The sequence below is a fragment of the Cervus elaphus genome, chromosome 5 (genome assembly GCF_910594005.1).
Source record: "Cervus elaphus chromosome 5, mCerEla1.1, whole genome shotgun sequence".
Classification (NCBI taxonomy): Eukaryota; Metazoa; Chordata; class Mammalia; order Artiodactyla; family Cervidae; genus Cervus; species Cervus elaphus.
Window position 1 is genome coordinate 108102961 of NC_057819.1, and position 71254 is coordinate 108174214.

The window sequence follows — 71254 nt, forward strand, 5'->3', positions numbered from 1 at the left end:
TAAACCAAGTTCCTATTTAGATGGGATATATATTTCAGGACTCTGTTTTGTTCTCATCCATTTGGTTTTTCCTACATCAATATCACAGTTTTTATTATTAGATTTTTTATATCTTTGTTGTATGTCTTGATATATAACAGGAGGTGCTCCTCTCATCATTCTTCTATTTCAAAGTGTTCTTGGCAATTCTTGTGCTTTTCTCGTCCACATGAATGTTGGAATCAGTATATCCATAAAAAGTTCTGGCGGACTATCAATAGGGATTAATTTGAAGAAGAATTAATGTCTTTTAAAAACTGAACTTTTCATCCAGGAATATAAACTGTTTCTCCATATTTGATACTTGTATGTCCTTCAATAAAGTTTCGTAGTTTTCTTCATTATAGGTTGTGTATGTGCTCAGGCGCTAAGTCATATCCCACTCTTTGGGACCCTGTGGACGCTAACCGACCAAATTCCTGTTGTATATTATAATATTTGATCATTTATTCCTAAATGCCGTATAGATTTTTTTCCATATAGATTTTAATTAATGTAAATTACATCATTTTTCTATTATATTTCCTAATCTATTATTGCTTCTGTACAGAATAGCTATCCAATTTTTCATATATTTATGGGGTTGCAAAGAGTCCGACACGACTGACTGAACGACAATATTTTCTAATTACCACATTTATCTTTCATAAGCCACAATCATATTCTAAGGTGTTGGTGTTAGATGTTTTGGGTAAATATTCATATCACGGTAATTAATACCATTTATCCCTTCACATGTTGATGTACACCTCTTATTTACTTCTCTTTATTTTTTTCTGAATTATCTTTTTTCTTTCTTTAGATTTGGCTACGCTGGGTCGTCGATGCTTTGTGTGGGCTTTCTCTAATGGTGGTGAGCAGGGGCTACTGTTCATTGAGGTGTACGGGTTTTTCATTGTGGTGGCTCCTCTCCTTGTGGACCACATGCTTTAGGCACGGGCCTTCAGTAGTTGGGGCACAAGGGCTTAGTTGCTCCCGAGGCATGTGGAATCTTCTGGGACCAAGGATTGATCCCATGTCCCCTGCACTGGCAGGCGGATTCTTATCCACTATGCCACCAGGGAAGTCCTCCTTTTCTTTCTTATGATAGTGACTGGGTACTACAGACTTGTTTAATGATAACAATAGTATCAACTCAGTTTATCTCAATCCTAACTTTAAAGAAAATGTTTTTAATACTTAATTGTTAGGTAATACTTAAGTAATGCTGCTGTAGGTTTCTGATGGAGATATCAAGTTAAGGATGTTTCCTTCTCTACTTCACTTAAAAGAAGTAGTTGTTGCTGTCTCCAATCATGAAAAGGTATTGGATTTTATCAAAGGCTTTTTTTTTTTTAGTATCCATTGAAATGATCATTTCCCTCTTTGGTGTATCAATGTGATGAATTGCATCAACAAATAACCTTGCATTACTGATATTTGAATCATCTTTGCATCACTTTTAACACACTGATTCACTTTGCTAATATTTCATTTAGAATTTTAAAAATTTATGTTTTTTAGCAAATTTAGCCTTTGGTTTTCTTTTTTTGTTATTGTCCTATGCTTGTTTACTATAGTATCAGCATTATGTCAGCTTCATGGCATGAGTTGGTTAGATCTTACCATAAAACCACCCCGGTCTCTTTTCCGCAGGTAGATCTTAAGCTACTTTTTCTCCAACTTTTTTTCATGGCTGGTGTTATATTCAGGTTTGATACTATTTTTAAGGGAATTAAGATAATTTATATGCTCCCTGAAAATTCTAAGTTTAATCCAGATTTAATCCAGTCGTACATAATATTAATTCTTTAATAACCTCTGGTTCTATAATAATGTTTTCTTCTTTTTTCTAATATTGTCAGTTTGAGTCCTCTTCCCTTGAATAGACTGTAAAATTTTTATCTTATAGGTCAATCATCAGCGTTTGATTTTGGACATCTTGACATTTATTTTTTATTTTATCAATTTCTGTTGTATCTATAAAGAATGAGTAACAATTCTTATATTCTACTTAGGTCTGTATTACTTCTCTTTTTCTAGCATCCTTAGTTTCATGCTCCAATAACTTCAGTTTCAGTTTTTCTTATTTTCTAATAAATGTGTTTAAGTTAATAAATTTCCCTCCACTTATTTTTTTTGCATATATATAATTTGGTATGTAGCATCCACATTGTCATTAATCTAAAATAATCTGTTGTTTCAGTTTTACTTTCCCTTTTGTTGTTGTTCAGTCACCAAGTTGTGTCCAACTCTTCAGGACCTCATGGAAAGCAGCATGCCAGACTTCCCTGTCTCTCACCATATCCAGGAGTTTGTGTCCATTGAATCGGTGATGTCCTTGAATACTTTCCTACTTAAGTACAAACGATGTGAAATTTCAGGTTTGACTTCCTCTTTAATGTAAAAGCTATTTCAAAAAGTGTTTTTAAATTACTTTTAAAGTGAATAGAATTTTTTGCTATATTTGTTGTTAATTTCTAGTGGTAATGTTCTTCAGACAATTTAGGTCATAAAATTTCTACTTTGGTGTATTTTGGTGAAAATTTCTTTGCAATACATAACCAGGCAATTTAAAATTATTCCATGGACATTTGAAAAGAATGTCTATTCTTGGAAAATACTGCAAGAACACAGATATTTAATCAATATATAAAGTAAATAAATATTATACATTTTCTATAATTCAGTTATTCCCTTCTGGTTTTTCTCTCCATTCATAACTTCTGGAATTCCTACTTAGGTCAACATCAAAATTAATAGAGCTATTTTACATGTCATTTAGTATTTTTTCATATTAACCACATTGAGAACAGAAGCACAGATTTAACTTTAGAATCCAGATGCTACTGAGCATGTGAACTCATCTGTGATTGATTGTGTAAGTACTGACCAAATGATAAAATTTAATAGGTTAAAAGAACAGCATATATTGGGATACAAATTACCAAATAGCAGAATACTGAATTTTATGAAACTTGTAAAGTCAGCTTAGCCAAATATTTTATTAAGCACCCTGTGAATGGCAAAGGCACAGATAGTAGAAACTATTTCCCTGCTCTCATGGCAACACAGATCTCTTATAGAGATAGGACACACACCAATGCAAGATAGCTAAGTAACAAAAAAAGGCAGCACACACTTTCATGCCAAAATAAATGGCCTAGACAATAAGCACTACTGCAGTCCAGGGAGTGGGCAGATGGGGTTGTGGACACAAGATTGCTTATGTAGAAACCTAACTCCAACTAGTTTTAGCCAAAAAGGAACTTATTATTAGTTCATCAGTATTTGATACCTTAGTCTCAACCTCAGATTCTCTTAGCCTCACCTTCTCTCCTTCCAGCTGTCACTGCTGTGACTAGCTCTGCACAGGCTCTGATTAACATCACACAGATACAATCTGATGTCTCACCTCACACTGTGTGCCTTGCCTCCTGCCTAGGGACCTCCCAGTTGCCACTGAAGTGTATGGCTTCCAAGGTCTAAGACCATAAATATGGGAGAGTTAATGTGCCATGATACGAATCTTGATCAGTGGGAGATAGCAAGCAGTGTATAAATTCTTCACCCCTTCTTTCCTCAAATAGATTGTCCTGGAATGCAATTTATGTAGCTTCTTGGAGGACTGGCTGGCTCAGCAATGCAAATTTTTATTTGTTCTCCCTCCTCCCCTGTCTGATTTCCCTTGTCCCTCATTCCTGCTCCTTGAGCTTTCATTCCCAATTAAAGTGGTAACACAAAGCTTTGATATCCTGAAGCTGAAAGCCCAGATAGAGGTGATTCAGGGCCACAAAGCCTATTTCCAGGACTAGGTTCATATTTCATGGCAAAGAGTCCTTATCCCTCATACCTCAGATAGAAATCACAGGTTATTGGTTTCGATTGGCCTAATAGGGCAGTGGTCATCCCTGAACCCATCACAGTGGCCAGGAGAATGCCATATCCTACTTTTAAACTAAATAGTGGGTCTACAAGGATAGAAAGTGGGAGAGGGATGGATGCTCAAACAAAAATCAGGGCTATTGCAGGAGGAATGGGAATGAATGTTGTTTAAAGTAGCAACAAACATGCAGCACAGACAGGAAAGGTAGAGATAAAAGAAATGAGCTTTCCTGAAGCCCCGGTAGAATTCTCCACAGAGAGTTTTTAGGTTTTTCCCAAACCAAAAGATTTTGGCTTACACCATGCCATAGAACTCTTTTGTTTCAAGGTGGATAGAAATACTGGTCTACAGGCAGGGCCTATTATTTCCTTCCTAAAAGACAAAGTATTTCATCTTCAGAGTAACCAAACAATTGAAGAGCATCCTACTCCATGGAGTGATCAAAGCAACTGCATACCTCCTGACAAGGCAGTCCTGTGTGACAAGCACTATACTGGGCTCTGGGGTTCAGTGCTTACTGAGACAGGTTCCAAACAGAATTCCAATAATGTCATTTCCCAACTGAAAAAGTAATCAATATCTTCCCATCCATTAAAGCAAAATCTCAACTTTCTAACCCAAGGTCCTCGGTTATCAGTCTTCTGCCTACCCAGCCTTCTCTCTAGATTCTCACCTTCTGAATTTAAACACCAGCCACTCTGAAACGCCTATCCTTTCCCTAATATTCTTTGTTCTTTCCTTGGATTAGGCAACTGCAGAGCAAAGCCATCAATCAGTCTATGTCAACTGACTATAAGGCACTATAGAGCTTATGTGCTAAGACACAAAAAAAGTGTAAGACATGGTACCTGCCCTAAAAAAATAAAAAATAAACATCTTGGAATTAATCTAACATAGGAGACAGGACACAAATCATGGGAAGTTACATAACCTAGGAATTAAGTAACACCAAGGCATGAGATTTGAGAGACATTTTGAAGGTGGGAATGACAGGTAGGGGTGACTGTATCTGAGAGAAAAGCGTGTTAATAATATTTGTTTACAGTTTAAAAGTAGTTTCACATATTTTCTTACTTGAGCTGAATCAAATTTTTATCAGCTGTAAGAATCAAAGTAAGAGGAGGATGAGAGGTGAAAGGTCAGGAAAGGAGGGGAAAGGCGAGAGGAAAGGAAGAAGGAAGCAAGACAATGTGAACATCTATGTACGGTGTTACTGTTCACAAAGAATTTTCACCACACCGATGAGGCATCATTTCATTTGATTCTAACACAGATCAGAGGGTAATTATTGCACCTATTTATTAGATGAAGGCTAAGACTCAGCAAAGTCGTACTCAACTATTAATAATATCTGGCAGAACAGGATGCAAATACAAATCCTCTGGTCTCAAGTTCATAAGTTCTTACTACACTCAACTACAGCTGAGATAGGAAGTTGAGTATATTCTATGTCAATGAAAGAACATGAAAAGTCAAAAGGGAATATTCCAAGTAGCTATCAGTAAACAATGTGAAAAGTGACAGAAAGATCAAGGAGAAGCACTGAGGAAAGATGGCTAGAACTGTTTTGCTTTGCCTTTTATTTTTTAAGCATTTGAGTCAGACTGAAATGTTAAAAAATTAAGCAATAGATTGGAAATCAAAGTTGTAGGCATCAAAATAAATCACGTTTAAAACATCTGGGCAATTTCTAGACTGAAATTTAAGATAGAATCATGTTCAGCCATGTATTTGGCACACAGTATGTGAGATGCTCATACAAATTGAAGAGAAAAACAAAGACCTCTGATGGAAACACAGAGCAAAGGCACGAATAGAAAATTCACTGAAAGAGTAATACAGGCTCTGATAAAATGTGAAAATATGTTCATCCTACATATGTTCAAAGAAATGCAAATTAGAACAAAGAGATGCCATTTTATTTATCAAATTATCCAAGAATAGAAAAAAAAGGTATGAAACAGGCAAAATTATACATTGGGAGTATTAAGTAATATAATCTTTCATGAAAGTGGAGAATTATGTATTAAGAGCCTTAAAAAAAAAATCCTTTCTCTCTGACCCAGTAAATTCACTTGTAGAACTATCCCAAGGAAATAATCAGGGATGTAGTTAAAGACATATATAAAAATGTTTGATTAAATATGATTTTTTAATACAGAAAAATTTTCAACATCCTACATGCTGAGCAATGACTAGATTATCCTAAATCACAGAATGCAGTCATTAACAATGATAACCATGACAACGCTTAATGTCAGGAGAAATTAGAAACAATGTAATGCTAAATGAACTGCAGATATGAAACTGCATATGCAGTAGAAACTCATTCAGAAAGAAATGGAGCAGAATGCTTACAATGGTTATCACTGTATGGTGAGATTAAAGATGATTACTGTTTTCTTATTTCTATTTTCCAAATTTTCTACAATGAGCATTTCAAGGTTTTATAATGAGAAAGAAACCCTGATATTTTAGACTTGAAAATATTTGTTTTTGAAGATTCAAGTTCAGGTTTCCTTAAAAGATATTAAATTGGTATTTTTGTTGAGAATATGCTCCAGCTGTAAATCATGGAGCATTTAATGTGGATTAAAAAGTAGACCTAACCCAGGCAGTTACTAGGTTTGGTTGGAGCCCTTATCTCTGTGATTATCTTGCATTTTCTTTATGGTTTTATAAGAAGGCTGTTGCAGTGCCTGTCATCAGACTCATGTTAAGGTAGGGAGAAGGTAGACAGTGTCCAGTGGTGATCTAAAAAAAGACCCCAAATTATTTGTCATTTCCCCCTTGAAAGGTAAGGGTCTACGTGCTTTCTTCTTGGATCTAGACAGGCTTATGATTACTTCAACCAATAGACTATAGCAAAAGTGGTACTTTATGACTTCTGAGGCCTTGCAGCTTCCAACAGGCTCTCTTACAATGTTCATTATCCAGAAACTCCCTCTTAGGATGCTTTCTCTCACAACAGCCTGCCAGGCTGTGAGAAGCCCAAGCCACAGGGCGAGTTCAGAGGCCATGTGTAGGTGCTCGAATCAACAGTGCCAACTGAGCCTAGGCTTTCGGTCATCCCAGCCCAAATGCTAGACATGTAAGTGAAGAAGCCTCCAGATCCATACTGTCCAATTCAGGAGCTACTGGCCACATGTGGTTATTTATATTTACATTTAATTAAAACTAAATAAAATGAAAGCTTCAGTTCCTCTGTCACACTGAACACATTTCAATTGCTCAACAGCTTCATGGGGATAGGGGCTACCATACTGCACAGCACAGATACAGCATCTTTCCATCATTGGAGAAGACTTCCCAGGTGGTGCTACCAGGTGGTGCTAGTGGTTAAACACACACACACACACACACACACACACACACACACTTGCCAATGCAGGAGACATAAGAGACATGGATTCAATCCCTGAGTCGGGAAGATACCCTGGAGGAGGGGATGACAACCTACTCCAGTATTCTTGCCTTGAGAATCCCATGGATGGGGGAGCCTGGTGGGCTATGGTTCATAGCATTACAAAGAGTCAGACAAGACTGAAGTGATCTAGCAGGTACACATGCATCATTGGAGAAAGTTCTATTAGACTATCCCTCTCCAAATGATTCCTGATTAAGTTTTCCCAGGTGATGCCTATTTATGTCTCATTGGCATAAGAACAGCGACACCCTTACTGCAGTGAAGGCTGGGAAGATAACATATTTAGCTCCTATAGCCTTTTTAGTCAGGCAGACAAGAGGAAGGGGAGAGGGCATGGGAAATGGGTGACATAGCAACAATGTCTGCTACCACTGTGTGTGTGTGTGCTGTACTTAGTCGCTCAGTCGTGTCCGACTCTTTTGGACCCCATGGACTGAAGTCCGCCAAGCTCCTCTGTCCATGGGGATTCTCCAGGCAAGAATACTGGAGTGGGTAGCCTTCCCCTTCTCCAGATATATATATATATCTCCAGAATTGCAGGGTCATGTTATCTATTTCATAAAATAGAATTTGCATATATTTCTATTTTAAGCAGTGCTGCACAACAATAGATGCAATCTATGCCTTAAATTTATATATTATTATAATATTTTCAATTTTCATTAACCGAGTGTGCCATGGATGAAATCTATAATTCATATATTTAAAGTAATAACATTGGCTTATGGAAACTTTAAATAAATGTGCTTTTTACTTAGAAATGTTGTTAACACTGTATCACTCCTAGAATTTGCAACTATAATCTGTTGCTAAGCTCAAAATCCTCATTCTTGGCTGATAAAAAGAAATTTCAAAATTTTGTTTGGGTTTTTGTTCATCAAGATAATAGGAAGAAAGCAAGTTATAAGAAGACATTCTCCTATCAGACCAAGTTGCCTGTTCCAAAGATAAATGGGTTTGTTTAATGTTATCTAGTTATCTTGTAATTATAAATGTGTGTGTTCCCATCTCTTGGAGAATGTATGGCTCTCCTCTACTAATCCATATGAGAAATCATAGGATACCACACTGAGTTTCCATAAGTCATAAGTTCTTATCTTCCTTTGGGAAATGTTCAGGAAAGAATTGGTATACTTGGCTTTAATAACACAATGATTAGCTTAAAATTGTTCCTTATTAACAATTTTTAAAAATGTGCATGCTATGGTTTATGTTGCATGACTGTCTAAAAGAAATGAATAACCACAATGATACAAACACCGTTACATTTGCATATTGCCTAATTTTCAAGAAAACATAAACGTTGATTCCCTAGACTAAAAAATGAGCCTTAGTAAATACAGATCATGTGATGGTGATTCATCCATAATCTTGTCTCAGTTTGCAATGAAGTACAAGGAGAATTAGAAAGTTTAGGATATATCTCTCTCAGAAATCAGGTGAGGTGTGTGTATGTGTGTTTATATGTGTGAATGAGATAATAATTCAGGACACTTTCAAGAACCATTGGAACTTTATCTGTCTGTCTCTCTCTCTTTTTTTTTTTTTTGGCTGTACCAGGGGCCTTGCTGAATCTTAGTTCCCCCAGAAGGGATTGAACCCAGGCCTGCTAGTGAAAGCACCAAGTCCTAACCACTGGACCACCAGGGAATTCCTTGGAATTTGCCAATCACTTTATTGTAAGGCATTGCTCCAGGAGTTGTGTGGAACACAGTGATGTGAAAGGGAAGGGCTGTGATTTTCAGTGACTATCACTTGCCCAAAGAGAGGAATACCTGTTGGTTGTGATACCACCTGAAGGTTAATAATATCAAATTCCTTTTTTCTCTATAAATTTAAATACCTATTTTAGCAGTCTACTCCCCTACACAATTCCAAAGTAATGTTAAATAGCAATAAATTGTATGTAGGATCCTTTAAAGGGCAAAAACTTGAAAAAAAGGAATTTTATGCCTTGTGATTGGCAATATTGGAAGGATATGAATCTGGTTTTCTTTGTATTTGCAATCTATATTTGGAAAAGAACTGCATTAAATACTTCAGGGGCACTGAGTTTTAAATGTGGATTTTTTAAATTGAAAGAGTTAAGAAATTAGTTAATCCAGTAAATATTTATAGATGAGAGAACTAAAAGTTGAAAAAATGTGTGAAATTCAGATTTCCCAGTATTTGCTCTTCAGTACTTTTTCTTGTGTGCCATTGGTATTTATTTATGTGTGTTTTTATTTATGTTTGGTTTGAAACATTCTCATACCCTTGAGCAGCAATAACATGTTGTAAATCTAAATTTCTGATTTAAAAATTTTATTTACCACTAGTAATATTTAATTAATACCTATAAGATGGTTGCTCTCAAATTTTAAACCTGGGATTATAGATTGGGAGCATTCAGAAAAGAGAATCTGTCTTCCCTTTAGAGAATTCTTGAAAAGTATAAATAAACTTGAACAAAATTACAATTCATCTATCTCTAGTTAGATATATTAATCTCAGCCAAGCATAATATGCTCCTCTAATATAGTGATGTATTTCCAAGTTACAAATCAAGATGCATGGCTAAATCATGGTCCTGCAATTCTGGATATTTGGTACCATATCACTGGCCTAATGGTAAGAGAAATTGGGCTCTGGAGAACACGGAAAATCAACTCTTTCTCTGGATAAAAGTGTTTCCCAGATATCCTATATTATTCTAATTTCTGTGCTCAATTAAATACATTTTAAAGAACAAATGAAATATTCACTATAGAAAAAAATACAAGTGAGCAAAAGGAAGACAACACTGAACGGATAATATAAATTTTTTTGATGCAGAGGAAGGGATGTTTTAATTTAAAATGCTTTCATACTGTCACAACCAAATCTCACTCTTCCTCATTAACTGAAAAACCCAACTGGTTTTAAACACTAAAACAGAACTTGAGTAAAACTTCTATTTTTTAAAAATGTTGCCCAAGTTTTAGAAATCCACACAATAAACAAGACAAGTCACCGGACCACTCCCACCCTCAGCCTATTTCACAAACCCATCTTCCCTCCTCCTCTTACACACTTTGAGGCTTTAGAAATACCCTTTTTCAATTCTGTTCCTTCTAAAAGGTGAGCAGAGCGGGGCAATAAAGTCAGGTTGGACAGAAAAAGCCACGACGAGATTTTGCGTCCATAAAGCGAGTTTGTGCCCCAACAGCGCAGCTGGTCTACATGGCTGGTTTAGCCAACACCCCACTGTTCGGTGAACTGCGATTTAACTTCCTTATGGTAGTTTCAGAGTGCCGGCCTCTCCGTTTTGAGGGGAAGGCGGAGACCCAGTTGTTTTCCCAGGAAGCACTTCTTCAAGTGCACAGGAATGGGGCGAGAGGAAGGCCAGGTGACCGGCGTTTCATTCCTCGCTTCTCTTTCTCCTACCCTTCTCTCCGCGTAGACTTTCTCTCCGCCTTTCCCTGTGCAAATTTGACGTCGGTCTCCTGGATACCAGACAGCCAATAGCCTGGTAGCTAAGGGAGAAGGGTGGCCAATCAGGCGTCGTTGCTACCCGTGAGTAATATTTTTAGCCGGAGAGGGACTCTCGGTTTCACTCCCAGTGTAACTTCGTGTATTTCTCTGCTGCAGGTTGTGGAAAAGAGAGCTTTCCCGCCCCCTTTGAGGCCTTCTCTTTCCCCGCTCCCTATGTACTTGCCCAGATTTCAACTGAAAATTATCTTAAACGCAAAACACAAGAAGGCACTGTGTTTATTATGTGTATTTACGTTAAGATAGGCACTAGAAATACACGCATGCGTACATATACACATATACGTACACAATTTGGCATGGAGGCCTGGATTGGGACATTCGGAATAAAATGTGTTTCTTCTTAGTCGCAAGCCACCCCCACATCGGAGCTGCTGCCGGGTCGCACGGGGAGGTCTGATGTGGGATGCGGAGGCAGTTAAACTGTCACCTAGGCGGGAGGTGTGGCCAGGTGGTCTCCCTTCCCCACCCCCAGCCTGGCATGGCAACTTTGGGTTCTGCCCCTCTATGAATGGCAGTTGGCCTAGGCCCTTGAGGTGATTAATATTCAATCAGTACAAGAGTCCCTCTCACAGTTCCCCCTTTTTTTGGACTCTCCTGGGTGCACTGGAGGCCGATACTTGTTAGCTTGTCAACGAGTGGGCTTTTCCTTGGCCACAATCCCACAGTCTTTGTCCATTCTCCCCTCCCTCTCGGGGTCTTGGGCTCTTCTCCCTGTTCACCTCGCCGCTACGCCCCCAGCTTCGCTCCCCTCCCCCTTTCTCCACAGTTCTCCGCCTAGACCTAGAGTCAGCCGCCCCAAACCACTTCTGTCACCCTCTCTGGCATGTCTTTCCCCCAATCCCTCTCCAAATTTTCTCTTAATCCCGCCCACAGTGTTTGGAAGATTATCGGTTCATTGGCCACCCTGGAGACCAAGAGGTGTGGCCTTGCCCACTCGGCCCTCCGCGGCCTGTCAGGACTTGGGCATGCGGGACTTGACCAATGGCGTCCGGGGGCAGGGCAGGGGCGGAGCCAGTGGCCAGGGTCTAGGGTACCCGGTGGGAGGGCGGGGAATGGTGACGCCACCCGGAGCTGTGTGACGCGGGGCGGGCGCGCGCATCCCTACGGGAGGGGATGGGGGTGGGGAGGAGAATATAAAACGAGAGGCGGGGCGCGCGCCGCAGCAGAAAGAGTGAAGCTCTGGCCCGGCGCGGAGTGGGCGCTCTACGGGAACACTGGACCGGGCACCCTGGGCCGGGCACCGGGCTGTGTGGAGAAGTGAGCGGGCTCGCCTGACCCCGTCCTTGCCACCCCGAGCCAGAAGGGGCGAATTCCTGAGGCCCCGGCCCTCCGCAGCCTCCTCCCGGCGGCGTCGGCGTGCAGTCTGCCCGGCCAGCTAGTCGCCGCCGACCCTTCCTTGCCCCCGCCCCGCCTCCCCTTCTCCGCCCCGCGGCCGGGTCTGTGGTGGAAGCAGCCCGTAAGTATCTAGGGGCGGCGGGCGGGGTTAAGAGGAGGAGGGGCTGCAGCGGCTTAGAGCCCCCGGCCCTCCGGGCTCGGGATGGCGGCGTCGCGGCCCGGGCGCGGTGGGGACCGTCTCCCGACACCCGGTCGGAGGCGGCTCCTAGGGTCTCCGGCGCGCCCCGAAGGCGGGGCTGGCCGGCGAGTCGGGCTCGGCCGGGCCGGGTCACCGGGGAAGGGCTGTCCGGGGCGAGCTGAAGGGAATCGGGGGTTGGGGCGCCTGGGAGCAGCGGCGAGCTCGAGGGGAACGCTGGAGTCCGCGGGGCCGCCGGGCCTGAAAATGGTGCCGAGGAGCTGGTGCTCCCCGGACTCTGGCTGGGTCCCAGGAACCTCGGAGTGGGGGGCAGGGAGCGGCGGGTCGGGTTACGGCGGGGGGAGGGGAGCGGCTGACCTGGTGCGACCGGCGCCACGACCCGCCGGGTGTCCAGCCCCCGGCCCCGAGTGGTCTCTTTTCAATTTCTCGTGGCTTTCTCCCTCCTCCTCTTGCCGCTGCTGCTGTAGCGCTTGGTTCCGAAGGCTGTGAGCAGAAATCTAATGAGACCCAACTGGCTGTTTATGTAATTCTTCATGCTCCGGTCTTTAAGGCGTTGCTTTGAAACTACCTTTCGCCGAGCCTGAATTTCGCTCGACTGCACCTTCACGCAATTTGGCTTAATCAGCTGCCTTTGCCAGCACACGGGCTTGGAAAGTGTTTGTAGTTTGGGGGCAGCTTGGGATTCTTCTCCCTTTATCACCACGAGTATGGAAAATGAAACAGATGGGTTAATACCAACTTGATTTTTTTTTTATGTCCTTTAAAATCAACCTAAGTGTACAGATAGATCCCTTTTGCAAATATCTTGTTTGCCCTTGGTCTTTTCTTATCCCCACCCAGTGCTGATCCAGCAAACGTTTAAAGGTCGACCTTATCGTACATGCCTCTTCGGCTGTTCTCTTATCATGAGAGAGAGAGTTGGTTTTGAAAATCAGAATAAAACCCAGAAACCCTACCCTTTAAACAGAATAATCAGTAAGAGTTTGAAGTTAGTTGTTTCTTTTGTTATACTTGATGAACAAGAAGTATTTTCAGATTTAGAAAAATACACATTAAATAGTATAGAGAAGAGGTTGTATCATGTACTTTGAAAATTAAAATAATTTTCCTTACATCTCACATTTGGGATTGTTTGATAATAAAGCAGATTTAAGCAGTATATGTCCAAAATGAACTGAAATACAGAATTCATTTCTAATCTAGTGTATAGGAGTATGACCAACGTTTAAAACAAGCATATACAGGTATGTAGACAGATGTTGGTTTAGTATGGTTTCCAATAAATATTCTTTTGAGAACTGCAAGAAGAAAAGGAATATGCTGTATATTCTGAAAGTGTTTTTCCTCTTAGAACTCTATTCAGAAACAGAAAGTAAATAATAGGGTTTTGTTTTGCACATTTTAAACTGTAGATCTTGTTTTCCCAAGATTTTGGTCTTCAATAGACAGTTTTCTATTGGTAAGTCCTTACATTTTGTGCTGATTAGATTTTTCAGACTTTCTAGCTTATTAGACTTTTTCAAAACTGAAATTACTCTGGGGCTAAAAAAGGTTGTGGAACTTAACGTTTATCTTACGTGGACATGTTTTCTTTTGTTTTCTATGTTTTCTTTAAGGAACAAGACCGCTTGAGGTGAAGGATATCTACTAATACCAGCACTTTGAATGAAAATTTGTTTCTCTGCCACAAACTGAACTTTTTTGTCTGTGTCTGGGGGGAGTTGAAACACAAACCTAATTTTGTGGCATAGCAGCTATGCAGCTTGAAATCCAAGTAGCACTAAATTTTATTATTTCATATCTGTATAATAAGCTTCCCAGAAGACGTGTCAACATTTTTGGTGAAGAGCTTGAAAGACTTCTTAAGAAGAAATATGAAGGGCACTGGTATCCTGAAAAGCCATACAAAGGATCAGGGTTTAGATGTATACACATAGGGGAGAAAGTGGACCCAGTGATTGAACAAGCATCCAAAGAGAGTGGTTTGGACATTGATGATGTACGTGGCAATCTGCCACAGGATCTTAGTGTTTGGATCGACCCGTTTGAGGTTTCCTACCAAATTGGTGAAAAGGGACCAGTGAAGGTGCTTTATGTGGATGATAATAATGAAAATGGATGCGAGCTGGATAAGGAGATCAAAAACAGCTTTAACCCAGAGGCCCAGGTTTTTATGCCCATAAGTGACCCAGCCTCATCAGTGTCCAGCTCTCCATCGCCTCCCTTTGGTCACTCTGCTGCTGTAAGCCCTACCTTCATGCCCCGGTCCACTCAGCCTTTAACCTTTACTACTGCCACTTTCGCTGCCACCAAGTTTGGCTCTACCAAAATGAAGAATAGTGGCCGCAGCAACAAGGTTGCACGTACTTCTCCTATTAACCTCGGCTTGAATGTGAATGACCTCTTGAAGCAGAAAGCCATCTCCTCCTCAATGCACTCTCTGTACGGGCTTGGCCTGGGTAACCAGCAGCCGCCGCAGCAACAGCAGCAGCCATCCCAGCCGCCACCACAGCAGCAGCAACAGCAGAAAACCTCTGCTCTTTCTCCTAATGCCAAGGAGTTTATTTTTCCTAATATGCAGGGTCAAGGTAGTAGTACCAATGGAATGTTCCCAGGTGACAGCCCCCTTAACCTCAGTCCTCTCCAGTACAGTAATGCCTTTGATGTATTTGCGGCCTATGGAGGCCTCAACGAGAAGTCTTTTGTAGATGGCTTGAATTTTAGCTTAAATAACATGCAGTATTCTAACCAGCAATTCCAGCCTGTTATGGCTAACTAAAAAAAGAAAAAAATGTATCGTACAAGTTAAAATGGTTGGGCCCAAGGGGGATTTTTTTTTTAATAACCTCCTTGAGTTTTTTTTTTTTTTTTTTAAGCTTATAGTAAGGATACATTCAAGCTTGGTTACAAAAATAAAACATGCATCATTTTTCATTGCCAACCAAGCACAAAGTTATTTTATACTGACTGTATATTTTAAAGTATACTCTCAGATATGGCCTCTTACAGTATTTAAGATATAGCAAGGACATGGCTGATTTTTTTTTTATAAAAAATTGGCACTAATAAGTGGGTTTATTGGTCTTTTCTAATTGTATAATTTAATTTAGTACAAAGTTTGTAAAATATCAGAGGATATATATATTGTTTCTACGACATGGTATTGCATTTATATCTTTTTACTACAGTGATCTGTGACAGCAGCTTCATGTTGTATTTTTTTTACTGAAATTGTAAAATATCCATCTCAAAGACATCACCTATTCTAAAAATTGTGTACAGGATATTCCTTTAGTGGTGGAATTAAAATGTACGAATATTTGCTTTTTCAAAAAAAAGTATTTTCTGTTAAAGGTTTAAAAATTTTTGCTATATATTATGGAAGAAAATGTAATCGTAAATATTAATTTTGTACCTATATTGTGCAATACTTGAAAAAATGGTATAAAAGTATTTTGAGTCAGTGTCTTACATGTTAAGAGGGACTGAAATAGTTTATATTAAGTTTGTATTAAAATTCTTTAAAATTAAAAACATTTATTGTGGTCTTTGTTTTTAAGTCTTTGCCAAAGATCTAATTCTGGAATTATGTTGTAAATGCTGATACAGCAGAAAGATCTGACTCATTGAATCACAAAGTTATAATGGAAAGCAGTTCCTCTACTAGAGCACAGATAGTAGCTTGCTATATAAAAAGTTGTGCTTCACCTGAGCAACGCTTGGGACAGCTTTGTTTTTAGCAACTAACTGTTCAGTCCACATGTCTCCCCACAACAAGGGTGGTAGGCTTAAGGCAAGTCAACCTTATTAAAATTGTGTCACACTAACATCTAAGATGGAGTCAGGTGATAAAATGAAATTCTCTCATGTAAACTGAGGGAATTTATTTGAAATGTATATGGAGAAAGAAATCATTGGATCAATTTTCTATTTCTGCATGGGAGATAAATAGCTCAGAAAACTTGCTTGACAAAGCAGCTCACCTGACTGCTTGAAAAAAGATGATTTAGGTCTGTTTTTACTGATCCTTACACTTAAAGACTAGTCATTGTAACTGGAGAATTTATGATTAACATCTATTCAAAATCGGACAGGTTGTTAAATATTAGTATTTCTGTGCATTTTCCTATCAAAGTTTACTCACAGGTTTTGGGTTGGTTTTTTCCTGGTTTGGTACTTCAAAGATTAGTCAATGTGTCAAATTGTAGTGGCTCCTTAAGGAGGGAGGTTTTGTTTTTTTTTTAGCCCATGAGTTGCAAGGGTGAGACACATTGTTAAAGTAAAATAATGAATCATTTCACTGTTTAAATGTCCACTGATACAGTGTTGACATTAGAAAATTGTCTTGAATTAGAATAACTTTCTCTGCTTTTTTAATGAGAAACCAGCACTGTCCAGGTTACTTGTGAGATAAATTTGGTCTCAAATGAGGTTTTTTTAGACACCAGTCTACAGAAGCCTTTTGTCTGTTACCCTTGTAATTTAGAGGAATAAAAAGTTTTAAGGAAACAAGCCCTAAAAACAACAGAGTTAAGCTGTTCTGTCAGCTCTATGGTGAGGCCTTTGTCCATTAGTGGACAGAATGAGGTTATGAAGAAGTATTGAGATAGTGACTGGAACCGGGAGAGATTTTTCTTTGTATGCTATCACTTATGTGATTTTGTGATCGAGTTTGAAAAGCTGTAAAAGAATAATCAGAGTAACAGTTTTAAATACTAGTTTCTGCTAGAAGCTTTTGGGTAAAGTTATAGGCTTAACTTGGAAGAAAACTGGTCTTTTTATAAATGAAGAAAGGCTCAAGTTAACTTTTTCTAAAAGCAACTGGCCAATAGACACGAAATAGAGTTTGTAACAATCAAGAATACTAATACACATATTCAGGGCTTCTTCCCTGGTAGTTCAGGTGGTAAGGAATCTGCCTGCAATGCAGGAGACCAGGCTTTGATCCCTGGGCAACCCACTCCAGTATTCCTGCCTGAAGAATTCCGTGGACAGAAGAGCCTGGTGGGCTACAGTTCATGGGGTCGCAAAGTCACACATGACTAACACACACATGATACATATGTATTCATATTTTAAATAATTGAACTTTATGACTATCTTTCAGATCTTGGATATGCGTGTACTGACAAAATCTGAGGGAAATTTCATATTGGTGCATACATTGATTTGGTGCTGAAAACATTAACTTGATTTTATCATGATTGGGTTCAAGAAAATTAGTTGATTTGAAATTGATTTGAGCTTGGTATCCTTGAGGTTTTGTTTTTTTTTACAGAATGAACAAAGGCTCTCTGTTTTCATGCCCTTTTTGTTCATGAGGAATGGAAATTTTTAAAGGTGCTTTTGTTTAGCACAACTTAGAAAACCTTAGAAAAGTTTACATCTTAGTCTTTTTTTCCCCCACTGCCATCACACTTTTTGACCTTATGTGTGGAGACTTTTAGTTGACAGTTTTGCTAAGTTAATTATACTAATAGATTTTTCCTTTTTTTGCGGGGAGTGGCTCTTCAATAGCTATACTGTGGCAGCCTCTGAATGGCCCTATCTTGGTGTCTAAAATGCTGCTTTACAAAGTACGTATATCATTGATGAGTGAAGATGATGATTCCAAAAAGTAGTTCTCTGATTTTAGAATATTCCTTTATTGTCCATTTTCTAAAATCATGTGTATTGTTAAATCTCCTTTGGATAACTTTAACCTATATTAGATGTCAAACTTACAACTTCAGTCAAAATGCCTCGTTAAGGATAAATAATCTCGGACTTGCCTGGTGGTACAGTAGATAAGAATCTGCCTGCCAATGCAGGGAACAGGTTCGGTCCCTGGTGGGGGAAGATCCCATATGACAAGGAGCAACTAAACCTGTAAACCACAGCTACTGAAGCCCATGAGCCTAGAGCCTATGATTTGTAACAAGAACCACCGCAATGAGGAGCCCATGAATCACAAATGCAGAGAAGCCCCTGCTCGCTGCAACTAGAGAAAGCCCTCACACATCATCAAAGGCAGCACATACACACACAAAAAGATGATGATCTTTGTTTACTGTAATTAATGTCTTAACTTTTGAAGGTGAAACTAAAGGTATCCTGAGTTTAAAGGGTTTTTCTAATGTATATCAGTGCTATTCACATATGTTACCCATATTATAATTGACTTAATCTAACAAATGTCCAGAACTTAGGTTATTTTTAAATGTCAGTGTAATGCACAGAGAAAATGAAGTACAGTTGAGCCTTGAACAGCATGGGGGTTAGAAGCGGCACCCACCCTCCACTCAGCTGAAAATCCATGTATAACTTATAGTCAGTCCTTCCAAGTTCTACATTGAGGATTCAACCAACTGCAGATCATGTAGTGTTATAATATTTGCTACTGAAAAAAAATCCCCATGTAAGTGGACCCACACAGTTCAAGCCCATATTGTTCAGGGATAAACTGTACCTCTTTTTGCATGTACTTAAGCCAATGAAGTAAAACGCTGGTTGGAGACCTTCCTACACAAGCAATATAGCATAGACATTCGTGCCTGCTCAGGGTGTGTGCTCAGTTGCTCAATCATGTCTATTTGCAACCCCATGAACTGCCAGACTCCTCCGTCCATGGAATGTTCCAGGCAAGAATACTGGAGTGGGTTGCCATTTACTATTCCATTATCATTTCCTACTCCACGGAATCTTCTCGACCCAAGGATCGAACCTGTGTCTCCCACATTGGCAGGCGGATTCTTTACCACTGAGCCACCTGGGAAGCCATAGCATAGGCACAGCACATTAAATGTATTTCATTGCCTGACTAGAATATATCAACCTGTCAGAAGGCGGATGACAATAGTGCAAGATGAGGTAAGGAAAAAGTCTGACGAGGATGTAAAATTACCATTGCTTAATAAAACCCATTCTATTGTTTAGTATGCCAATCAGCTGATGCTTAATCAATTTGAGTTCACTTTAGATCAGAGTTCTCCAGTTTTTTTCTTATATTAAGAAGATACCTTCTTTTTTTCTTGTTGTTGTTGTTCAGTCACTAACTCGTGACCATCTTTGCAACCCCATGAACTGCAGCACACCAGGCTTCTCTGTCCTTCACTATCTCCCTGAGTTTGCTCAAACTCATGTCCTTTGAGTCAGTTATGCCATCCAACCATCTCATCCTCTGTCACCCCCTTCTCCTATTAACTTCAGTCTTTCAGCTTCAGCATCAGTCCTTCTAATGAATATTCAGGTTGATTTCCTTTAGGATGGACTGGTTTGATCTCCTTGCAGTCCAAGGGACTCTCAAGCATCTTCTCCAGCACCACAGTTCAAAAGCATCAATTCTTGGACACGTGGCCTACTTTATGGTCCAACTCTCACATTCTTACATGACTGCTAGAAAAACCATAGCTTTGACTATATGGACCTTTGTCAGCAAGGTGATAACTCTGCTTTTTAATATGCTGTCTAGGTTTGTCATAGTTCTTCTTCTAAGGAGCAAGCATCTTTTAATTTTTTTCTTAATTATTTTTTATTTTTGTATTTATTTTTTAGCCATACCACATGGCTTGTGGGATCTCAGTTCCCCGACCAAGTACTGAACTGTAACCCAGGACACTGCTTCAGAATCTTAACCACTAGACCACCAAGGAACTCCCGTGGGATGATATCTTCATGCTTCAGGGACCTAGGACCAGGAATTCCCTGGCAGACCTAGGGAATAAAGGACCCAGAACCAATGTGCATACAGTTGGAAAATTAATACAACGCATACTTTTTTAATGTTTTAAAGTTAACAGACACTTATATATCTTATTGGACTTCCCTGGTGGCTCAGATGGTAAAGCGTCTGCCTACAATGCAGGAGACCCAGGTTCAATCCCTGGGTTGGGAAGATCTCCTGGAGAAGGAAATGGCAACCCACTCCAGTATTCTTGCCTGGAAAATCCCATGGACGGAGAAGCCTGGTAGGCTACAGTCCATGGGGTCGCAAGAGTCGGACACGACTGAGCGACTTCACTTCACTTATATATCACTTTCTGCTGTGCTGTTTACAGAAGGGGGCTATGCCGTGTGCTCAGTTGTGTTCAACTCTTTGCGGTGCTATGGACTGCAGCCCGCCAGGCTCCTCTGGCCATGGGGTTCTCCAGGCAAGAATACTGGAGTGGGTGGCCATGCCCTCCTCCAGGGGGTCTTCCTGACTCAGGGCTCAAACCCGTGTCTCCAGTGTCTCCTACATTGCAGGTGGATTCTTTACCCACTGAGTCATCCAGGAAGCCCTAAGGGGGGCTGAGGCACAGCTTAATATTGCATGGCCAATAAGTGGCAGACTTCGGATTCAAACTCATGTAGTCTGTTCCAGAGTTCTTGCTCTTAAGCTCCATGCTTTGTTCCCTCTCAATGGTTGCTATTCTACTTTGAAGTTACAGGAATAAGAACTTTTTTTGATATATTAGCCACATCACTTGTAGAATCTCTTTACAAGAATGTCAATGAGAAGAGGCTTGTGGAAGGCTCTTAGCCATACTCCAAAGTCATGATTATGTTTTGAAAAGTATACTTTGGAAATCCAGTGGCCATAAACTATAATCACAGGTTCTCTGGCAATGTTTTTAGAAATCATTGTTATATCAATTCTATAAGTTTGATTTTCTTAATTTAGTTGTGTTTACTTCTCTTATTTTGGAGCCACTGGGTGATGATTCCTTCAAATTGAGTAAGGGCTATATCGCTTCTAAGTAAAATTGTGAACATTGACCCCCCCTGTAGCTCTTTTGACACACATTCCTTACCTGTGCTGTTGATAAATAATATAAGGAAAGACCAAGTAAGGTATCAAAATAGTCTTCAACAATGTGTTTCTAGTACCTATGGTTTAAGTTACTTTGAAAAACTATCTTAAGGCTTATCTTTGTGGTATACATGACTTCTATACGTATAGATGTTGTGGTAACTAGTCTTTTTGCTTTTATTTTTAAACCTTAAGGAAACCAGATGGCCTCATTTTGAACTGATTCTGAAAGATTTTCTTAAAAAAGATCAATATATTTTGGTTTCAAATAAGAAAGGGGACTTTCCCGGTGGCTCAGTGGTAAAGAATCCACCTGCCAGGGCGGGAGACAAGGGTTTGATCCCTACTCTGGGAAGATCCCACATGCTGTGGAGCAACTAAGCCCATGTGCCACAACGACTGAGCCTGTGCCCTAGAGCCTGGAAGCCACAACTGCCGAAGCCTGAACCCATGCTCTGCAACGAGAGAAGCTGATGCACTGCAGCTAGAAAATAACCCCCAACTGCCACAACTAGAGAAAAGCCTGCGCAGCACTGAAGACCCAACACTGCCAAAAATAGATAAATAAATTAAAATTACTTAAAATAAGAAGTAGCTACATTTTAGAAGGATAAGCTATTATGAAGGAACTTATATTTCCTTTATTGTTTTTTGTGTGTGTTATGTGGTGTGTTTTATTTTAGGCCATGCCCTGCAGCATGTGGGATCTTAGTTCCCTGACCAGGGATTGAAACCATGCTCCTTGCATTGAGAGCACAGAGTCTTAACCACTGGACCTCCAGGGAAGTCACATATATTCCCTTTATCATTGCTATTCATTTTGAACATGTTTAAACTGCACAATAAACAAAAGCCCACTTAAAAAATAGCTCAGAAGAATTTCTGTAATTTCTATATGTATTAAATCTTGTTATACTAAATGTTATACTAAATGCCTAGTATTTTGATTTGGGGTTAAATTTAATTGGACCAAATATTGCTGAACCATTAGATGGGCTTATGGAGGTTTAGATTGGGCTAAAAGTCTTGTCAGTAACAGTATTTGACTTGTGAATAGTTAAACCTCTACTAACCATTTCTCAATGTTTGAGTTTTAAGATTTATATTTTAGAAGACTTGCTTTATACATAAAATCTATAAGTGAAGCTTTGAGATCATCTTACAATTAGGCAAAGCTTAGAAAAGAGGACATTGGGAAGCAGCTCATGTCTGGAGGCAACTGGAAATTGTGAGTCTAGTTCCTTTCTTAAGCATATTAAGAAATTTGACTCAGATGGCTCAGTTTCTTCATCTGCAAAGTAAGTATACAGTGATATCTATACACTTCCCCAGGGAATTACAAGGAAATAATCACCTTCTATCAAGAATTGTAATGTGTTCTTAGAAACCACGAGGTCCAGAATTTTATTCATATTTGTTGTGTTGCCCCTTGAAAGCAAGAATGTAAATTAAAACCATAACTGTCTTTATTCAACATTTTGTTGTCCAGTTTATTATTTGCATCAACAGAGAATTAAATGAAAATTCTACAGTAATATCCTAAAAGCTATTTTGTCCTTGTTTCCATAATAAATACCACTGAGTTTGTATTTCTAGTTTTGAGTCGCTGATAGGGAAACCCGTGTTTCAGCATTCTTTTTTATACAATCAGCAAGTTGATTTAAACCTAGTGTACAAGTTGACATTCCTTTTGGGAGCAGTCAAAAATGTTTGCTGAAGTGTCCACACTGTTGTGAAAAGTATTGAAATGGTTGTTCCTAAAGAGTACTTGCTCAGGAACAGGAAGAGTTAAAATGTAGCTTTGAGGGTAGATGGGTCATGTGGATAACGTCTTTAGCTTTATTTTAGTGCAGGTAGAAAAGAAGAGGAGGTTTGCTTTACAGAAGGGAAAAACATTGAGGACTTGGAAGGAAAAACACATTCCTCATCTGGCATTATGAGCACTTTACTTCACTGATAAAATATGACCAGTGTGCAGAACAGAGAACAGGTGTAAAATATTTTTAGACAAACCTTGGCATATGCTGTAGGTCACACCCCTTCTGTCTATACACTCAAGTGTTTCAAAAATAATGTGGAAAAAACACATTAACAAAATAAGATATTGCTTTTATGGGGTTTTTGTACAAAACGTTAAAGTCAAACATAAACTTCTATCCCAGCCATCAGGTTGCAGCTATTTTTAAACCCTAGCTCTCCACATGCCCTTTGACAGCTTTTGAGTCTCCTTTTCCTTCCTTAGTGCTGTTGAGAGAGCTGGGAGAATATGGCTCCATAGCCTCTTTTGGAGCATGAAAGCTAGATTGTGATATTTCCCCAAACCAGATACTAATTCAAAACAATTTTGAACTTCCTTTAGGCTAGAAAGGTAAGACAAGCATGGATATGGCATTGTCTAGCTGGGTTTATAGCATGTGAGTATAAGTTGATGACTTCTGGATACTGATAGACAGGAATACTGATGCTCCTTCTATCAGTATGGTTTAAGAAATGGAATCATAGGACCCTACAACTGTCTATTTTAGACCAGAGTTTAGATGTTCTGTGACACGAGTTCAGTAGTTCTAGGCACAATTCTGTTTTCTGTTTTTTGTTTTGTTTTGTTTTTTTTGTTTTCTGTTTTAAACTAAATGCAAGTACTCCTTTCAGATGGCTTTTCCTGGCCACCTTTCCAGCCAAACATGGATTCATTTCTAGTAAGGATGAAGGCTGGCTTTTTATTTGTTTTGTAATGAGTATGTCTGCTGTTTCTTTACTGATTCTTCAGATCTGCCTACTGATCTCAGAGCTCTTTTTAAAAAAAAAAAGAAGAACAAGAACCTTCCTTGTTTTGTACACCACCTGCCATTCATTTTTTTTTTTTTTTTGGCTGCACCTTGCACGAACCCACACCCCTTCCAGTGGAAGTGTGGAGTCTTAACCACAGGGCTGCAGGGAAGCCCCAATTCATTTTAAAGTTCTCTAGAGTTCTGTGACTGATTTTCTGCTAATTCCTTTCTATTTCCAGGAAACATGATGGGGATCCCTAAACCATTTCAATCCAATGCTTAAGACAGCTGCAATCCCTGGACAGCCTTTTTAGAAACTAAGGTGTTACCAGAGGCCATTTAACTCAAGACTGAGAGCAACCCAGTTTCCATAAGGATATAAAGGGTTTTGAACTGAGTCTCCTGCATTGCAGGCAGATTCTTTACTATCTGAGCCACATAAAGGGTTTTACCTGGAGAAATTTCATGCTTTTGAATCTTACAATAGATTGGAAAATAGACTGGAAGAAAGGAAGGACTTTTTTTTTTTTTTTTTTTTGGAACTTAGGAAGAAATATTTTTTGGAAGGAGACTCTTATTTAGTTCAAAGAACTTTTGGGGTTCTGTATAAAGGAATAGAGAATAAGACCTCATCTCCCCAGGAGCTTCAGCCAGAGGAAAAGAATCCAACAGCAGATAGAAAAGAGTTAACAAATGTCCCTTCTATCTGCCCTTCCTTCAGGTGTGGGAAAGATGAAAGAACAGTAAAAGAGGGAGCCTATGTGTGTGCAGCTGCAGGACTCCTCCTGAAGACCATTTCCCTTGATGGATATTTTGCAGAAGTTTGGAGACCCAGGACAAGTCCCCTAGTCCAGGTACACCACACTCTCCTGATGATTACAAGTTTTCTTCCAGACTTTAACAATCAGTAGGTAGCTGCACCAGTATTTTGCATGCTACCTATTTGAATGACAATAATTTTGATATTATCAAAAGTCTTGTGGAATTGAGGCAATAACCAACCTCAGAAGGTCAATAATAATCATCAACATTTTATAGTATTTACTGTGTGCAGAATATTGTTCTAAGCAGTTGTACATTTTAGCTCACTAAATTTCGTAAGAAGCCTCTGAAGGTTATGCTATTTCCCTCATTTATGGAGGGAAGTGGAGTTTGTGAGATAGTTACTGCCCGTAGAGTCAGGATTTGAACTGTGGGAGTCTATTTCCAAAAGTCCACGATCCTTAACCATTATACTGTACTACTCCTTTGACACCCATAGGAAGGTTTTATGAAGGAACCACACTTGATTACATGGGAGACAGTATCTAAACTATACTTTGTGTCATTTCCTTCCCCAAACACCTGGCCTGGTCCTTTAAGTGGTCATTTGCTCAGCAACGCTAAACTTGTGTTAATATTAGCCTTTGCCAGGCATAGTTAGGAAAAGAAAATCTGCTGCAGAAATACAGCGGGGAGTGGGTTGTAAGAGTTTGCACGTCATGGGCTAGTTTTCAGTATCCACATCCTGCTGCCATCCAGGTGTTCAGATTCTCTTTGGGGCACTTCACATACCTGAAGTCTTTGGTCCTGGGCTTTACTAGTCTTTACGATAGACAGCAGAAGGGTCGGGCTGACTTGACGGTCAGATTCCATTCAAGTCCTTAAACTGTATCAAAGTGAGGTAGCATTAACAGAGCCTCTATGTTCACCCAATCAACACATTTATCGAGCATCTCCTGGGTTAGGAACTGGTGATACATATATAAACCTGGAGAATCCCAGAGACAGAGGAGCCTGGTGGGCTGCTGCCTATGGGGTCGCACAGAGTCGGACACGACTGAAGCGACGCAGCAGCAAGAGCTTATACTCTACCAAATAATAACACACACACCCAAATAATCATACACAGGAGAATGTGGAGGTATGAAAAGAACAGAGAGAGATGACATCCATCTGAGGGGTTCGAGACTGGGGAGGAGTAATCAAGTTATGAAGAATGGGTCACCTGGGGAAGCGTGGGCTCTCTCAAATTCCCAGCCCCAGTGGAGGAAAAATTTGGTCCTGGTTCTTTTGCTTTATCTGATGTGTCCACAGTGGGAGAATTTGTACTCTTAGGGAAAAGAGCGGAGGAATCTGAACTAGAAGGCTTGTTACCAGCCCCGCACTCCTAGGAAAAGCTGCTTTTAACTTTGGGTATTATAATTTTTTTTTTCATTGTTCCAAGCTTTGAACAGAAGTATTGTGAAAGAGAGGTGGTTTGGAATTTATTTATTTGTGAGACCCAGGGGTGAGATGGGGAGGTGAGGGAAGAATTCCAGGGTAGAATTGGTGGTAGGGAGGAAAAGAAAGTGCAGGAAGGGAAACTATCCTAGTTTCAGCTTTAAATTCTTATCCTAAAAACCACCTCAGGCTAGAAGCTCCCTCTAGGGGTCACCTCATTTGTTTTCCCACCTTTAGAGACAGAATTTCTTTTTGTTTTTTGTAATTATCAGGGTTCAGAGCAGCTAGCGCCCTTCCAGAAGCTGGAGTGGGTAGAATGTGTGTGCTCACTGAAATCCAGACACCCCCAGCTCACTCCCGCTCACTGTCCCCATCACCACATTTTACTCCTGGCCAAGGTAGCCTGTGTTTTCAGAGCTAAGCTGTTTCACTTTCCAGCTTGGCTTTTTGGTTGCTTATAATATTTTCCAGTTTGAGCCTAAATTATAGAAAGAGGCTTTGGTGAGGAAGCTTTATAATATCTAAGCAAGAGATTAATAGCCACTAGTCACTTTTCCCTTGGGTCACTTTCCCTGAGCAATGCCTTTGCCGAGTCTCCCCTAAGTTTCCTTTATGGCTAAGCACTCTCATCCTCTGAAAACACCACACAAGCTGGCCAAACCCCTTCACATGGGACTGTCCAGAGAACATTGCTGCTCTGGACAAAGTTTGGCTCTTGCTTTGGAACAGAAAACATCAGTCTCACCCCAATATCACCAGCATGGAGATAGAGGTCTAGGCCCCACAGGTTTCTGTCCAGACCCCTTGGTAACTGTTAATAGCTAAGTAGTATTCTATAGGAGTGTAGGGACTTCATTAAGCCTCCAAATAAAATTACTCCTAGTAACCCTGTCACTAGGGTTAGACAACCCTAGGGTTGACTTCAAACTGAATCCCAAACTCACCCTGGAATAGCTGTGCCCCATTAAACTTTTTCAGCCTCAGATTTCCTATCTGAGAAAGCCTACTTGTTACAGTTAGTGTGAGGACCACTAAGGGATATGAAGCATTGACTGTAATCCTCTTCCCTACAGGGAATGACCTGAATACTCTCTACTCTTCTGTGAGAGGGGCTTACATCCTCTCCTCTTTTAAAACGTGACTTTTCATGAGAATTCTACACAGTGAAACTTCCTGGTGGATTAGCAGGGAGAAGGGAGGAAGCAAAAGAGAAAACAAACGTACTTCAGTATTCTTGACTCTGGTGAAATATATTATTAAAGTGAAGTTGCTCAGTCATGTCCAACTCTTTGCGACCCCGTGGACTGTAGCCCACCAGGCTCCTCCATCCATGGGATTCTCCAGGCAAGAATACTGGAGTGGGTTGCCATTTCCTTCTCCAGGGGATCTTCCTGACCCAGGGATCAAACCCAGGTCTCCCGCATCGCAGGCAGATGCTTTAACCTCTGAGCCACCAGGGAAACCCATGTGATTAAATGCATGGGCTTTGGAGTCACAGAGACAGACCTAAGCTTGGTTTCGTGCTTGGCTAGGGGCCTTCAGTAAATTACTCAATCTCTCTGAGCCTCAGTTTCATCATCTCTGAAATGGATGACAAACATACCACAGGGTTGTAAATATTTAATGAGATAGTGTGTGTTGAGCACATACTAGGTACCTCAGGCTATTAGTAATGGAAACTACTAACCCTGCTATCAGGGCATCTAGGTGGTAAAGAGCAGGGGTACCTTCCATGAGGCCTGAGGTGGGAATGGGTCACCACCTGTGTAAGTCTCAATGAAACTGCATTCTGCTCAGCCATGAACACTGGCCTTTCCTCTTATTAGGGTCACAGGTGAAATTGTTGGTTGTGATAATTGAGAGGATTGCTTTGAGTCTGAATTACTGGTTATACCAGGACTCTGAGGCTGTTTCCCCTTTTATTCTTTTATCCTTTTTGGTGCATTGAGAAGGCGAGTGGTGCTTGAAATAAGGGATCAGTAAGAACTCAGCTCCATGCATGAAGCTATTAGAGCTGGGAATGGTAGGGAAATGCTCTTAGAGTGTCCATGGAGGTCCCAGATGTTCCCCATCTCTACCCCCTTGCTACACTTATCTCTCACTGCTTTCAGTACAAGTCAGGGTGTGTGTCCCTCTCTCCTCTCCTCTCTGGCTACCCTTATCCTAGACTCTTCCTTGGTTAGCAAAGGAGACTGTATCTGTTCTTACTTTGCTGTCCAAGGGCAGCTTTGGGGAGAGGGGCCTGTTCTAATCTCCTGGTTCTTTCCAGCCGTGAGTGGGAACATGCAACAGCAATTATCTCCAGCCAGCTGGAGCTACCAGACCCAGGCTGACTACTGCTAGAGAGGCACTGTGGGAACAGTTATTATTCATTATTTACAGATGAAGATACTGAGGCATGAGAGCTTAACTTACCCAAAGTCACAGAGCCAGTATTTGAGCCCAGATAGTTTGACTCAAGAACCCATGCTCTGCCTGTCATGACTCTGGCCTTTCGTCATGGCCACTCACCCTGTATACCACGGAAACTGGAGGGCCTGAGGCCTAAAATATCTGGTGCCTCTTTTATTAATAAAAGTCTTACGCAATTCAGTTCTAACAGCAATGACCATAACAAAATAATTCTTAGACCTTTAGTCAGCACTTCCATGGCATCTCTGAAGACCTGTTAAGTACCTGGCCCATCAGTGGGAGCACATCACAGTTGCCATGGGCGCTGTGTCATGCCGTAAAGATATTTAGTCCATAGCCCCTACTGTCTCCCTCCAATCAGCAGCCCTTCTCCAACATATTTAGCTAAAATTTTGGTAAACTCATCTTCCCCTGAGTGCCACAACTGCTGGGACTTGGTGTGTATGTACTCTCTTGTATACTTGTTTTGTATACCTGTTCTGGGATTACTTTGGCAGGGCTGGGGGTCTTCATTGTAGTAGACAGGCTTTCTCTAGTTTGGGTACATGGGGACTTCTCTCTAGTTGTAGTGCATGGGCTCCTCTTGTTTCAGAGCACAGGCTCTAGAGCACATGGGCGTCAATCGTTGTGGCCCACCGGTTTAGTTGCCCAGCAGCATGTGGGATGTTAATTCCCCGACCGGGCTCAACCCGTGTCCCCTGTATCGGAAGGCGGATTCTTAACCGCTGGACCACCAGGGAAGTCCCAGGAACCCTGGGATATTGAGAAAGGCCATCAGGAACTTTATTTGCAAGAAGGCTTACAGAAGCCTTCTGTGAGAGAAGATGAGGGGGGGTTTTGAGGCTGAGATCAGAGTCCAGAGACAGTGGGGGTAATTCCCAAAGCCCTTGTGGCAGTAGGACCCATGAGACTAAAACAAGGAGCTGCCTGAAAAAGCAGGAACCCCTGGAGTCCTTGGCAGGGCAGGAGCTTAGAGTTAGGACCCCCACACCCAAACAAGATTTCTGACAGAGAAAACAAGAATTTCAGTTTAATCCTTTGTAACAGTCCTGTTGGATAGGACTGTGATGACTGTCCAATATGGTAGCCACCAAACACGTCACATGTGACACTTGGACTGTAGATGGGAGGCTGAGGAACTGAATCTTTAAATTTTATCATTATTTCCTATGAGGTTATTTACATGAATTCAATACTAACTATTGAAGGGTGCAGCTTTATAACTTTCTGTACAGCCTTGGCACTCCTGGATGAGTAGAAGTGGTGGTTATGGATGTTCAGGAGGGGGTTGGCCATTAGGGGCCCTCAGCCTTTAGCCAAATGTTTAAAATATATATGTCACCCTGGAAAGAATATGGGCACTAAAGTCAGACAGACCCAGGATCCAGAGAGATCCTGGCTCTTGGGCAAGTTTGCTTTAACCATTAAAGGATTCAGGATTAAACTGGACAACAACTGTAAAGTGCCTGATCAGAGTTGTTCACACTTGGGAATTCCCTGGTGGTGCAATGGTTAGCAGTGCTTTCACTGCTGGGGTCCCAGGTTCAATCCGTGGTAGGGAACTGAGATCCTACAAGTCCTGTGATGCAGCAAAAAAAAGAAAAAAAAAAGGACTTCCCTGGTGGTGCAGTGTTTAAGAAGCCTCCTGCTAATGCAGAGGACATGGGTTTGATTCCTGGTCCAGGAAGATCCCACATGCAGGGCAACTGTGGTCATGCACCACAACTTCTGAACCCACATTCCAGGGCCCGCTGAACCACAACTAAGGAGCCCGTGTGCTGCAACTACTGAAGCCTGTTCACCTAGGGCCTGTACTCCACAAAGTAGACCCTGCAATGCAAAGCTCACGCACCACAAGCAAGAGTAGCCTGTGCTCGCCACTAGAGAAAGCCTACTCGCAGCAACAAAACCTCAGTGCAACCAAAACAATAAAGAAGAAAAAAAAAATTTTTTTTAAGTGGCCCCTGAAGAGCAGCATTAGCAGCACGTGGAATCTTTAAAAAAAAAAAAAAAAAAGAGTTGTTCCTGCTCAAATGCCCACCTCTTCTCTTCTAGCACTGTGCTCCGCACGTGGAATCTTTAAAAAAAAAAAAAAAAAAGAGTTGTTCCTGCTCAAATGCCCACCTCTTCTCTTCTAGCACTGTGCTCCCCCACTGCTGGAGGTCCTCACTTCTACCCCAGGCCCTGTCTCTACTTCCTGGATGTTCACACAGAAAGAAGACAGAACAGTCACCATCCTCTGCCAGAACTGGGTGTGTGCCTCACACCAAGACAGAAAACAAATGATTGGGATGGGCATATCATCATCCTGTCAGGTCTCTGGCGGCATCCTAAAGACTTGAAAAGGACAGGAAACACCCAAATACCTCATCTCACCCCAATAGATGTGCTGGGAAGAAGCCCTACCGGTGGGAGGGTCCAGTCCTCGAAGTGTTGGGGATGAGACCTGTTCTCCCCTTGTCTGGGAGGCCAGGGTGTGGCTGGAGACCTGGATGCCAGAGCTCCATATCTTAGGGTAAGTTGGGGTGGAACATGGAGACTCCAACCCAACCCTAGAATAGGAGCTAAAGAGGAGGGAAGGAGAGGGTGGTGGGCTGCCCACCTGCCACCCCTACCCTCTCCCTTGGGCATTGCCAGCTGGAGGGTTAAGCTTCCTTCCTCCTAACACACAACTTGAGTGAGGAGTGTCACTTGACCTCAGGGCACATTCCAGAATGAGGTCACGGCCAAGAATAGGACCGGGGAACCCTGCCCTCCATCCTGCCTGTATTAATCACCCACTCCCAGCCAGAGGGAGACTTCAGACTCCTTGGAGAGGGGGAGGGGACAGTATCAGGAAGCAGAGCTGGGAAAAAAGAGGGAAGACCCCAGAGGAGCCCCCTCATACCCTTGCAGTTGTCCGGTGCACCACATGGCCCTTGCTCCCAGGGCCATTTGTTCATCCAATGAATCCTTCTGGAACTCTGCGAGCTGGGCCCCCAGGCCTCCCAGAGCCCTAAGCAGTGACCCTGGCCAAGGAACAGTGCAAGTGTACAGGGGGACAGACACTTGGAGAAGATTGTTTGTGCAGCCTGGGGACGATGGAGGCACCCGAGGAGCTGAGTCCTAAAGGGTGAGTAGGCTCAGGAATCTAGGCCATGACTGCTCTTGCATGTGATAGAAATACCATGTGACGCGTAGGATCGTAAGCATGGGCTGGTGTGCATGAGGCTGATGAGAGGCAGGCTCTTTGGAGACATTTGAGTTCCTGATGGGATTCCACGCTGCCCAGCCCAGAGCTGTGTGTGTGTGTATGTATGTGTGTGTGACATGCTGGGAGAAACAGCATAGCATGAGCATAAAGAGCCTAGAAATCAGACTGCCTTGGTTCAAATCTTGGCTCTGTCCCTTAATGGCTGGGTGATCTTGGGCAAGTTTCTTATCCCCTCTCACCTCCGTTTTCCCACCTACAAAATAGCGTTCTGTCTCCCACGTTTGTGATGGAGATGACAAGACCCACTGCCTGTACTGTAGCAACCACCCACTCAGTGTTGATGTTACAGCAGGACAGTTGGACACAGGGCATCCTCCCCAGCCTGAGGAAACTGCTATGTGGCTGTGGATTTATTCTCCCCCTTTCTTCATCAGGTTCTGCCCCTAGTCCCTGCCCTCTGGCCCCACTATCCAGGGGATGACATCAGACTATGGAGCAGCTGGGCAGACAATGGAACAGAGTGTCCTAGGAGGCCAGAGGTGCTGGGGGAGGCAGAGGATGGAAAAAGCCAAGCTGCCATGCCCCAGAGGCCTCAGGGCTGGTCTAGAGACAGCCAGCACCAGAACAAGCCTCTGAAGAGGCAAATGGAGAGACCAGAGGATTGCAGGGAGTGGGGGGTGTGGGGCAGACAACAGATGCAAGGAGGGGAGGAACAAATGTCCAGTGTAGACAGGAAAGCAGATGAATCTGACTTCAGACCTGAAGGAGGGCTCAATCCCCCTATGTTCTGGGGCCAAATCTCCCAGTGGGGCAGCCTCTCTAGGTCACCTGGCAACCAGGCCCTGGGATTTCAGTTCATCCTGTACTGAGCACCTTTCAGAAGTCAGTTCCTGTGTAAGGCCTGGGTGACAGAGCAAGAGACACAGGCCGGTTTCAAGGACAGAAAACAAATGCCATGTGATAGGTCCACAAGGATAATTGATTCTCTATCACCCTTTCCCCAAGTACCTATGTTTTACAAATCCCAAATCAGCCTATGTGGAGTAGTCAGTTCTGAGCAGCAGAATACAATATTTGAAACTATGTGGTCTCTGAGCCTTCAAAACCCGAGATCTGGATGGAAGAGCGAGGGGAGGGCTGTAGGTCCTGGGGGCCTGCTCTCAGCCAGGGAGCTGCCGAGGGCCTGGAGGGGGCACAGGGGCAGCCATCTGTGCCAAGTTCTGTTTTCTAGGTTTTTCAGTTTGGCACAGATAATAGGGTAGAGCTCCCCAAGTCTCCATGAAGTGCTCTGTCCTACAGATGAGGAAACTGAGGCTCAGAGAGATGTCAGCTATGTGTCAGAGCCCAGATTCAGCCTTAGGTGGATCTGACTCCACAGGCTGGGCCTTCCCACCCTGTCAATATGGGGCTGGAGTGTGACAGGGACCCCAAGTCTGTGGCTATGTGTCAGCAGTGAGCCTGTGAGAGGAAGCCTGAGATTGGACCCCTGAATCTCACACCTCCACATCTATGCAAGTGGAGGGAAGTGGGGAGGAGACAGATGCTGGCACGTAGGCACTTGCCCCCTCAGGTTCTAAGGCGATGTGCTATTACTAGGGCACCTCAACCTAGAAGCAGGTACAATGGTATGTCCCCACTCTGAGGGAGGGTGAGGAGCCAAGTCCTCAGTCCCAGATTTCAAGACCTGAATGGGTGGGTCCTGAGCCTGTGCTCACACCTTCTTGGTTAAGTTCTGTGCTTAGCATTTTCTTGGTGGTGACTTGAGAAGCTCCCATTCCTCTGGCCTCTCTTCTCTCAGGGAGCAGCTTGTCTTCTTGATCCCAACCCCTCCTTATTGCAGGGAATTATCTCTAAAGAGGGATTGACCTGACTGGGCTGAACTGAGCCTGAATTCTTCCTTTGGGCTGTGGCCCGGAAAGACCAGAGAAATGCATAGGGATCAGGTGTCCCTCATGCTTAGCTGGCTTCCAGCCTAGGGGACAGACAAGCTGGGGTCATGCCCTGGCTGCAGGCTCCTGAAAACATCTCTGGGAAGGGGAGCAGCCAGGAGCCCCTGAGACGAAAGGTGCTGCTGCTACAGCCTGGAAACCTGATCACACACTCTGAGCACCCAGTGCTTTGGGACCAGGCCTTACCCAGAGACCGCCCCCCCCACCAGGGAGTCACAGCCAGACAGAACGGTCCCCCTGCCCACTCCTGTCTCCCCCTAGTGTGAGGGGGCAGGGGACTGAACTGAGATACAAAGCAGAACGCCTGGGCTTCCACCACATGCCTCCCCGCCCAAGTCCCTGGGTGAGTCACCTGGCCTCAGCTGTCCTGTGCCTAATGCCCAGAGCTGCAGTGAGCACCGCAGTAAGGAGTCTTGGAGCTGCAAAATGGGTGGAGTGTTAGCAGTGTCTCTCCATCACTCAAATGGGATCCAGTTGGCCAGATTCCCCCTGTGCTCCCCCTTAGGTAGGTCACCAAAGCAAATGACACTGCCCAGCACTCCCCGCTCCCACCTACACATCAGCCCAAGCGAACCACAAGGGAAGGGCTGTCGATACTATGAGCTTTTAATTGACATCTTCCCCCTACATTTGAGGAAGAAATGAGAACGCCCCACAGTGACCTTCTTCAGCTTTGGAGGGGCATGGACATAATGAAGGATGAGGATTGAAGAGGGGTAGATGAAGAGCTGACAGTGGCTTTCTCAAATCCTAAATCTAATAGTGGGGTAGCGGACGTGTTCTGGAAGTCCAGAAACAGAAATCAACAAGCTGCCACATCCTCAAACCTGCCCTCCCAGTCCACACCTAGAGCCTCCTTCTAGGTCCCTGCAGCTCTGGAGACCACCACCAGATGGCAGCATCGAGCAGCATTCCTTTCCCTTCCCAAGCCTACCTCCCGGTCTTCCCTCTTTCCTTCTTTCACCAACCCACTTCCCTGCCTTGCTATTCCTCCTTTATTTCTCTTCCCATCAAAACAGATCCTGGGGCTTCTGTTGACTTTGTGTCTGAGGAAGCCAGTGGCAACTGAGAGCACACTATCTGATAAAGGGATCTTTTGCCAGCTGGGAGCACCAGCCATTAATCTGCTTCTGGAAGAGCCCTGGAATCTGGACATTTGTGTTCAATCACTGTGAGCTGGGCAGTAACTAACATCTCTCGGTGGTCCTAGCACCTGGCACCCAGTCAATGTTCAGAAAATGTCCACTGACTTGGACTGAATAAAACTGAATCAACAAATCAAACATCAATAAACCAATCAATAAGGCCAGGGAGAAGAAGCACGACAAACATATTCTGCTTGCACTGTGGTGGCCTCAGAGACTGCTAGGCTAACGTGATCAAAGCACAGGCTGGCCACCACCCAAAGTACTTGCTTGGCGGCCTCCCCTTAAGGCAAGTTGTGCACTGGGCTGGATCATGCCTCCTGCTTCCCGCTTCCCACAACCCTCGTCATGAAGTGGTCTCTGTTCATAGTGCTCTGGAGGGCTGTGGGAAGTTTATCCAATTAGTTCTGGGGCCCTCCTTTCTATTCCCACCTACCTTTTTAGCAAACCAATTCATTCAATTATTCCTGTGACCATCATTCAGCCAGCCGCCATCTCTAGAATCCTGCCTGGGAGTCTGGCTAGGGGCAGGGAGCCTGGGAGAGCCAGGGGAGGGAGTGGTCAGTCAAAAGAAGATAACAAAGTCAGAGGAGACTGGTCATCAGGAATAACCTGCAAATGTCGGTTGACTTCTTTTGTCCCCCTCACCTAAAAAGACATGCCCCCCCCCCCCCAATTATCAAACCCAAAGAATAGAAGCTGATTTAAAATCCTCTGGTGGCCTTTTTCTGATGCATTGACTGATATTCCCCTGTTGGCCTAAGACTGTCTAATCTGACCTTGCCCAGTTTGCTGACTGAGGGGCGCCAGGAATGGGTAAGTAGAAGAGGATCAGAAAGAGGGCTGGGGAGGGGCAGGGGGCTTCACTGCAAGCCTGGGAAGTCCTTGAGGACATCGCAGGTTTTCTTATGCATGACCTCACGCAGCTTCCGAGCCCGCCGGGTGCTCGAGGCTCCCACAAAGCTGTCGGGCCGCAGCATGGCCATGCCGCCGTCCACCTCGCCCATGATGATGAGTGGCATCTCGCCCACTGTCACACTGGGGCAAGGGCAGGTCCAGTCCATGTGGAGCAGAGTGACCTCCAGCGGCTCCCTGCCCAGGAACTTGAGGCCCATCTTCTCATCCTTTAGAACCTCGTCCACAGTCACCAGGGCACGGCCTGAATCGGGCTCCTCGGTCAGCTCAGAGATTCGGCCCAAGATAACAAAGTCACTCCGACAGAAGCTGGTGACGAGCTTCTGCCTTGGCTTGCAGGCCCGGCAGCGCTGGTTCCCCCGAGGGAAGGGGCAGGACTCCTCGCAGTCCTCACGGCTCTCAAAGTTGTTGCCATTGCCCTCGCAGCCACCGTAGACAAAGGACTGGCACTGGCCCGTCTGGCTGTTGTAGGCCCAGCGGGGCTCATAGGCCTTGCAGGGCCCCTGCAAGGCAGGCAGGCTGCACACGGCCAGCGACCCACTCATGCAGGCCAGCATGCAGGCCTCATAGGTCTCAAAGTGGTTGCGGTTGCGGTGGCAATGGCCGAAGGTGAAGGTCAGGCAGTTGTTGGCTTGGGCGTCAAAGTACCAGCGGGTCTGCTCCTCACCACAATCATCACTGTCAGGGGGCTTCAGGCACTCAGCTGTGGGGAAGGCCGTGCCATTGGGGCTACTCTCTGCGGTGGCTGAAGCCTGACCCCCACTGACCACCGACAGTGGGAAGTCAGCACGCAGGACGCCAGCAGCGTTGCGGGCCGTGCAGGTGTAGATGCCAGCGTCCTGGGGCTGGGCGTTGTAGATGACCAGCTGGGCAATGTTGGTGACCACCACATTGCCGCGTACATGGTTGGGTCTCATAACCACATTCTCCCGGTCCTCCAGCTGCTTCTCCCAGGTGATCTCGGGCCGCGGCCGGCCCACCACATCACAAAGAAAGCTCACTGTCTCACCCACGGTGACTGACTGGTGTGCAGGGTGGTTGAGCAGAGCTGGGGCCGTGGCGTCCAGCCCAGGGGTCTCCGGGGAGGCCGTGGTGGGATGCACAGTGGTCTCTGGTGGCGAGGGGCTGGTGTTGGGCCAGGTGAAGTGATAGCGGCAGGTGACGACAGCCAGTGTGATGCCCTTGGAGCAGGCTTCAGCGTCCATGTAGCAGCGGTTATAGTAGGTGAGGCCATCGGAGGCGCAGGTAAAACTGGGCTCCTTCTCGCAGCGATCTCTGCATTTGCACACTGGCTGGCCATCCCAGATGTCACATTCAGAGCCCTGCTGCAGACACATGAAATGGTCGCATGTGGCCTCCTTGGGCATGCCCACAGGGCCCTTCTTCCCCTTCACATCCATGTAGCGAGCCGCCACACAGCTCTTGGTCCCACACACGTTGGGGCAGCACTTCTCATAGGTCTCACACTCCTGGGGAGAGCCAGATGGAGAGGTCTGAGCAAGGAGGAGAAGGAAGAGAGCACAGGCTTCCCCCACCTTCCCCCATGGTTTACAGGGAAGGGAACTAATATGTGCTCACCTATCATGAGAAAATCATTTTGATATAATAACTAATGTTTGCCAGGCCCTCTTCTAATAATGTTTACAACTGTCAACTTATCTCATGCTCATTACAATGGGTATAGCCATCATTCTCACTTCACAGGCAATGATAACTGAGGCACCGCGAGATAAGGTAACTTGCCCAAGGCCACACACAGCTAGCAGTGTGGGAAGAGGCAGATCACATACTCCACGAGGGAAAGTCTTCCTACTACCATGAGATGAAATGAGAATGTGAAGACTAAGCGAGGTGACACTCGAGCCCTCAGAGCTGGGAACTGGTGGGAAAGGACTTCAAGCTCCAGGTGACGGGATTCAGAAATGAGAGTTTTTTTGTCTGCAACTTATCATTCCCACAGTGAGGTGTCCCCTGGAACAGTGGAGCCTGCCTTTGTGTCTTTTCCATCGGGAATGCCCTGGCCAAATGCTAAGAAGGAAAAGTCAGACACTGCTGGGACAGCTGTTTGAAGCTGTGCCTGTACATAAGGAATGCACATGTACACATCAGGCAGCTCTCATGCTGGCCCCTGTTCATCCAAAGCCTAGAGGAAGGGCAGGCAAGGCAGGCCCAGGACATCAGGTCTCACCACTGTGGGCCGTGCTAGTTCCAACATGTGAGAATTGCATGGGGAAATCAATAGCAAAAAAAAAAGTCCCCTTGTGTGGCAAAGGTCAGCCAGGCCGTCATCGAGGACTTGCCAGGCTGTAATTCCTTCTGATTCTCTGTGGAGCCATGAAAGGCATTAGTCTAATTCCTCAAAATTAGCAACATGCTCTGGGGCTGACACAAACAAGGATTTCACATGGTGTTTTCTCCAGGATGTGGGCAATGCCCCTAATCCTGAGCCCTGGTCATGGCTCTGTGAGCTACTCCCCACCAGGGCTGGCCTCATGTGGCCGCATCAGCTGAGGGCTGCGTGGAGCCTGCCTGCTAGACTTGTTTACTGTTTTTCCCTCTCGGCTCAGAATGGGGACTTTGTTTTGCAGCCCTTGCTTGGCATAGGCTTCTAGGCCACACCAGGGAGGCTCTAGGGCAGAGATGGACAGATCTCAGAGCCGGGTTCTGAGGGAGAGGGACCTAGTGGGGGTGAGGGCAGGCGGGGGCTGAGCAGCAGGAGAACCTGCTCCTTGCCCGGGCATCCCTCAGTTCCTTAAAGACTCTGGCCTGGGAATCTCCTTCAGGACTTGGAGGCCCATGAAAGACTGGATCCTTGGGGAAAAGGGGAAGGTAATTCTGGGCACAGAAAACCTGGAGGGATTTTCAGAACGGTTTTTACTTAAGGGCTCAGAATGTATCCATAGGCTAAGTCCCCAGCCTCACAGAGGAGCTTCTCCCCAAAACATAAAATCAGCCAGAGTCTCACTGTCTCCAAGCCCCACCTGATTTATCAGGCCAGGCTGTGCCCCTGAAACAGCTCTGCCTACAAATGTAGCCAACCAACCGCCTGATCTCAGCCAGATAGGAATACTTTTCCACCCCTAGCCAGTCTTTATCTTCCTTTTCCTCGGCTCCCCCATTGCTCATGAACAGTGAGAGGCTGGGATTGTCTCCTGGGCTCTCTGAGGGACAGGCCACTCTCTCCAGGACCAGTCTGGGCTCTCACAGGTTATGTACATTTGGCAGAAGGAGCACCCTTGGTGATGCCCAGACTGGTCCGAGCCCAGGAGCTGCCAGACTGTCAGGAATTACCTCTGCCTAGGCAGGTGCCAGGTACTAGCAGGCTCTTCACCCTGGGAGAAGTGACAGGAACAACCCTTAAATGCAGGAACAGGGAGAGAATTGTCCTAGAACCAGGTTGAGCCAGGCCTGCCCTGAGCACTGGGAGGATTAAGGGATCTCCCAGGTTGAAACCTAGCCCACTTCCCTCTCACAGACACCCAGAGAGTCTATTCAGATCCACTCCTGCCCACCCTCCCCATCAGCCCGCACTGATGTCAGGGTCAGGGTCCTAACCCCCAGAGGTGGCCCAGAGGCTGGATGAAGCATCAGCTTTGTGGTCAGATGGATGCGGATCTGACCTCCCTGGCCTTGGAGCCTTGTGCAGTTCAGCGCAGTGCCCTGAGTTTCTCTCTCACCTGTTGACAGGCTGCGGGTGGGTTGTGCCAGTCTCTCTGATGTGCCTGGCATAGTGCTGGCTCAGAGCAGCCCTCAGCAGACCTGAGACCAGGAATCCGAGGATTTCCAGCCCCTGAGAAATTCCGACATCACGCTCATCTCTTCTTCCAGGCCTCGAAGTTAAGACATCACACCCTGTTCATGTCCATGTGGCCTGGGGCCAGGTTCTTTCACGTTTTGAGTCATTCTCACCACCCAGCTCCCACTCTGCCTCACCAACAAGACTGCTGTGGCCTGGCTCAGGCCTCCAGATTCACACTCACCTGGTCCGTCTGACATTCCCGCTTGCAGGTGCTCTGGGCATCCACCCAGAGGTTGGGATTCATGTCGTTGGGACAGATGCCAGCGTGAGAGTATCGGAGGGGTGGCAGGGTCAGGCCTTGAGGGGGCACCCCAAGCAGCAGTAACAGCAGGGCTGCCCCCTGCCCCCAGAGGGACCAGGAACGGCAGCCCCGCAGGGCCCACATGCTGAGGTCTGCGGCGGCCAGAGACCTCCCCTGAGAGGACGCCAGGGCTGGGGGCCCCCTGGGCCTTCTGCTCCTCAGGGCTGCAGACACCTGCCCTGCCTACCCCAGTGGGCCTCCTTGGGCTGCTGCGGCTGCTGAGGCTGCCTCCACCGAGTCTGTGGAGTCCGCCGGGCTGTGGAGCCTCAGATAAAGGGAGCTCCTTCTCCGGAGTGTGCCGGGAGAGGAGCCGCACCGGGGCCAGAGCCTGGATTTATGTCCTGGGCGCACCACCCGAGTGGGAGCGAGCTAACCTGACGCCTGTCACAGGCAGGCTGCCGGCTCCTCTGTCCTGTGGCTGATCACAGACTTGTTGCAGAAAAAAAAAAAAAAAGCTGGAAGCAGTTTAGGCGGCGTATCTGGCACGGTGGGACACCTGCTTGTTTTTGACTCCAGGAGGCCTTTAACCCCTTCAGGGGCCAGAAATGGCATGTGCTTTGGGGGGGAGCTGGTTCCAGGACACGCAAGCTCACTGTACTACATGAAGAGGCTTGCTTCCCTTCCCCCCGCCTCTCAGCTGGGCCCCCTCCTCCCGTTGGCCACCTCCGAAGAACACACACTCACTTGTTACAAGGAGGGACCTGCAGCCGCAGGGTTAGCATCGCCGGCCCGATAGTACATCTGAGAGCAAATGACGTGGAAAAACAACAAGTTCACGGCCATTCCAGGGCGGGCCTGAGCAGCCTGTGCTGTGTAAGCCGACTCCCACCCCAGCACCAGGTCCCAGGGTGGAGGGACGTGCGGACAGCCCCCTATCTCTCTATCCTGGGTAGTTTGCGTCTCAAGTTCCAACTTCGGTGAATTTTCCCCAAATCATTCCAGAGACACATACCAGCTATGCTCCAGCTCCCCCAGCTCCGGGACGTATCACATTCCTGCTCCTCGACTAACACACTCCCCGCTCCAAGAGAACCTACGTGGTCACAGTGTCTCAGGACAGTGTTGGGCAGCCGAGCTGCCTCGCTAACGACCATGAAGCCTTTACCCAGGAAGAGCCAGTTGGCTGTCATCTCCCCACTTTATGAAGGAGAAGGTCACCCCTGGTAAGCAGCAGTAGGATATTTCCTGGGGTCGTAACGTGGGCCAAACTGTGTGCATTTTCTCATTTAATCCTCACAACAAACTGTACCTTCATTTTAGATTTGAGGAAAAGATAGGGTAAGCAACTTGCCCTGTGTCACACAGCTATGTGACCCCACCATTAATGCATGGACCCTAGTTTGCAGGGCCTTTGAAATCACCCCTCCCCACCAAGCTGTCAAACTGCTGTCAAGGGGCAACCCGACTCTAGTCTCTACAAGCTGGACAAGAAGTTTGTGAAACATCAAGGACTGTATTGGAGGAGGAGCCAGGAAAAGAGCCAGAAGCTGCCAGGGGGTGGGGAAGAGAGAGGTTACCTTTTCAAGGCCAACTGCAAAGGATTTGGGGAGCAGTAACCAAGGTGCTGTGTCCCAGGGGCAGTAGATAGGGGTGCGGCCCCAATCTTTTCACAGATGGGGAAACTGAGTGCCAAGCCCAGACCACTCTCCCCTCAGGCCAGACCCCAACCTCTAGCTGCTCTGTAGAAGGGCGTGCCCCTCCCTCCACCCTGAAGATTTTGCTTCTTCCTCTCGGGCAGGGTATTGCCTCCTCCCCTGAGCCAATTCCTTCCTGTCTGTGGGTCATTCTGCAAGATCTGTCTTTTCTGCTTATGTCAAAGAGCTAATGAAGGGTGTCAGATCCTAATCCCCTAAATTATTGGAATAAACTTCCCTCCGAGGCTGGTCCCAGTAATGAAGCCAGACAGCAGGCGACGCCGGCTGCTTTGAATTCCCTGTAATTTCATAAACCCGTGTTCCAGCTGCTCTGAGTTGGGCCTCAGCACAGCCCTTGATGAACATGGTTTGTGCTGCCTCCTTTGATATCACAAAGGGAAATGGACAGTGACACATTTCTGAGCAGGACTTAGAAAAACTGTCACAGCCCCATTACATGAGACAGGTATCTAGGAAAAGGAGGCTGATTTCTGGGGAGTCACTTGAGACCATTAGGAGGGAGGTGGGGGAAGAGAGGGGAAGTCCCCCGCCCAGCCCGGTCCTATTGAGAGCTGTGGGCCTCCCCCTGCCCAGGCCCCACTCCCAGCCATTCTGCTCTGAGAACTCTCAAAACAGCGCTGGGGAAGAAGGGGCCCTAGTACGCTCGGCTCTCCCTCTTAGCCCTTCCAAGTCTCCCACCAAAACACAGCTCAGAATAATAAATAACATCTGATCAGGGCTTGGCGCCCACACAGCACTTTCACCTACATCGTCATGCTGACCCTCACGCCAGTCCCAGAGGGAACCCAGGTGTGGCTGTGAGCTCAGTTTTATGAGAGAAGAAACCAAGCCGCAGAGGGGTGAGGTGGACCTGGCTGGGGTCTCCAGGCTCTGGCCTTTCCCTCTCTGACCCCAGTTCTCTGCTCTTCACACAGCCCAGTGCATGCTTCCAGCCCCTCCAGAAAGGCCCCTGCTGGCCGCCTCACCAGCTCAGCTTGTTTATAAGCTGTTCAGGGAATACTTTGAAGTCCCCTCCTCCTGGGCCTTCTCTCCCACAGTCCCTGGATCAGGCTCCCTCTGACTCTGTTCCCTTCATGCCCTTCTCTGGAGGGTGGAGTGGAACCCATGCTCACCAACTCCCTGGGACAGCTGAGGGCTCTGCTGTCTGTTCCCACCTACTCAGGTCTCTGGGGAATGGAGATGGGGTGGGTCAGCCTGAGCAGGGGCCTGAACTTGCGGGTGTCCTCTGCCTTTCACCCTCCCTAAGGAATCAGGCATAGATCTGTCTGGAAGGGCCTGGATCCTGACCTTTTCTCAGAAGAGCCCCACCACTGTGGGAAGGCAGAGGGCCCATGGACCCTTCATACCTTCTAGGACGAGTTCAAAGCCTACTCTAGGTGTAGCCAGTAGGAAGTCAGCCAGGACAGAGAATTCTGGATGACCCTTGACCTCAAGATCACCCTTAGCAGAACGATTCCCAAACCACTAGAGTATTGACGACACACTGACACTGCTTCCTAAATGGGCCAGGTCTCTTCCCTCCAGAGACTTCAGCTATAAACATGGTGGGGACACCTGGAGATCCATAGGGACACCAAGCAGCATCTCAGATGCCGTGTCCCTCATGCACAGACCAAACCTCTTAGCTCTTGAAGCATCTCCTCCCGCTCCCTTCTTGATGTTTTCTAAAGCACCTACTATGGGCCAATTTGTGGGTACACAGGGATAGATGGCAGTCCTCGTCCACAGGGAGGGCACAGTCTTGGCCAGAAAACAAACACAAAGCATAAGAGTAGTATTCAATCTTGGGGATCCTTACAAGTGCCAAGGCATGGCAGGAGGGAGAAGCCTGGGGTGCCTGTTGGGCCTGTGACATGTTCTGGGTCTTGACGCCTGAGCAGGACCCTATTTCTTATACTTCTTGGATGCCTCCTTAGCTAAGGCCCTCCTTCCTGGGGCATAGGCCTTCAGTAACAGAGGTAAAAGGGAAGTACAAGGATTTAGGAAAGGGGGTAGGGGTGGGAGCTGTAGGTCTGGCTTCTGCTTGAGGTGGCCCCAGCAAAGTCAAAGCAGCAGCCCATTCTGGTCCATCCTGCTTGGGCTCCCAGACCTGAGACAGTCACACTTTCTCCCAGATGGATGAGAGAGGCCAAACCCCTGGGGGCCTCCCTGCCCTGATCCTGGTTATTTAAACATATCTGAGGAAGAGGACAGATTTGAGGCACAGGAATTGGGGTGCTGGGGAGAAGGAAGTCCTCAGCAATGGTACTCAAATGGATTCTCAGAAGGCCAGGCAGCCTTGGTTAAAGGCGGTGATTAGTCAGAGCCAAGCCAAGGAGTTCAATAAAGCCGGCGGCTCATTACACAGCTGGGGACCCCCTGCCTGAGCAGCCCAGGGCCTGGGTTACATTACAGGGCTGTGTGAACTCTCCCCTCAGAGTGAGACTGTACTGGCCTTGAAATAATTATGGGGCCTCAGCAGATGGTGGAGGCAGACAGGGGAGACCTTCAGCTGCGGGACACGTGACCTGTCAGCATCTGTGCAGAGCAGGACATGGGATGGTCCACCCTGGGCCTCGGGGGAGGCAGCACTGAATCAAGATCTGAGAATGACGAAGTTGGTTGTTGGCGCGGCCTGGCCAGTGCTCTGGGCCAGCCAGGCCCCTTTACAGCCTACGCAGTCCAGGGGGGCCTACTAGTGGGACCAAGTCCCTGGAAGCTTGAGGGCCAGGGTCTGAATAGATCTGCGGGTCATAGTGCAAGAGCAGGAGACACTTCTGGCAACTGTGAGTCCTTGAATGCCTTCCTGGAGCAAGTGGGCATCAAGGAGCTTGGGGATTTCAGACACCTCACCGGGACGCTCCATGGTGCTGAGGCTGAGCACCATGCAAGGAGTCAGAGGACCCCCTGAACAACCCCCCTCAAGCCCCTTCCCTCTCCCTCCTCTGTGATCCTTCGTCCTGACTCCTCCAGCTCTGCCTTGACAGAACAGGCTTCAAATATCCTCAGGCAGCTCTCAGCCAAGACAAACACAGGAGGGAAGGAGCCAGAAGGCTGTGGGGCTCCACCTCTCCACTCTGCCGGGGGAGAGTGAGGGCCTGGGGCTCCAGCGATGAGACTAAAATGGGGCATGGCCCCCATTCCATTCAGGCCTCGCCTACCCAAAAAACTTCCCTGACTACTCCACCCTCCTCACTCCCAAGCTCTCTGCTTCACTGTTTTCTCCTTTTGGATGAGAGAGAAGTAAGGACGGCTCAGATTCGGTTCTCTCTGCCCACCCTCACGCTGCTGAGCCAAGGGGCACATATCCTTTAGGACCAAACACAACCCTAGTTCCCTTTCCAACAGCACAAAATATACAGTGACCGAGAAACAGGCCCCTTTCCTGAACGATCATTATTTCAAGACCTCTGGCTTAAAGACGGCTTCTCCACTTTGGTTTAGCCTGTACTACCATGGACTTCTGCCTCGGTTTGCTTCTCCATCTCACGGTTCTCCCTTCTCTCTCAAACCCTGGAAGCTGCCACGTTGCTCTTTCAATCTTTAAAAGTTCCACACAGGATTTCTCTTTAACCTATGTGAATGCTGTCCTCCCCACGGAAGACTTTCCTTCCCTGGCCCATTCCGTCTGCTCCTGGCCAACTGCTTCCCAACCCATCTTAGAAGCTGCATCTTCCAGGAGGCCTTTCTGACCTCAGAAGCTGAGGGAGGCCAAAATCACCCTGGGGGGTTCCAGGTAAAGTTTTTAAAACAAAAAAGCAAAACAAACAAAAACAAAAACTGGTATACAAAACCTGTTGCAATTAAACATTCAACCCTGTCAGGATGTATGTCTGTGCCTGTGTAAATGGTAAATAGGTTTAAATGATAATGTCAAAAATCCGCAATAGATGGAGGGGAGGAATAAATGAGGAATATGAGATTAACAGATACATATTACCACACAGAAGGTAGATACACAAGGATTTACTATATAGCATAGGGAACTACATTCAGTATCTTTTAATAACCTATAATAGAAAAGAATTTTGAAAAAGAATATAGCAGGAGATGGCAAGATTGAACATCAACATCTTAGGAATTGGTGAACTAAAATGGACAGGAATGAGTAAATTTAATTCAGATGACCATTATATCTACTACTGTGGGCAAAAATCCCTTAGTAGAAATGGAGTAGCCTTCATAATCAGCAAGAGTCTGAAATGCAGTACTTGAGTGCAACCTCAAAAACGACAGAATGATCTTGGTTCATTTCCAAGGCAAACCGTTCAACCTCACAGTAATCCAAGTCTATGCCCCAATCACTAATGCTGAAGAAGCTGATCAGTTCTATGAAGAACTATCACAAAAAATGGTGTCCTTTTCATCCTAGGGGATTGGAATGCAAAAGTAGGAAGTCAAGAGATACTTGGAATAAAAGACAAATTTGGCCTTAGAGTACAAAATGAAGCACTGCAAAAGCAACAGAGCTTTGTCAAGAGAACATGCTGATCATGTTGTTCAGTCGCCAAGACATGTCTGACTCTTTGCTACCCCATGGACTGAAGCACACCAGGCCTCTCTGTCACTCATCGTCTCCCAGAGTTTGCCCAAGTTCATGTCCATTGAATCAGTGATGATATCCAACCATCTCATCCTCTGCTACCCTCTTCTCCTTTTGCTGGTCATAGTAAACACCCTTTTCCAACAACTCTACACATGGACACCACCAGATGATCAATAGTGAAATCAGATTTTTTTGTAGCTGAAGATGGAGAAGCTCTATACAGTCAGCAAAAACAAGACTTGGAGCTGACTATGGCTTAGATCATGAACTCCTTATTACAAAATTTAGGCTTAACTTGAAGAAAATAAAGAAAACTACTAGGCCATTTAGATGTGACCTAAATCAGATCTCTTGATTATACAGTGGAGGTAACAAATAGACTCAAGGTATTAGTCTTGAGAGTGCCTGAAGAACTATGGATGGAAGCTTGTAACATTGTACAGAAGGCAGTGACCAAAACCATCCCACAGAAAAAGAAAGGCAAAGTGGTTGTCTGAGGAGGCTTTACAAATAGCTGAGGAAGAGACGCAAAAGGCAGGGGAGAAAGAGAGAGATATACCCAACTGAATGCAGAGTTCCAGAGAATAGCAAGGAGAGATAAGGCGGCCTTCTTAAATGAACAATGCAATGCAAATAAATAGGGGAAAACAATAGAATGGGAAAAGACTAGAGATCTCGTCAAGAAAATTGAAGATATCAAGGGAATATTTCATGCAAGGATAGGCACAATAAAGGACAAAAATGGCAAGGACCTAACAGAAACAGAGGAGATTAAGAAGAAGTGGCAGGCTTACACAAAAGAACTATATAAGAAAGGTCTTAATGACCCAGATAACCATGATGGTGTGGTCACTCACCTACAATCAGACATCCTGGAGTATGAAGTCAAATGGGCCTTAGGAAGTATTTGTGGCTCAGCTGGTAAAGAATCCACCTGCAATGAGAGAGACCTAGGTTTGATCCCTGGGTTGGGAAGATTCCCTGGAGAAGGGAGAGGGTACCCACTCCAGTATTGTGACCTAGAGAATTCCATGGACAGTCCATGGGGTTGCAAAGAGTTGGACATGACTGAGCAACTTTCACTTCACTACAAACAAAGCCAGTGGAGGTGACGGAATTCCAAATGAGCTATTTAAAATTCTAAAAGATGATGCTGTGAAAGTGCTGTACTCAACATGTCAGCAAATTTGGAAAATTCAGCAGTGGCCACAGGACTGGAAAAGGTCAGTTTTTACTCCAGTTCCAAAGAACAACAGTGCCAAAGAATGTTCAAACCACCATACAATTGAGCTTATTTCATGCTAGCAAAGTTATGCTCAAAATCCTTCAAGCTAGACTGAATCAATACATGAGCCAAGAATTTCCAGATGTACATGCTGGGTTTAGAAAAGGCAGAGGAATCAGATCAAATTGCCAACATTTGTTGGGTCATGGAGAAAGCAAGGGAATTCCAGAAAAAAAAAGTCTACTTCTGCTTTATGCTAAAGTGTTTGACTCTGTGGATCACAACAAACTGTGGGAAATTCTTAAAGAAATCGGAGTACCAGACCACCTTACCAAACTCCTGAGAAACCTGTATGAGGGTCAGGAAGCAATAGTTAGAACCAGACATAGAACAATGGACTGGCTTCAAATAGGGAAAGGAGTACGTCAAGGCTGTAAATTGTCACCCTGCTTATTTAACTTATATGCAGAGTACATTGTGTAAAATGCTGGGCTGGATGAATCATAAGCTGGAATCAATATTGAGGGGAGAAATATCAATAACCTCAGATATGCAAATGATACCACCCTAATGGCAAAAAGTGAAGAGGAACTAAAGAGCCTCTTGATGAAGGGAAAGGAGGAGAGTGAAAAAGCTGGCTTAAAACTCAACATTCAAAAAGCTAATATCATGGCATCTGGTCCCATCACTTCATGGCAAATAGACAGGAAAAAATGGAAATACAGTGACAGGTGACAGATTTTATCTTGTTGGCCTCCAAAATCAGTGCAGCCATGAAATTAAAAGATGCTTGCTCCTCAGAAGAAAAGCTATGATAAACCTAAGCAGTATATTAAAAAGTAGAGACATCACTTTGCCAACAAAGATCCTTGCTGACAAAGATCCTTATAGTCAAAGTTATTTTTTTTCCAGTATTCATGCATGAATGTGAGAGTTGAACCACAAAGAAGGTTGAGCACCAAAGAATTGATGCTTTCAAACTGTGGGGCTGGAGAAGACTCTTGAGAATCCCATGGACAGCAAGGAGATCAGACCAATCAATGCTAAAGGAAATCAACCCTGAAAGTTCACTGGGAGGACTGATGCCGAAGCTGAAGCTCCAATACTTTGGCCACCTGATGTGAAGAGCCAACTCATTGGAAAAGACTCTGATGCTGGGAAAGATGGAAGGCAAAAGAAGAGGGTGGCAGAGGATGAGATGCTTACTCATCCAACTCAATGGACATGGATGACCAACTCAATGGACATGAATTTGAGCAAACTCTGGGAGACAGTGGAGGGCAGAGGAACCTGGTATACTGTAGTCCATGCAGTCACAAAGAGTTGAACACAACTTAGCGACTAAACAACAAAATGTATGTGTGTGTGTGTGTTGCTGTACCCCTGAAACTAATGCAATATTGTGAATGAACTATGCTTTGATTTAAAAAAAGTCCATACAATGAAATGTTACTCAGCCATAAAAAAGAACAAAATAGTGCCATTTGCAGAGATGTGGATGAACTAGAGATGGTCATACAGAGTGAGGTAAGTCAGAAAGAGAAAAACTAATAAAATATGGCTTGTATGTGGAATCTAGAGAATGGTGAAGTTGAACTTATTTGCAAAGCAGAAATAGAGCCACAGGTATAGAGAACAAGCCTAGGGTTACCAAGTGGAGAAGGAAGGGTTGGGATGAATTGGAAGACTGGGATTGACATATATAGACTATTGATACTATGTATAAGATAGCTAGCTAATGAAAAGCTACTATATAGCACAGGGCACTATACTCAATGCTCTGTGGTGACATAAATTGGAAGGAAATCCAAAAAAGAGGGGATACATGTATACCTATGACTGATTCACTTTGCTGTACAGCTAGAAACATTATAAAGCAACTATTATTTTTTAGTTACTAAGTCATGTCCAATTCTTTTGTGACCCTATGGACTATTTGTAGCCCACTAGGATCCTCTGTCCATGGAATTTCTCAGGCAAGAATACTGGAGTGGGTTGCCATTTCCTTCTCCAGGGCATCTTTCTGACTCAGGGATAGAACCCACATCTCCTGCATCACAGATGGATTCTTTACCACTGAGCCATCGGGGAAGCCAAAAGCAACTATACTTCAGTAAAAATTAATTTTTAAAAATCCACATTTGAGGCCCTCTGTGAGTACACCCTGGCCCGGTGACCCTCCTGGGATTGCCTGTGATACACCTGGGCATAGTTTGTGTAGTGCTGAAGTTACTTTCTCATCTATCATCCAGACTGGCCTAGAAACTCCTGGCAAGCAGGGACTGTGTCTGGTGCATGGCTCCAGCAGAGAGCACACACTGAACCGATGTGCATTGGAGGAACGAATGGATGGTCCTGTGAATGAATGGATTCGTCAAGCAGACCATGTGCTTACAGGACAAGAGTGAGCATTCCTGGTGTCTGTCACCCCTGAGAGTGACAAGGTAGTTCTAGGGCTGTAAATCAGGACTCCAGAGACCAGCTCTAAGTCAGGCCAGGTAGGGTACAGCCACCCCTGGGCCCATCAGCCTAGTCTAGGCAAAAAGGTACTGGAGTCTGCAAGGAGCAGGCCTGGACAGTGGGGTCAGAGAAAGTCTGGACATCACATGGGCAGCCATAGGGGTAGAAGGAAGGTGCCCACTGGGACCCACCACAGCTCCCACACTGCTCTTCACATATGCATCCCTTTGCTTCTCTCCAGGCCTCTCTGATGTCATATTTAACAGCAAAGAGCCCCTCTTCAACCATATACTTCTCTGCTTCCAGAGTTACCGTTTTAATTCCAAAACTGAACATGTTGTTTCCCTGTTGCAGTGGGCTGAATGGCGTGTGTGTGTGCGCACATGCTCACTGCTCAGTCTTGTCTCTTTGCTACCCTATAGACTAGAGCCCACCAGGCTCCTCTGTCCATGGGATTTTCCAGGCAAGAATACTGGAGTGGGTTGTCATTTCCTCCTCCAGAGGATCTTCCTGACCCAGGGATCAAACTCTTGTCTCCTGTGTCTCCTGCACTGCAGGCAGCTTTCTTTACCACTGAGCCATCGGGGAAGTCCAAGTTGAATGGTAGCCCGCCCCCAACAAAGATATGCCCATGTCCTAACACCTGAAATCATGAATGTGAACTTATTTAGGAAAAAGGTTTTTGCAGATAGGATTAAGTTAAGGATCTTGAAATAAGACCATTCTGGATTATCCAAGAGGGTCCTGAATCCAGTGACAGGTGTCCTTAAAAGAAAAAGGCAGAAGAAGGTTGAGACATAGAAGGAAGGCAGGCCATTAAAGATGGAAGCAGAGATTAGAGCAATGTTATCATAAGCCCAGAGATGCCTGAGCCATCAGCAGCTAGAATAGGCAAGAAAATGATCCTGCTCTGGAGCCTTTGGAGGAAATGCAGCCCCACTGACACCTTGGTTTAGGGCTTCTAGGCTCCAGAAAATAAATTTGTATTGTCTTGAGCCACCAAGTTTGTGGTAATTTATTATGGCAGCCCTAGGAAACTTACACACCTGCCTCAAACTCTTCAATGGCCCTTCCTGGTCAGGATTAAATGGCCCAGGGAGACCGCTGAGAGCTGACCCTGCCACCTCTCCAGCCTCGTTGCTCACCCTGCCGGTTCCAGCTGTACAGAGTTACTGATGGTCTCTGAGCATTCCACCAGGGTGACCAGCCATCCTGGTTTGCCTGGAACTGGCCTGGTTTTGGCACTGAAACTCCAGCATCCCAGGAAATTCCTTAGTCTTGGGCAAACTAGAATGTTTTTTCCCTTTCTACCATGCTGTCTAAATCTTAGTTTAGGCCATTCCCTCTGCCTAAATTGTTCAAAAAAAACTCCACTTTGGGACAAGACCAAAAAAAGGGTCAACGGAGCAGTCCAGAGGTGAGGGGGTGGGCCACCTACACCTTGGGGAGCCCAAGCCTGGATCACACTGTAAACCACAAAAACAACATTTATCTTGCCAGGGACCCTGAGTCAGCTGGCGACAGAGCCTCAGGCACCAGTAGCAGTGAGGGGCTGACAACCTGGGTGTGGGTCTAGCCCCATAGGAAGCGTCACAGTTGGCACTGCTGTGGGTGAACTAAGGCAGTGGTCCAGAGGAAGTGGCTATGGATGGGAGTCACTGCATGGCTGCTGGGTAAGGAGGAGACACAGGCAAGGACTTTTTTGGCAGGAGTCGTCCAGTGATCCGAGGGTTAGAGAGAAGCAGTCAAAATAACTGTCAGTTAGGAGTGCATTTGGCAGCATGTAACAAAGCCTGAGCAGCTGTGGCTTAAATAATTAGAAGTTAAATTTTCTCACAGAATAAGAAGTTCAAGGCAGCTTGGCTAATTTATCAGGGCTGTGGTTCTTATCTTTCCTGTCACCTTCAGCATGTGGCTTTTGCCCTTAATGTCTGATGATGGCTACTCCCCTAGATACTTCCTCATTCTGGACCCAGATTAGGGGAAAAGTCAAAACCCCTGGAACCACATTTGTTTATTCAGGGAGGGAAGACTTCTTGCCTTTTTTCTTTTTTTCCTTTTAATGCAATAGCTCTACATACTTTTTAGTTTATTTACTGTATTTTTTGCCTGTGCTGGGTCTTCATTGCTCCAAGTGGGCTTTCCCTAGTTGCAGCAAATGGGGGCTACTCTCTCATTGCAGTGTGCAGGTTTCTCATTGTGGTGAATTCTCTTGTTGCAGAGCACAGGCTCTAGGGCACATGGGCTTCAGTAGTTGTGGTATGCAGGCTTAGATGCCTGGCTGTATGAAGAATCTTCTTAGATCAGGGACCAAACCCACGTCCCCTGCATTGGCAGGTGGATTCTTAACCAGACCACCAGGGAATTCTGGAAGACTTCTAAGAACCTCAAGCCACAGCACTTCAGCAAAGATGGTGTCACATGACTCTAGCTACAAGGGAGCCTGGAAAGGTGATGATTCCAGCTTTGCAACAAGGGAGAGTGGAGTTGTGGTTGGTTTTGGGGTAGACAATCCACAATATCTGCCACAGGGACCATTCCTAGGATCCATTGGCTGGTGAGGTGTTTCATTTGGCAACCCTTGGTCTTGTCTGCCCTGTAAGGTAGTTTCTGCTTCTATGATTGAAGTCAATTGACATGCAGGACAATGTGATGTTAGGTAAAGATGGATGAGAATTCTCAGAGATACCTGCAGTTCTGTGGGATATCAGTGAGCTATATGATAAAGCTGGACTTAGGTGGCCCCATAAGCCCCTAGAAGCTGACAGGGTGCTCTGCACGGCAGTGGGTGTGATCAGCTTTGTCATATAGGGCTTACTGATGACTGCAGTCTCAAGGGAGAAGCTGGGCAAAGGGGTTGCCCGGAGAAGGGATCTTTAACTCAACTCTTTTGACAGTGAACATCTCACAAACTGAGCCCTGTCTACGGAAGGAACAGAGGCTGGTGTCGGTGATGCCAGAGCTTTGGGGATGAGTTCAAGTCCACTGCCCCAAATCTGGATGAAGACTGAACCCAGACACTGAGACAAGTAGTAGGAAAAGTGGTTTAGATGGGAGGGTGAATTGTTGTATGATTAAAACATAACAAATATTGAGATGATTTGGGCGGGGGGGGTGCTGCTGGGACAGTCCCAGGGAAAAGACGTTATCATTCAATAGTCATTCACTCAGTAAAAATTGATTTTATGCCTGCTATGTGTCAGGCTCTGTATGAAGCAGTAGAGATATAAACCAGGAATATAGTCCTTGACCTCAGGAGGCATACAGTCTAGGTAGAGAGAAAGGTGTAGAACAGCTCATTATATAGTCAAGTATCCAATTATAGCTGAAGCATGCTAGGAAGGAGTCCAGGAGGCAGGGGACATCCAAGGAGGGGAAGAATGGGTCAGTCAGAAGAAACAGGACCTAACTGAAGTGAAGAAAGCCTTAGGCAGGTCAAAGGCAAGTCTGCCATGGCTGGAGCCCAGAGAGAGAGAGAAGTAGCTGGTGGCCCCAGTCTGCCAAGGAAGGCAGGGATTAGATCCTAATGGGCATTAGACTGTGGCAAGGGGTTTGGACTTAATTTTAAGGCTGGACTATGCCTCTGTGACTGAAAGGTGGCAAATATCGGATGTTGAAAAGAGGCAATGGGCAGGAGCCCATACTTCTCATGTGGGCCCCGGGTTACCATCACACAGAACAGAGGGAGTCACACTCTGCTCCCAGACCAAACTTAGGATGTACAAGCTGTGCCTGGTTCCTGGAAGTGACAGCCAGTTGGCAGAGAAACAGCCCCATGGAAGCTTGGACTGACAGGCTAGGGATCGCCCTCTGCCTTATTTCAGTAATGAAATTTATGTAGGAAGGAGCAGAGATGGGAAGGGAAAGAGGGAGGAGGAACAGGTGCTGCCCCAGAAAGTGAAAAAGAAATTTTCCTCTTGGGAGCTTGCTGAGGAAAACGCAACTGTTAGGTTTCATCACAGCTTCCTTCAGTCAGGCTGAGGCTGGTAAAGGGCCACAAGTTTTAAGTGACTCAGATGCCAGACACCTGCTGGACCTCACTGAAGACTTTCATGCCCAGTGAACAACAGGACTTGTTATAGTCAACTATAGAGTTATACAGAGTTGTACAAACTACGGAGTTGTACAAACCTGTGAACTCACTCTACCTGATCCCAAAGGCCAGAGGTCAATGCCTAATTCGCACAACTGCCATGACCTGGCCCTTTTAGTTCCTCCTAAACTACTCTGTCCAACTCTTTGTGACCCCATGGACTGCAGCACGCCAGGCTTGGTAATGGACAGGGAAGCCTGGTCTGCTACAGTCCTTGGGGTCGCAAATAGTCAGACACAACTGAATGACTGAACTGAAACTACTCTTAGTTGCTTCCCAGAAGTATATTCTCTTCGTTGATTTACTCTTTTACAGAGCCTCATGGTCTAGATGGTCTTAAAATAAAGACATCCAATAGGCTTTGAGTGGCCACAGTAGTTGAAAATTGAACCCAGTAGCAAAAGCCTTGTTCTACCCTGTAAGGCAAGAGAGCTGGTGGCACTGGACAAGCTTTCGGGAAACAGGTGCTAAAGAAGGGGCTGAGCTGAACCAAGCCCAATTTTAATATGTAATCCTTGGGCTTTCACATGTTTTGACTGAAACACATAGTAAGAAATAGCCTTTTTTGTGATGCAGAATTCATATTCCTATGCACAATTGAAACAAAAGTTTTATAAAATAATAGTTACTTTTTCTACATGTGATGCACTCTTCAGTATTTTAAAAGTTGAAGATTACTTGGGAAGGTTGAGAAGAATAAAAGGACTGGGATTTGAGGACTTTGGTTGTCTCCATCAGCAAGCTTAAGGCTTCAGGAAACCAAGTTCATATATACAAGTCAATTATTTTCCTTTATTCCATCAATGAACATTTAGAATTTGAAATTGAACAGCCACTAACTACTTGGAGAGAAACACATGGAGACATGGAGAAGCATCATAGTGAATGTCTTTCTTGGACCTTCCAGCCCAGCCCAGCCACCAGCCGAATGTGGTTGAGTAAATACCCCAGACAATGCCACACAGAACAGCCCCACTGAGCTCTGCCCAAAGTTCTAAGCCACAGAACCATAAGCAAATAAAATGTTTACCCCCCTAACTTTAGGGATAATTTTTAGAGCAAATTATAAGTAGGATAGGTTTGCAGGGATACTGTGGAGGCCAGCTTCAGCTGCTCAGCTCATGACAAGTCAGGAGTCAGAAACAAGTATGCTGTCAGCGTGCTCTATAGAGTCTGAGATGGAACACTTGAATCTTTCCCTGCAGCCATGTCATTAGAGGGTTCTGGACTGTGAGCTTGAAGGAGTGCAACATCAAAAAACCCTAGGCCAACAGACCCAAAGCCAAGGGTGATTGATTATTTGCAGTTTACTCGGCAAACATTTTGAAGCAGGTGTTGTGTGTCCTGTGTTATATTTTAAACTGTGGAGATGGTGGAAAATAAGACTTGTGGCCTCCATTTTCAAAGATTTGAAATTTTGGTATAGGTTACAGAAACTAGACAACTGCACAAATGAATATCAATGACAGATGATAGAAGGTGCTTAAAGGAAACATACAAGATACCTTTCAGCAGGCAACAGGGCTTGCACCCCCCCTCACTGGTCCTTGTATTCCACCTGTAAAGAGTGAGAAGTCAGCTGGAGGAGCTCTGAACACCTGGCCAGGCAGACTCAAGGGGAGAAAAGTAAGAGCAGGAGCCTTGTTTCCAATGTAGAGTAGGGGTCAGGGAAGGACTTCCAGAGGAAGTAATACTGATGCTGAACCCTGAAGGATAGATCACACATAGCCAGGCAAAGAAGGAATAGCACATGCAAAGGCTGCATGGAACATCTGAGGAGCGGGAAGACAGCCAGGGTGACTGGAGAGGAGCAAGGTCACACAAGTCCAAGAGGGACTTGATTCAGAGCGGGGAATCTCTGGCCCATGCCTATACCACTACCAAGGAGGAGGCCCTGATTTTATCTTCCATTTAAAAAATGTTTCCTTTGTGCTTTGGATTCTGTTTTGGGCAGGTATTGGGTGAGGAATTTGAGAAAACAAACATATAAAACAAACCCAATCTGCAGTTAATTAAGAGTAGGTCACAGAAGAGCCATTGGCAAGGCACTGCTTGCAGCAGACAGAAAACATACGGAGTATTTGGACATCTCCTAGGAGCATGAAAGAGGTGAGTGGGGGAAAGCTACTGCCCACTTCATGGCAGAATGGATAAGGACACAGCCAGACACAGACCAGGGGCAGAAAATGGGCCAAGCCCATTTGTCAGGAGCCACTAGGACTTCCTGCCAGTGAGGGATACAAAGACAGGTGCCTCTCTAACATGGAGCAGGAGGGTAGGCATCATGGCTGAGGACAGAGGAGGCTGTTTCCAACTCCAGGGCAGCACAGGGAAATGGAAATGAGCAGGAAAGTGGAGACGGGGCAGGATATACCTGTTCAAGTGGCCAACCCTACACACCTTCCGGGTTCAACCTATAGGCAATGATCTTGAGCCTGCCTGCTGCCCAGTGTAGCCTCAGGTAGCAAGGATCAGGAAAAGCAAAGAGCCTACCACTTGAGGGCAGAGAGCATGAGGGTGTTGGGATGAAGGCTCAATACCTGAACCCTGTGACTAATCCACCCCCTGATGGTTTCCCAAAGGAGTGGGCACACACAAAAGACAATGCCAATGGGACCAGTGTATCCATCAATCTTAGTCTTAGGGGCTTAGTGTCTGAGCCACTGCAGAGACTCTCCAGCAGCACAGACCCTAACTGAGACGAGGACCTGGGTCAAGGACCTCAGGGATTCATCTCCCAGCTTCCCTCCCCAGGGTGCAGGCTATGGGGTTAAAGCTGGCTTACCAACTAGACACCTAGTTACACATGGAGAAGGTGGACCAGGAAGAGAGGACAGCCAGACCTCTACCAGGTTGCCCATCACTGGAACAGTGGCTCCAGGTCTGGATGCCATGAAGGGAAGACCAAAGAAAGGAAAAGCAACAGACTGCACTCGGGGGGAAAAGGACAGAGGGCACGGAGCCCCATCAGTGAGCAAACTCCTGGTGCATATGTGTTCCTGGAAGCACGCAGTGAGATGACCCCCTGCCCTTGCCGTCATCCTCTCCATCATCCCTCCTATTACAACAACACTGTTTGTGTCAGGTCACCCTTCTCTCCCCTTCCACCTTCTTAGGAACTTGCTGCCATCAATGACACCTTTTCTCTTCCAAACATCCACCAGCTCTTCTTAACTGGGCCATTTCTATTAGCATCTGGATACTCTCAAGTCTCTCCCATCCTCAACAAATGACTAAATCATTCCCTTGACCCCCACGTGTTAGGAACTGTTGACTAAAACCGCCTGCCTTGGCCAGGCATGATGATAACCACTTGCCTGAGTTGTCTTGCAACAGGAGGTCTGATTAAAAATGTGGTGTTTCTAACCGGGAGAATTTGGGAGGGGACAAAGAGGAAGGAGGAGACTATACATCCTACCAGCCTCCCAGAAACCCTCACACTGGAATCCAACTTGGCTGAGAGATGTGTGCACCACCTGGAAGGACCCTGAGTCAGACCAAATATGGGCCAAGCAAGATGACTGGCTAGAGAAAACCAGGAAACTAACCCCATTACAACAAAACCTCAGACTGAACCACATGGCAGAGTGGTTCTCCTGGGTTCCCTTAGTTGCTTTCCACCTGGGTGCCCATTCCCAGTAAAGTCTTTTGCTTTGTCAGCATTTGTGTCTCCTTGGACAATTCATTTCCAAGTGTTAGACAAGAGCCTATTCTCAGGTCCCGGACGGGGTCCCCCTTCCTGTAATGTACATACCCTCTCCACGGACAACACTCGTCTCCAAAGTCAGTCTACATTTTCTGGATCCATTTTCTCACCTTCCAAGTCCTGACTCACTTCTCTTCTGTACACTCAGGTCCAGCTTTGCTTTCATCGTCCTGCTGACAAACCAGCAGCTAAATCCACCAGTGGTGGCGTGGCCCTAAACGGCACACGCAGCCCTGCTCCTTTCCATCTCTGCAGCATGTGACCTCTTGCCCACTGCTCCTCTGTTGGACCCTCCTACTTCTCACCCACTTCCCTGGTAGCTTCTTCCCTATCGCCTTTCCCCAGACTTTATGCTGCCTCCACAGCCCCTCCTCCCATAGACGGGGGTTTTCAGCACTGGCTGCATATTAGAGTCACCTGGGGACCTTTTACAAAGTACCAGCATCTGACTGCTCCTAATTAAAGCAGAGTCAGAGAGAGGTCAGATGTGGTAGCTTTAAACGCTCCAAAGTGATTCTGAAGGTGCAGCCAGGGTTTCAAGTCATTGCCCTGAGTGACTTCTTTCAGGTCCCAAACTTCGTGGCCATCTGGATACTAGTAGTCAGGCCCTATCTGCAGGCTCTGAGAAGTCCAGAAATACCTTTGCTTCCCCAAAGGCAACAGACCAGATGTCATCTTATACCAGAAATTGATTCCTCTCAGCTTTTACAGAAACCATTCCAGAGTCTAACACACTTATGTAATGCTAAAGTCATTTATCTACATATAATCTGCCTTCACATTTCCATAATGAACTAATTGGAAAGACATTTTCCTTCTGACCTAAGGAAGACTTTAGTAGCATATCCAGAAGCAGGTTTATTATTTTTATCTCTTAAATTATGAATGAAAAAAATCGAGAATGCTAAAATACCTATGACTAAATCATGACGCTTTGTTTTGGTTCTCTGCCTCTCTCTCTCACACACACAAGGAAAAGAAAGTCACTGCTTTCTGCTTCCTGGTGCCCTGACCCTGATCCTGCCCCTCCGCCGAGTCTCATTCATCACACTGGAATGTGATTACCTGTCTCCCCAACCAGACTCCAAGGCCTTTGAGGGAAGGGACCATGTCTTAGTCATCACTGTATCATCCATGCCTACCATTGTGACTAGCAAAGGATAAGAATTTATTGAATGAATGAATAGAATTTTACAGAATAAGCCACCACTCTGACTGTTTCTTCTAAATTGATTCATAAGGAGGAGACATAAGCTCTCAGCTTAGAAGCTATAATTGGAAGGCAGACTTGTATTGTCTGCAGATAGGATATGCTCCTCCTCTGGGCATGAACTTAAAAGAGGGTCTTTAAGAATCCCAAGCCTGGCATACATGAGAGTCACTTGGATGGCTGGTGAAACTTGTCCTGATCTCACTGGGATAAGGAACCTGTCTTTTCACACACTCCCACTGGTTGTAGACCAGAAATGGAGGACAGTCTGGCACTCCCCAAAGGCAAAATTTCCTTCACTCAAATATTTGGGAAATAAACTGAGGAGAAAAACACAGAAACAAGGAAATTCACAAGTAACCCAGGTAGGAGACAATTTTCTGCAGTCAGACTTGTCCCAGCACCACTTGCTGGGGTGGGAAAGCAAAAAGTGGGCACAGAAGTGATGCTGTAGACAGTGTATAGGCGCTCACCAATCTGGCAGTCTCCCTTATGAGACAAGGAGACCCCCTGTCTCCCCTGGGAGATAAACTTAAGGGGTTCCCACAACCCCCTCCTCAGTTTTGATAGTTTGCTAGAAGAGCTCCCAGAACTCAGGAAAAGTTTATTTACTATTTATTGCCAGCACAGATGACACCAACCTTATGGCAGAAAGCAAAGAACTGAAGAGCCTCTTGATGAAAGTAAAAGAGGAGAGTGGAAAAGCTGGCTTAAAACTCAACATTCAAAAAACTAACCTCATGGCATCTGGTCCTATCACTTCATGGCAAACAGATGGGGAAACAGTGGAAACAGTGGCAGACTTTATTTTTGGGAGCTCCAAAATCACTGCAGATGGTGACCTCAGCCATGAAATTAAAAGATGCTTGCTCCTTGGAAGAGAAGCTATGACCAACCTAGGCAGCATATTAAAAAGCAGAGGCATTACTTTGCTGACAAAGGTCCATATAGTCAAAGCAATAGTTTTTCCAGTAGTCATCTATGGATGTGAGAGTTGGACTATTAAAAAAACTGAGCACCAAAGAATTGATGTTTTTAAATTGTGGTATTGGAGAAAACTCTTGAGTCCTTTGGACTGCAAGGAGATCAAACCAGGTCCTAAAGGAAATCAGTCCTGAATATTCACTGGAAGGACTGATGATGAAGCTGAAGCTCCAGTACTTTGGCCACCTGATACAAAGAACTGACTCATTGGAAAAAAGCCTGATGCTGGGAAAGATTGAGGGCAGGAGGAGAAGGGGATGACAGATGATGAGATGGTTGGATGGCATCACTGACTCGATGGACATGGGTTTGAGCAAGCTCCAGGAGTTGGTAATGGACAGGGAAGTCTGGCATGCTGCAGTCCATGGGGTTGCAAAAAGTTGAACATGACTGAGCGACTGAACTGAACTATTATAAAAGATACAACTCAGGGACAATCAAACAGAAAGATCATAGAGCAAGGTTTGAGGGGCTTGCATACCACTCTCAGCACTTTGATAAGCCAGAAGCTCTCAAAAACCCCACCCCACTCCCACCGTAGTTTTTTATGATTTCTTTATGCAGGCATGATTGATTAGATCATTGGCCATTGCTGATTAACTCGATCTCCAGCCCCTCTCTCCTCCTGGGCGGTCAGGTTGGGGCTAAAAGTCCAATCTTCTAGTCATTTCTTGGTCTTTCAAGGGCCCCCAGCCCCTATCCTGAAGCCATCTGGAAACTATCCCTCCCTGATGCTGTCCTGAAGCTAGTCCCACTCCTCTGGCCCCTCACCCCAACCCCTCCATCCCATCATCTTATCCAATCAGCCAACAAAAGACACTCATCACTGGAGATTCCAAGGAACTAGGGACTAAGACCAAATATAATAAAAGATGCTTCTATCAGTCAGGAAATTACAAGGGTTTTAGGAGCTCTATGTCAGGAATGAGGGACAAAACTCTAGAGAAAGAAACATGGTGGGTGTACCTTTGGAAGTAGAGACACCCCAAAGTGTTTCTAAGCCCCCAGGCTCCACTTCCTCACCTCTCCTACTGGCATGTCACGGGCCACCAAGGGCCGCCCTGTCACTTATCTCACAGGCCCGATGTGACCATTCCACAGGTGCCCATGAAGCACCTGCTGGGTGCAAGGTGCTGTGTTAAATGCCCTGTGACACTTGTGGACCCAGCGGAGAGGGGGCAGAGAGTGGAGGGTTGCAAAAGAACCAGAAGAAGGCAGCCCAAAGACCACAGAGGGAGCAGGCTGGGAGGTGGTTCAGTGGGTGTGGGAAGAGTGTTCCAGGCAAGGGGCCCAACGGCTAAGGGTAGAGCACAGAGGAACCTCTGAGAAAGCAGAAGTTTAACACAACTGACCAGATTTTAGAGACCAAGGAACTTGAGGGGGAAAGATGCTTCCAGAGAGATGAGCAGGAGACGTGGCAGACTGAGCTGTGTGATCTATGGCGAGGAGGAATATCTGAGTCCTCTCTTCTTCACTTTCTCTGTCCAAGTGACACCTAGTTGCCTCCAAGATAGCTGTTGCCTATTCAGTTCTCTGTGTCCTCCTTGTTCCAAATCTGCCTTATGAGATCATTGACATAATTCCCGGAACCTCCAAACAGTACCTCACACAGCAAAAGGGAATACCATCTTTTGCCATACAACGTGTATAATTAAGTTAAGGATCTTGAGAGGAGGACCTTCTCTTGGATTTTCTGGGTGGGCCTTCATGCAGTGATGTGTATCCTTAGATGCAGATGAGAAGATCGAGAGAGTGGAAAAGGCAGAGACTGGGATGATGCGCCTTAAACCAAAGAATGTCAGCAGCCACCAGAAGCTGGAAGCAGCAGGGAACAGATTCTTCCCTGAGGCCTCCAGGAAGGGGGCTTGACTTCAACACCTTGACCTCAGATTTCTGGCCTCCAGAAGGGTAAGAGAATAAATATCTCTTGTTTTAAGCTACCAGATTTGAGGTGATTTGTTACAGCAGCCACAGGAAACCAATGCAGTGAGAATCTGTTCTTGCCTTCAGGGTCTAGAGGCCACCTACATTCCTAGACTCACGTCCTCCTCCTCTATCTCAGAGCTAGCAGTGCAGCATCTTCCGGGTCCACCTGATAATCCAGGACATCTCAAGATCCTTAACTTGATCCCATATGCAAAGTCCTCTTTACCATATAAAGTTACATATCACAGGACCCAGGGATCAGGACACAAACATCTCAGGAAGTCAGTAGGGGAGGAGTGTTATTCTGTGAACCATACTCAGGTACCCAGCTTCAGGGTGCTTTCTGAGTGCTGGTCTCCAGGCATCTCCAAAACTGTGCTTAAGTTCTCTTCCCACCAGAAGACTCAGTCCTCTCCTCCAGTTCCTCCTCTGGAGGCACCTGGGGCCCCTTTGAGGTTGGTGGCAGAGATGTTCATGGGTCTTCAAACCCTCCACCTGCTCCCCCAATCCCTGGAACTCACAGCCCTGAGAGCCAGCCCTCCCCTTGGCTGCCTCTCTTCTACCTTTCCTTGGCATGCTCACTACCAAACCCTAATTTCCCACAATCTCCAGCCACCTCTGGGTCCACATACCTTGGCCTCCCGCTTCACTAAGGTCATGGCCATTCTTCCACAAAGCTCACTCAGAACCATGTCCAGGAGAGGCACTTAATGAGGGTATATGTGGTCCACTGTTGGTAGAATCACCCAGGACAGGATTGTCAACATGGCCCTGTCACCTTAGCCCAAAGTCAGTTGGGGTCAAAGGTATGCTGAGCGAACAAGGGATTCTGCCTCAGTTTCAAGTGTCATCCTTCTTTGGAGCAGCTATGCTGTTCCTAAACACCCAGGCCTCCTCTTTCTCTCTATGGCAGGTGCTGTTGCCTGACCAACGCCTCCGCCCCCCACATCATCCTGCTGGTTGGACCCCAATTTTGTTCACCCTCTCTTCAAGGAAGAACCCCTTCCCAGCCTGAGGCATGAACTTCAATTGCTCCAAAGCAATCCTGGTGGCTCAGGTCTTTTGCCAAGAGATTGGTTAGGCATGGCGGGGAGGTGAAGAAATTCCAGCCAATGAAACATGAGAAGTTAGCTTTGGGGAGTTTCATGTTTAAAAGGAAGCAAAGATAAAGAAGCTGCATCACTCTGCCTCTGAGTCTGATAGATGCCTAGACATACAAGGTCTGCCTTAGGAGTCCAGAAGAGCCAGGCAAAGGGGTGGACGGAGAAGACAAGCCACCAGTCTGTGTCCCTGAGGCGGGTCCAGTGAAGCACTGTGAATTTACCAGCCTCAGACCTGCCCTCAGGCCAGGACTCCCCCTCTGTGTCCCCTCCTATGCAAGGTCCTCACTGACTCAAGCACTGCTGGTGCTTTTTGCTCATCACTCCCCATCTGTGGCCTCTGTGCATCCTTGCAGCAGCTGCTCGTCCTTGTTTAAAGCCCCACCCCAAGTCGGTTTTGGCATCACAGTCTATCCTCTCTTCTTCAACTCCAAGGCTGGGGATAGGGGGATGGCCACAAATGAAGCTCCACAGAACAGAGTTGCCAGGTGTATACACTGGCATGAAGTGACTAAGCTTGGACTGCTGCTGGGTGGGGTGGGAGAGAAATTAATTGGGAGTTGATGGCACACTGGGGAGACCTTTTTAATTGTCACTTGACTGGAAGGTTGCTCTTCTGCCGAAAGTCAGGGTGGTCCATATAGCCCCTCTGTGACTGGAGGTGGTACAGAGAGAACCCCAGACCCCCAAGTCACTGGAAGCCACAGCAGGGCCTGGAGGCTGAGTCCACCCAGTTGGGTTAACAGGAGAGACCCCGGAGCATCAGAAGTGCAGTGGTGGGGCTCCACAGATGGGAAATCAGGTTGTAAAACATCGATGCCAGGAAGCTGAGTGTCAGCTCTGTGCTTACTGTGACTAGCTTGGGACAGAGGGAAGGGTCTCTGAGTAGCCCAGGACCATGACAACCAAGAATAAAGAGGGCCCCAAAGGCCAGGACTGGACGGGGCACTGCTCTCGAATTCCTTTGCTGGTGCCACAACAGTCCCTTCCTTGGAACAGTTTGAAGGCAAGCACCAATCTTCCCTCCTGGTTTTTTGGAGTTGCGTGATCACCTCAGGGTGCATGTCTCTGCGAGTGCAAATCAGTCACTCTCCTGGAATCACGGGCACCAAGTCTCCAGGTGAGAATCCTCAGCTATCCCTGAGCATGCTTTCCTTCCCTCCACCTTCCAGGAAGTCACTGGCTCCTTAAGAGTCCACCTGGGAAGACACACAAACACACTTAAACACAAACACATGTACATATATGTGCTTCAATACCCAATTCCATGTACATACATACATGCACATGTACACAAATACACACAGCACATGTGCACTAGAACCTGGGGTGCTCATCAGAAATGCTTCAACTCACCTGCCCCACCTGGGGGACTGAGGAGCCCCAAGCAGGCACAGCCTGTAGACAGGGCTATGGAGGACCTGGCATTTTTATTTTCCATTCTGAAAAACCAGTCTTGACTCACCTTCCAGGTTTCCAAATTCCTACTAGAACCCGAGCCTCGGCCTTGTTTAACTGGAATCTCTGGTCTTTCCTCTTCTCCCACAATTCAGACTGGAGCTCTGGCTCCGGCTGCTTTTGGCTACTGGAGAGGCATGAGCCTGGAGTGTGTCACCCAGGCCAGGCTTACCTCACCCTCACAAGCAGATTTGACCCCTCTTTCAAAGTCATCTGTCAGAGGAAGGGGGAGAGAGGTAGGTGCCCCCAGCCATCACTGATCTCTCTAGGCCATTCCACAGGCTATCGTGCTCCTGGACAGCTTCTCTGGATGTGACAATTCACTGGTTGCCACTAATACCCAAGACAGAGATTCTCACTCTTGAGTGTGTAAGAGGTTGCCTGCACCTTTCCAGATACCCAGCACACCAGGGGGGATGACAGAGACGGAGCTGGAGAGGTAGGACAGTGGTGATTGAGGGGTGTGGTGGCTGGAGGGGTGTGGTGGCTGAAGGTGTGTGGTAGGTGAGCATGTGTTGTGGGTGAGTGTGCGTGGTGGCTGAGAGAGTGGTTAGTGAGGATATGTGGTGACTGAGGGAGAGTAATGGGTGAGGGTATGTGGTGAGCGAAGGTTTGTGGAGGGTGAAGGTGTGTGTGGCTGAGGGAGTGTAGTGGGTGAGGGTATGTGGTGGGTGAGGGTGTGTGGTGGGTGAGGGTGTGTGGTGGGTGAGGGTGTGTGGTGGGTGAGAGTGGTGAGTGAGGATGTATGGTGGCTGAGGGAGAGTAGTGGGTAAGGGCATGTGGTGGGCAAAGTTGTGTAGTGGGCTAGGGTGTGTGGTTGATGAGGGTGTGTGGTGAGGGTGGGTGTCAAGTGAGGGCATGTGGTGGGCGAGGGTGTGTGGTAGGCAAGGGTATGTGGTAGGTGAGAGTATGTGGTGGGCGAGGGTGTATGGTGGGTCAGAAGGTGTGGAGGTCGAGTCAGTGTGGTGGGTGAAAATGTGTGGTGGGTGAGGCTGTTTGGTGGGTAAGAGAGAGTGGTGAGTGAGTATGTGTGGTGACGAAAGGAGAGTAGTGGGAGAGGGCATGCGGTGGGCAAAAGTGTGTGGTGGGCTAGGGTGTGTGGTGGTGAGGGTGTGTGGTTGGTGAGTGTGTATGATTGGTGAGGATATGTGGTGAGCAAGGGTGCTTGGTGGGTGATGGAGCATGGTGGGGGAGGGTGTGTGGTGGTTGAGGGAGTGTAGTAGGCAAAGGTTAGTGGTGGGTGAGTGTATGTGGTGAGTGAGGATGTGTGATGGCGGGGGTATTGTAGGGGGTGAGGGTATGTATTGGGTGAGGGTGTGTGGTGGCTGAGGGAGTTTGTTGGGTGTGGATATGTTGTGGTTTAGGGTGTGTGGTGGCTGAGGGATGGTAGTGAGTGAGGAGGTGTGGTGGGTGAGGCAGCGTACTGGGCGAGGGTGTGTGGTGGGTGAGATTATGTTGCGGCTGAGGGAGTATGACGGGTGAAGGTGTGTGGTGGGGGAGGGTATGTGGTAGGTGAGGATGTGTGAGTGAGTGTGTGGTGGGTGAGGATGTGTGAGTGAGTGTGTGGTGGGTGAGGATGTGTGAGTGAGTGTGTGGTGGGTGAGGATGTGTGAGTGAGTGTGTGGTGGGTGAGGATGTGGTGGGTGAGGAATGAGAGGGTGAGAGCGGGAAAGAAGGTTGGTGATTTCTGTGGTTGGAAGAGAACCCAGAGGTGGTCTTTACTGTGCAGGTGGTGCAGACATGGTGGGAGGAGCCCACCCAGACCCTGTGGGGCACAAGACCCCAGTGTCAAATAGATGGAAGAGGGGTCAAGATCATGTCCCTTCTCTGAGGCTCCCAGCATGTTTTTTTTTTTTCAACAAGAAGTACCAAAATAGGCTTTCTAAGACCGTGTCATATTTTAAATGTTGTATTCATTAAATTAATACTTTTGATACACACACAAGCAATTAAATATTTCATTTCTCTGTTTCTAAAAGTAAACAAATTGATGTAGTTTTGAGTGATATAAAACGTCAGAACCTTTGCAGTAAAACCACACTAATTTTGCATTTTGAATAAGACAGACTATTCTACCAATTATAGTTTAATAATAATTCTGTGTCACTGTGTGTTGGTTTCCTGAGGCTACTGTGATAAATTTACCACCAGCTTGGTGGCTTAAAACAACAGAAATTCATTCTCTCACACACTCTGGAGGCCAGAGATCTGAAATCAGTTTTTACTGGGAGAATCCATCCCTCGCCTCTTCCAGGTCTTTTGGCTTCTAACTTCCTGGCGGCACCACTCTGATCCCTTTTCCTCTTCAGTGGAAACAGCTCCTGAAATTTAGTTGCTCAGTTATTTCTGACTCTTTGCGACCCCATGGACTGTGGCCCGCCAGGCTCCTCTGTCCATGGGATTTCCCAGGCAAGAACACTGGAGTGGGTAGCCATTTCCTTCTCCAGGGGATCTTCGTGATCTAGATATTGAACCCATGTCTCCTTCATTGGCAGGCAGATTCTTTACCACTGAGTCATTTGGGAAACCCATCAGTTTAGTTCAGTGGCTCAGTCATGTCTGACTCTTTGCGACCCCATGGACTGCAGCATGCCAGGCCTCCCTGTCCATCACCAACACCCGAAGCTTGCTCCAACTCATGTCCTTCAAGTCAGTGATGCCATCCAACCATCTTCTCCTGCCTTCAATCTTTCCCAGCATCAGGGTCTTTTCCAATGAGTCAGTTCTTCTCATCAGGTGGCCAAAGTATTGGAGCTTCAGCTTCAGCATCAGTCCTTTCAATGAATATTCAGGACTGATTGATTTCCTTTAGGATGGATTGGTTGGATCTCCTTGATGTCCAAGGGACTCTCAAGCATCTTCTCCAGCACCACAGTTCAAAAGCATCATAGGAAAGAGTGACAGACTTTATTTTCTTGGGCTCCAATATCACTGCAGATAGCGACTGCAGCCATGAAATTAAAAGACACCTGCTCCTTGGAAGAAAAGCTATGAGCAACCTAGACAGCATATTAAAAAGCAGAGACATTACTTTGCCGACCAAGGTCTGTCTAGTCAAAGCTATGGTTTTTCTAGTAGTCATGTACGGATGTGAGAGAGTTGGACCATAAAGAAAGCTGAGCACCTAAGAATTGATGCTTTTGAACTGTGGTGTTGGGGAACCATGGATATGGAGGCCCAACGATAAGATTTTCAACTTCTCATAGGCTTGGAGTCTCAACCCAGCAGCCCCCATTGTTCAGGTGTCTAGCAGAAAAGTAATTCAGTCTGCTTTTCTCTGCAGATACTGGTTTTAGAATAAAGGTGCCTCTGGCTGCTTCTGAATTTTAATGAAAGCTAAGCTTTTCTACTCAGCTCCTGCCCCAGGCTGCAGAGTCAGCTGTGACTCATACTGAACACTATTCTCCTGGCAACATGATTGCCAAGTCAGACCCATGAGAGCCATTTCTAGGGCTTCTCTACTGAGACATTCCCCTCTTTTCTGACGGGGCTGAAAGATATGGATGCTGCTGCTGAAGGATGGACAACCACGGGGGGTTATATCCCTGACTGACCTCACCCCAGCTTCTGAGGTCTCAGACACAGCACAGTTGCTGACACTCCCTCGGACTTTCCTCAGTGTCCTTCCAATAGAGGCTCCTTGTTTCATTTTAACTAGTTTAAGTAGGTGGTGGTTTAGTTGCTAAGTCATGTCCAACTCTTGCGATCCCATGGACTGTAGCCTGCTAGGCTCCTCTGTCCATGGGATTCTTCAGGCAAGAATACTGGAGTAGGCAGCCATTTCCTTCTCCAAAGGATCTTCCCGACCCAGGAATTGAACCCAGGTCTTCTGCATTGCAGGCAGATTCTTTACTGACTGAGCTATGAGGGAAGCCCAGTTTGAGTAGACTTTCTGCCAAAGATACTCAATGCTCCTAGGGTTCACCAGAGAAACTCCATCACTGTTTTCTCACCCCTCTCACCACAACAGCCAGCCTCTCAACAAGGAGAAAGGTTCAGCCTTAAATGATAACCCGAGGCCTTCAGGAGCTGAGAAATCCACTCATTTGGCCTCCTTGGTCTTCTCTGAGCCAGCTTCACCTAGGGCACTGCATTTTGTGTATTGATGGGGACACAGGATTACCATAGGATATAAACACAGCTGTACCACCTCTTTGGCAAAATCTGGTCCTAGCTGAGATCAACAATGCAAGTGGAAGCAATTAAGACTACCTTCAAGGGTGGACAAACTACTTTTCAGAAGACTGGCTCCCCAAGGTGGTTCAGATCACCACATACCAATAATCTGAGGCAAGTGACTTGGTTGTGACCAGTGAGATGGGCACTGTTCTCCGAGAAGTTCAAGTTTCACATCTTATTCCGGCTGAGAACCTAAACTGCTGAACAGGTGTCAGAATAGCTAGACATGAAAACTAAGAGAGACTGTGGCCTGAAAGCTTTGTGGTCATCTTATTATCAGGGCAAGTTAATGCTGCAGTAAGCAAGCTGGAATGATAATGGCATAAACACAGCTGAGTTCATTTCTCATTCACATGAACAGTCCCAGGCGGGTTCAGTTCTGGTGGCTGGGGATACTGCTCTCGTAATAAAATTCTTCAAATATCTGGGCTCTGTTATCATCAATACATGGCTTCCAAGATCATTGTAACAAAAGAGGAGAGGTCATGAAGGACCATGCAATGAGGATGTTTTCTACAGTTATATCAGGCCTAGAAAGGTTGTCACATTCCATGGGCCTCATCTCAGTCTCATGGCCTCAACAAACTGCAAAGGAAGCTGAGAATGTGGTATGGGTGTGTGCCCAAATGGAGGAGACAGCCATTTAGACAGCAGTTAGCCATCCTCATGGTTCTTGTGGACATGGAGTCACCTGTGCATGCTATCCATGCTCCTGAGATCCAGAGCTGCTGTGGCAGCCTCCATAGGGATGGTTCTGAGGGGCCAGGCTACAAGTTAAATCAGCTGGGGAAAGCTGCCCTGTCATTGTTCACTCATCAGGGGCAATTCTAAATTACTCTCATGAATTCTGAATGCCCCACGCTTTGCGTAGGACCCAGTTGGGACCCTTGACCCTCACCCAAGCCTGATAGCCCTCAGACTACCATGGCAAAGACTTCCAGATTAGCCCCCACGTGAACTCATGCCGCATGGCTCTACTGCCACTCTGAGAGCAGTGTACCCCTTATGAGATGGCATCCTCCATTCTCTTCCTGAATCCTTGACGCTACCAGCTCCAGCCACTGCCGTTCTCTCCACAAATGACCCAGACACCTGAAGTTGCAGTTCCTTTCCCAGGTTGAACAAGCGGTCACCAGTCAACCATTTACCACCCAATAACCAATGACCAAAAAGAGCTTCTCACTCATATCCTTCAGGAGTGCTGAAAATGTCTCCAATTCCCTACAGTGATTTTTGGAACCTATGCCATGTCCTTTCGTGTTCCCAGTCATTTTCCTTGTGAGGCTGGCAGGAGCAAAGGCTTAATGATGAAATTTTTGGGCTGAGGAAAGTCCAGCAGAGCCCAGACCCTGACTTCTCACTAAGGAGAGGGGCAAACAGGCAGTAGGCACCCAGGGTGCAACACCTTCTCCAAGGTTCCAGGGATGGCTCCACTCTAGCCACCCACACCAGTGACGTGTCGTTCCCTCAGTGTTGTCCGTCCCCTAAGATGGGCTGTGAATGAAGCTGGGCCTGAGCTCCAGCATCTGTGCCCATCCTGATCCAGGCCTGGCCTGTCTCCAGGCCTTGGGTTTTTCTCCTGTGGTCATTCCAGCCATCTTCTGTGGTGGCAATGCCTCCGGACAGCTGAAGAGATCCTTTGGGTGTTTTGCAAAGAGAACAGGAGGAGATCAGACCAGCCTGACAGCAATCCAGGTGCCACCTCTTCCGGCTGTCTGACTCTGAGCCAGTTCCACCCAGTGTCTGTCCCCTCCTTTCAAAGTACAGATCCCTGCAGGGCCAAGGGAGTCAATTAACTGAGGTCACAGCAGGGGTTCTTCCCCCTGGCTCCCAGGCTGCCTTTGGACATTTACAGAAACTCTGAGCACGGGTCATATGGTGTGTGCCAGCTGCCTGTGTTGCACTGAGAAGAGGGGCCTTAGTTTTTGTCTGGTTGTCAGAGGGGCCCATAAGCCCCTCACCTAGAACCCCCACTCTCACCACTTTGGGCTGAGTATCTTGCTGGGTACCCAGCCTTGCCTCTTGCTCCAAGCTGCATTTGCCATATGGCACTGTGGTGACCCGTCTCCCACACCAGGATTTACTCAGGGCCATGCTTGTACTCTGAGACTGACCCAGGAATTATTTGCAACAGGATCTTAACAGGTTCCTTCTCCAGCCACCATAGTCCTTTTCATCCAGAAGCCCTGCTACCCTTATCTCTCCACCCGCCCTTCAAGCGGAGCTGTGTTGATCCCCAGAACCCCTCTCTTGCCACCCGCCAGACCCCTGCTCTGGCTTCTGTGCCCCCATGGCTTCCACTAGGTGCTATGAAGGTGATACCAGCCACTCTGACATGGGAATCCAAGGTTGCAGTGGCTTAATGCAATAGAGGGATGTTTCTTCACATAAAATCCAGCTGGCAGTGTGTTCCACAGAGCCACCAAGGGTCCAACCCCTGCCTTCTTCACCATGTGGCTTCCATGGAGGCCTTGGGCGTCTGTCTCCAGCCAGAGACCTGAGAGAACACGGAGAACAGTGTGGAAGGTCTCTTAGGTTTTTGCGACAGACGCAGATGTCACTTCTACCCCCTTTCTGTTGGCCAGAACACCACCTGTTTTAGTCCACTTGGGCTTCTCACAGCTCTGGAGGCTGGGAAGTCCAAGATCAAGGCGCTGGCAGATTGGGTGTCTGGTGATAGCCCACTTCCTGGTTCACAGTCGGCTCATCCTGCTGTGTCCTCACATCAGGGAAGGGTGGAAGAGTTTGCGGCCTTTTTTAAATAAGGGCCCTAAGTCCATCCATAAGGACTCCACTCTCATGACCCAATTGCCTTGCTGTTCACACTGTTCGCTGAACTCAGGGTAGGCAAGGCGCAAGCTAAGAGGCTGGAAGGAGACTCAAGGAGCTGTAGAAACTGCAGAC

The 71254-nt window shown here is 46.1% G+C and overlaps 2 protein-coding genes, 1 long non-coding RNA gene and 1 other non-coding gene across 6 annotated transcripts; 3 read left to right on the forward strand and 1 right to left on the reverse strand.

Moving 5' to 3' along the window:
* Positions 1-11978: 11978 nt before the first annotated feature.
* TOB1 (transducer of ERBB2, 1) lies at positions 11979-15909 on the forward strand. Its single transcript, XM_043904137.1, has 2 exons — positions 11979-12300; positions 13992-15909. The coding sequence occupies exon 2, from the start codon at positions 14132-14134 to the stop codon at positions 15152-15154; it is 1023 nt and encodes a 340-aa protein (XP_043760072.1). The 5' UTR covers positions 11979-12300; positions 13992-14131; the 3' UTR covers positions 15155-15909.
* A 4267-nt stretch (positions 15910-20176) lies between these two features.
* TRNAC-ACA lies at positions 20177-20248 on the forward strand. Its single transcript has one exon. It is a non-coding gene; the product is annotated as a tRNA-Cys (tRNA).
* Positions 20249-24642: 4394 nt separating this feature from the next.
* On the forward strand, positions 24643-34811 carry LOC122694847. Its single transcript, XR_006341251.1, has 3 exons — positions 24643-24767; positions 30666-31639; positions 34689-34811. It is a non-coding gene; the product is annotated as an uncharacterized LOC122694847 (long non-coding RNA).
* On the reverse strand, positions 34255-40975 carry WFIKKN2 (WAP, follistatin/kazal, immunoglobulin, kunitz and netrin domain containing 2). Of its 3 annotated transcripts, none has more exons than XM_043904141.1 (2): positions 40782-40975; positions 34255-37198 (listed from the first exon to the last, which is right to left on the reverse strand). In XM_043904141.1, exon 2 carries the CDS (start codon positions 37127-37129, stop codon positions 35678-35680), a length of 1452 nt encoding a protein of 483 aa, XP_043760076.1. In that variant the 5' UTR covers positions 37130-37198; positions 40782-40975; the 3' UTR covers positions 34255-35677. The 3 variants fall into 3 exon arrangements, with proteins under 3 accessions (XP_043760076.1, XP_043760075.1, XP_043760073.1); XM_043904140.1 differs by lacking the exon at positions 40782-40975 and adding an exon at positions 40514-40755; XM_043904138.1 differs by lacking the exon at positions 40782-40975 and adding an exon at positions 39710-40490.
* Positions 40976-71254: the final 30279 nt, after the last annotated feature.

Excerpts from the sequence above, each read along its gene's own strand:
- WFIKKN2 (XM_043904138.1), bottom strand. The coding sequence starts at position 39,913 with ATGTGGGCCCTGCGGGGCTGCCGTTCCTGGTCCCTCTGGGGGCAGGGG. Across the intron at positions 37,199-39,709 it reads GGGAATGTCAGACGGACCAG|GAGTGTGAGACCTATGAGAA; the intron begins GTGAGTGTGAAT and ends GGCTCTCCCCAG.
- TOB1 (XM_043904137.1), top strand. The coding sequence starts at position 14,132 with ATGCAGCTTGAAATCCAAGTAGCACTAAATTTTATTATTTCATATCTG.